Below are 72,089 nucleotides of genomic sequence, written 5' to 3' on the forward strand. Positions count from 1 at the left end.
TATGTTTTCTGTGATTTCTCACTAGTAGGTAGCTTTATTGCTTTGTTTTAGTGTCGGGTCAGTCATGTCTTGGTTTTAGGGTTTGTGTAGGGTCTTAAAGTTAGAATTTTTGAGCTTTTTGTCATGTTAGTGGTATGCAGGTGGTTATGTTTGGATGTTTACATACGAATCGGGTCTGCGGATGGTTTGGGTTGGTTTGCTTGAGGTTGTTTGACACTTGTGGGGTATGTTTGAACAACTAGACATCACGTTTGAGCTTTATGGGTTTGTTTGGGTATAACTATGAATTTTTGCTAAAAAAATAAGTTTTTGAACTGATTTTTGCAAATGAAGTTAGTTTTCTAAACAGATTTTGTTGCCACCAAAGTTGTGTCAAGGTTTAAAATGTCAAACTCTCACGTGTGTTCGCCTCAAGTGTGGGGATATTTTGGCACTTAAGCTTAATTGAGGACAATTAAAGTGCCGGGAGGAGATAATGTACATTGAGTCGTAGGTCGTTCGAGTCGTTGAGTTTAGAAGTGTCTTTAGGATAGTAGTTTGAGTCTAGTGTCGGGTTTACTTATATGCATGTACAAGTTCACAACTTTTTGCCCGTACTCAATCTCCATTCGGGTAGAATGATGTGTAACTTAAGCTTTTGTAAACGGTAACCCATATTTTCGAAATTAGCCGCGAATGAAATGCTATACGGCTATTTCTTAAATGTTTTTTATTTCATAAAAAAAAGAAGATAAAAACACAAAAAAAAATTTAAAAATTAAAAAATACCAAAAATAGCTTGTGATACTAACAATCTGCATTATTTTCTTGTCAAATATTTCTTGTTTTGCAGATCATGTCAGGTGCAGGTTCCTCGTCAAACCCAAGGAAAAGAAAAATTAAGTATCGTGGGAATGATAGGAGAGTGTATGCCCGGATTGAAAGGTTGGTTGATCATCCGATGTTGGATTTTGAAGAAGATACCGAAGAAAGGGTAAAGCTCAAAAAGTATGTGGTAACTCAGACTTTGGAGCATCGTGTCATAGACTGGGAATGGTTGCAAAGTATGGGAGCAAGTGAGCGGGTGGCAGAGTTGTTAGGACCGAGGTTGAGGATGGCTATGGATGCTTGTGACGAGACGCAATATACCGAGCTTACTATCGAGTTTCATTGTACCTTCCATCACAAAGAGGGTGCTTTTTCTGAAGCTAATGCGGTATCGTTTTCTTTGGGTAGAAATCTTTATGAGATGACTATACCTCAGTTTGGAGTGGCGTTGGGTTTGTACTCTCCGGAAGAAGTGGCGACGGAGGAGTTCATTAATGGTTTAAGGGGTGTGTTTAATCACCCTCGGCCCAAGTGTTTGAATTCGGTGGATTTGGAAAGATTTTGGGATACAATTACGTCTCAACCATTCTCGCGTACGAACCTTATCACATCGGTTCGTGATCCTATATACAGGTATATTTTGAAGATGTTGGCGACGACAGTTGTAGCGAGGAAGTCGGGGGAAAACAAGGCGAATTGGTTGGATATTTTCGCATTGATGTGTATGGTGGAGAAGCGGAACTGGAACTTGGCTAGTTTCTTTGCGTGGTCGTTCAATAGGCCTCGTCGGGGAGGTAAAAGGGCTGCTATGGATCTAGGCCCTTACATAGTTAGGTTGGCGAAGAATATCCGGGCCCTTACAAAGTACAAGACTGAGCAGATGAATGTGGGTATGCCAACGGTTCGATGGGATGTTGCGAACCTACAGTTGGCAGGTATTCTTACACACCCGGATCCACCAGAGTGGAACTTCGAGGTTGGTGCTCCTCCGCCACGACAGCCGGCACCTCGACAGAGGCGTGAGATTCCTCCACAGCAGCCAGTTAGACCGCTGAGACCCGACCCGTTCACTCCTGAGGCTGCTTTTGACTACACGCAGCAGAGAATTGATCAGATTGAGAGCAGGATACGGGTTGACCACCAGTGGCCATGCAGAGCCACCACCGACAAGACGACATGCTTAGGTACATGATGTCGGGTATGTCACTAAATGCTCCGATACCTCCACCCTTTGCAGGATTACTACCTCCACCAGTTTATGGAAGTGAGCAGCAGACCCTGTACGTTTATGGTCAGTATCCGGGGTATGACCAGTGGGGAGGTCAGAGTGGTTATGCTTATAGTGGTCAGTTCGGGTGGCAGCAGGCTGGCGGTTCAGGGACGCAGCAGATGGAGGAAGATTCTGAGGAGGAGTGATGTAGCAGACTGCAACAGCATATATATCCTTTCATGTTTTATTTTTCTTTATGTTGTTTCTGTAGTTCGATATGGTTGTATCTGCTAGACATATTTTTATTTTCTGTTTGAACTTGGGATGTTTCTACGATAAACGTTTGTAGAAGTATGCTTGGTATGGTACTTATGTTAGGTTGATGATGTGGAGCCGCTTTCCGTTCGTGTGAGAGAGAGTTTGGTATTGTTTGCTGAGCACGTTCGGTATTGGAGGGCTTATGTGGAAACGACTGGCACTTTGACAGTCTCACATATTAAGTTAAGTCGTTTTCCTTCTTGTTGTTGTATTTTTATTTTTATTTCGTCGTCTAGTCTAGTTAGTTAGTTCGTTATTTATTTCGTAGTTTTAGGTAGTGTCGAGTCGTGTTTTCGTTCTTGCATTAGGGACAATGCAATCTCTAAGTGTGGGGATGGGAATACATGTAAATAATCGAGTCTTAATTATAAAAATCTAAAAAAATTAAAAAAATTGAAAAATCCAAAAAAAATTGAAAAATCAGAAAATGTCTTTCGAAATAAAAAGAAGTTTGCAAAATAAAGCGGAAAATGATAGAAAAGAAAAATTTTTGCTTGGGTTCGAATAATAATAATATGAGATTTAAATAAATCGAGCTTGCGTCTAGTTAGGGATATGTGGGTAGGCCCGGGTTTGGTTTTAAGTCCCTTTGAGCTAATATACCTTAATTGTCGGTCCGCTAGTGGGTTTTCACCTAGGAGATATGGGAAACTAAAACTGCCAATAATAGTATAAGGGGCACCGTTATAAGTTAAAATTGTTAGAGTTTGTGATCATGTGAAAAATATGAAAAAAAAGAGAAAAAAAAAAAGAAAAAAAAAAGTGAGCTAGAAACTAAATGAAAGTAACACAGGTCTATGTAATCCGAGTTGGGGATAGCGACTCTACAGCCGGAATGCCTCTGGGATGTGTGAAATCGAATTGCCGATTAAAAGTACCGAAACCTAAGTAATCTGTGGTTGGGGATAGCGACTCTACAGCCGGATTGCCTCTTGGTTAGGGAAAGCATCGTCTAGACTCACGAGAGAAAAAGAAAAAAAGAGCAAAAAGCAAAGCAAAAATAGAAAAAAAATTGATTGTAAACTCTCTTGGTTTTGATATAAGACGGTTGGGAATTGGTCAAATGATCGTTCTATTAGTCCTATAAGCTTGAGGCGGGAGTAGGTGGACTGTTGATTCTAGTGTGAGACCCTAGGTGGATTGACCGCACTTAAATTAAATTCACATGATAAGGGTTTAGGATTGGATTCGGGTTTAAAGTGGATAAAGTAAGCTAACGCAAGCCTTGGTTTTAATTAATTATACCTATAATTTTCGACCCAAGTGAATATTTATCTCTGATTCCGTTGCATAATTCTTTTTCGGGGACGAAAAAAAGAATAAGTGTGGGGATGTTTGATGTAGTGCAAAGTACATATGTTTATAGTGTATATTTCGGTCAGTTTTCAGTCGTTTAGAGTCTAGTTTAGGTTAGAACTGCAATACTGCTGACGTTAAGCTTTGATTTCAGGTCCCGTAGCTTAAAGTGTTGAAAAACGAGCAAAACCGAGCAGTTTGGAAGAAAATCGGGATTCGTACGCGCGTCGGGAAGAGCTGGAAGCTGATCAGAATAAAAAAATAAAAAAAAATATATATGGGAGGCGCCGCGTGACGTGACACCCCCTAGGCGACACGCGATGGGTGCTGATTTCCGGGAAAATTAGGGTTTTGTTGAATTGAATGAAAAGAAACTGAACACAACTCTGAATACGAATCAAGAAACCCTAGGACGAATTTCGGAGGTGATTTTGAGCATTCTGGAGTATTTTGCCAAACGGGAATCATCCGGTTGAAGCTTGGATCGTGAGAGTGAAGATCTTTCGGGTTTTATCTCCCGGTGTTCCTTATTTTCGCGTTTTCGATACTTTACGATGAATTCTTGTTTTGAACTTGTTTTGTTTGTTTTGAACATCATGTTTCTTGGCTAGACTTTAGATACTACCTAGATTTGATGATGGTTTAATTTACTTATAGTTATGGATCTTTTAACGGTTTTTATTGAATTGATTATGGATTGACTTTGAAAGTAACGTGTTCTAGATTTTCTGATTTGGTGCGTGTGCGTATTTACTTTTGATTGTGGATTGTTTACTGTTTCACATAGATTTTGGTGGATGTCTTTCACATAATAGATCTGTGTTGATTATTTGTATCCTTGCGGGTTCGGGTGATCTTTGGGTAAATCGGCCGATAGCCTTAGAAACAGTAATTAAAATATAATTAGAAGTAAATATTCTGCTTAACTTGTCGCTGAGAGGCTCGAGTTAGTTATTAGGTCGCGGTGCAGTATATAGCTAATTGAGATTTTGAGAGAAGTCGACGTTAGTTCCCTAATTGCATTTGTGTCTAGTAAACCAAGTCAGAACCTAGAATTGCCTTAGATTATCGCGCTGAGAGGTAGATAGTCGTATTAGGGCACTTTTAGAGTCGTTAGAGGACTGAGAGGAAATCTAACAGTCGGTAATCATAACAGCCTTGTAGGGTTTCCTAGGTTTCTTCCTGAGAAGGGTCGGGAAGTCTTAGCATTGAAATACCTTAAGGTTTAGTATTTTACGATCCCGGCTCCATACATCAATAAAACCGTTAGAAGTCCATTAGTAGTTAAACTGGATTCAAGTCTAGGTAGTCCTTAATCGCATCTGAATTAAAACCCTAGTTTCATTCGTAATTTAGTTTAATTTCAATTTAATCACAATTTTAGGATTTTAGTAAACCCCCCCCCCCCCCAAACACAATATTTGTTTAGTCGTGTCAGTGTCTAGTCTAAATATAGTCGTTAACGTAATTCATTAGAGTCCTTGTGGGTTCGACATCCGGACTTACTTTTCTGTGCTAGAGTCGACCGGTACACTTGCCGGTGAGTAGTTTAGTCAGGTTAAAGAGTCTAGATTTTTATTACTTGAGTCGTAATTTAGGGTAATTTTAGTTTAATTAGTTGAACTACTTTTTCCACATCAAAAACCCATCGCTTCTATACTAACCTTACCTCCCGTTATTATTTTACACTGGGAGTTACAACCAATTTCCTTGCTTTACATTATTGACTCGTAGGCTCTCTTTTACTTAGCCTCATAGGCTATTTCCTTAGATTTCCACCTTTTTAAGGTGAGACTCAAACAGTTTGTTTCTTTCTATTTGTGACCCAAGGGTCTTTCTGGTCTCGTAGACCTTAACATTACTTATAATTCCTAAAGGTTGTGATGATCCCGTAGATTCATCTTTTACTCATCTCGTTCTAAAATATACTTTCGGTCTCAATGCACCCTTTTTAAGTTTAGAAATCATTCGTTTTCGTTCTTGAATTCTATGGACCTTGACCGTAGTCTAAGGCTACATTTGTTTTCTTCCGAATTATCCTTCCAACTCTATGAGTTCTAACGTCATTTACACGTCGGTTTGTCCTACGTTTACCATTACTCGGTTCTTACCTATACTTCTTACGACCCGTTACCCGGGTTCTTTATCTTAATGTTTTTAACATTCTAATTTCGCTAATTTGCGTTTTCCTTACTATTTCAAGCGTTATTCCTTTTGCGCATCTCCTCAGTCATGAGGAATACTGTATTGGCGCAAACTATGGTTGACATTACTCCATTGTAACAATAACAGAAATCAATTCATTTCATTTTATTATTCCATGTCGTTGTATGGAATTTGCCCACATCGTTTACAATATAAACGATGTTCCTAAATGTTTTATTTGGTTCGGCCAAGTCTATAACCTTGTCTTTGCCATTTACTACTATTACAAATTCCGGGTTTGGGTGTAATTACACTCCTTCCCAACACAACACAACATTTATTCACTTCATTAAGTTCCCGGGTTCGAGTGTACATCCACTCCTTCCCATTGCAATATTTATCGAGATTACTTTTACCTCGGTTTCACATACTCGTCATTATTTATTTATTTATTTATATATATATATATATATACTTATATATATATATATACATAATTCATTCATCTCACTAATCATATATGCTCATATGCAACTATCGTTCATTAATCTTATCGTAATTTATAACGTATACCTGATTGATATTCGCCCTGATGTACTCCATTGTCTCAAGTCATCGCTTGATTTGAGTTCCTTGCTAGCATGTTCTTTGTCATGCTTCCGAACCTTCCTTCATTTAGATTATTTATCTCCCGTCATCTTCAGATGCGGTTATCATATCATTCGAACATTTCCAAATTATTATAAATCTTGCTATTCAATGTTGACCGTCTTATTATACGAGACATTTAAATATACTTATTTCATAAGTACTTATTTTATAGTCAATCTATGGTTAGGGTTTATACTACCTAATCATCTTTTATCAACACTAGACATCTCGAATCCGTAATGTTTATGTCACTATTAAACATTTCGTTTTATAACATATGCATCATTCGCTTTGGTTTAGCCAAGTTTACCACTTGCTTAAACCATTCATGTTTAGTGCACTTTCCGGGTTTGTATGTGTTAGCACGCTCCTCCCGTGCATATCAAATCAATTTCCTTTTTCTAATATTCAAATAAAATTTACTAAATGACTAATTATGACCGGATGTTTGATCAAGCTTGAACCGAACACACTTTGTTGACAACCTTGAGCTCTGATTACCAACTTGTAACACTCGTCTTATAATTTCATTTTATAACCATAAAATACGGACTTTTTAAATTCGAAATACATGACCAACAAAAACTTAGTTAATAACTAAGATGTACGTTGTTATAGTATTTCGACATAGTCGACTAACTAGATTAAAATGTTCAACATTCAAAAGAGTTTACAAAACAACATGTTTTAAACTAGATTAGATTAGCGCGGAAGCATTCAAAACTTGTGTTCGGTTCTTGATTCCCTTGCTTGATCAACATCCACAACAAACGAGCATCACCTATGGTCAAAACCACAATAATCGTTAGTTTTGTCATCTTAATATTAAGTAAAAACGAGTTTTATTGCTTAAATAATGAAAAACAAACAAATTAACTGCCAAACTGTGAGCCACGGTTCAGGATTGTGGCCCACGGTTCGCCCAACTCAAAATAGAACTGCCAGACTGTGAGCCACGATTCAGGACTGTGGCCCACGGTTCGCCCAGCTCAAAACAGAATTGCCAGACTGTGAGCCACGGTTCAGGACCGTGGCCCACGGTTCGCCCAGCTCAGCCTTCTTATATTTTTTTTTTTTCGCTTAATTCCCCATAACTTTTTACTTACATATCCGTTTTAGTCGATTCTTTTTCCTATATGTCCGTATTAAAATTACGGATCTAACCGTATAAATTTCACTTAACGAAACCCGGATTATGAACGAATGGCCCACAAAATCCTTGTTTCGATTATTCGACCCATTAACTATATGTGCAATTTGTTCTCCAATTTATTCTTTGGCATTCTAATCTTATTTACCCATTCCTCGGGCTAGAAATTCTTTGCGTATCCGTACCATTATATGGCTTTACGCTCGTATTCGAATTTCGTGCTTGTTTTCTATAGATTCAAGCATTGCCACTTTATGCAATTCTTACAACTAGTTTCTACCATTTGACCCGATAACACGGATTCATAACCTTAACTTAGTATAACCATTCATTGCTAAAATTGCTATCTAGCTCTAGCGCAATATGAGACTTTCAAATCTTTACACGCAAGAATCAATAAAGACATAGTTTTGACCCGTTTGGTTGACGAGTGAAAATCCTCACTTTAATGTCAAGCCAAAGTATTTCTAACCAATATTTTGACCCGTTCTCTATGATACACCGAACGATTCTAACCGTTCATTTCAACCCGTGTGGTTTATTCCCACCATACTTTAACCATTTACTTTGACCTATTTGGTTTGCCGAGTGAACTTCGTCACTTCCACGGCTTACCAAACATACTCTAATCATTAAATTTGATCTGTTTAATCTATCGAGTGAACTTCGTCACTTCAATGACACATCAGATGCGCATATCACACCACGATACTATTAACAAGATATAACTAAACATTCTTGCATAACGTAACGAAACTAATAGTTACGTACCTTTAAAGCACTCCCTTCAAGCGCGTATCACCACCGACTTGTCCGCTTGACGTCCCGGTTTCCTTGCCTATAGAGTTCAATCACAATTTATTTAGAACTCATTTCTTCACATATATCGTATAGTTTGCCGAAACTTTACAAATATGCGTTTTAGCTCTAATTTCAGTTTTAAGCCTTCTTTGAGGCATTTTTACAAACACCTTAAAGGCACAAATTTCTCACAATTCATTATCAAGTTCATAACTTGTTATATAGCCAAGATTAACTTCATTCGGACAATTTCATATAAATTTTAACATCAACCAACTAGAAATTACTTCATAAAAATCAGATTACACTAGAACAACAACCAAAATCCTAGTGTTTGTCAAGTTCCCACAAAACCCACTAATCACCTTCATTGGTGTTTATGGAATTCACAAGAATTAAGCATGATTTCAACATATAATTGTCTAGGGTTCACTCCTAGACACAATATTATTCCTATATCATTCATATATCATTCATGCGACAACAAATTTCGAGTTCTCTAATTTCATCCAGAAATTCAAGTAGAGATTTCTTATAAAATTCACATACCTTATGATCCCCTTACAGTGGAGATCACCAATCTAAGCTCGAATTTCGTTTTGGAACTGATTTGCCTTCTTGATTTGATCAATTTTCTAAGCTAGGGTTTGGGTTTTTGAGAGCTCTTTTGGCTCCTGTGATTTACACGACCAGAACACACACTTTAGTGTGTGTTTTGGTGTTTTGTTTTTTAATAAATAAAACCCATTTTAACTTTTGTTCCACATTAGCCCCTTTACTTATTCAAGTTTTGTAAAGGGTATTTTAACCATGTTTATTCTATTATGTCAAGACACTAACTAACTAGGTTATTTATTCCTATTTATTTTATCTTGACGATTACCGATGTTTAGTTTAAAATATAATATTTATATTTTCGGGGTGTTACAAGTCTACCCCCCTTAAAGAGGTTTCGTCCTCGAAACCTTTATCACGTAATTCAATGGGTTAAATTTAATGAACCTGATTTTGGCGATTAACTTTGGGCTTTGCTCGCGTTCACTAATCTTACTAGGGAATTATAGTAACGTCCTTTTGGTTTCTAAGCGTATGCGCCTTTTACGTGTAAGGCCTCATGGGCCGTTACCTTCGGCTCTTATCCTTTATCTTTATTGATTGCTCGTCTTGGTGGTTTGACTTATTAGTCACCGGTTACCTTATACCCATTGCCCGGGTATATCCACTTTGCCTTCTTAAGTCTTACAAACTTCTATTATCCCCAATTCATAGTTCATGCTATAACGTGATTATATTCCATATTACTTTTCTTAACCGTGATCGTTTCACGTCATGTTTAAGTTTATATAAAACTTTTCATTACCGAAAATCTTCATTTTTGTCAACCAGACCCTTCATGATTTCTTCATTTAAACTCATTTAATTAACTTAGCGAAACCCATCGCTTCTATACTAACCTTACCTCCCGTTATTATTTTACACTGGGAGTTACAACCAGTTTCCTTGCTTTACATTATTGACTCGTAGGCTCTCTTTTACTTAGCCTTATAGGCTATTTCCTTAGATTTCCACCTTTTTAAGGTGAGACTCAAACAGTTTGTTTCTTTCTATTTGTGACCCAAGGGTCTTTCTGGTCTCGTAGACCTTAACATTACTTATAATTCCTAAAGGTTGTGATGATCCCGTAGATTCATCTGTTACTCATCTCGTTCTAAAATATACTTTCGGTCTTAATGCACCCTTTTTAAGTTTAGAAATCATTCGTTTTCGTTCTTGAATTCTATGGACCTTGACCATAGTCTAAGGCTACATTTGTTTTCTTCCGAATTATCCTTCCAACTCTATGAGTTCTAACGTCATTTACACGTCAGTTTGTCCTACGTTTACCATTACTCGGTTCTTACCTATACTTCCTTACGACCCGTTACCCGGGTTCTTTATCTTAATGTTTTTAACATTCTTATTTCGCTAATTTGCGTTTTCCTTACTATTTCAAGCGTTATTCCTTTCGCGCATCTCCTCAGTCATGAGGAATACTGTATTGGCGCAAACTATGGTTGACATCACTCCATTGTAACAATAACAGAAATCAATTCATTTCATTTTATTATTCCATGTCGTTGTATGGAATTTGCCCACATCGTTTATCAATATAAACGATGTTCCTAAATGTTACTTCATTAAGTTCCCGGGTTCGAGTGTACATCCACCCCTTCCCATTGCAATATTTATCGAGATTACTTTTACCTCCGTTTAATCTATCGAGTGAACTTCGTCAATTCAATGACACATCAAATGCGCATATCACACCACGATACTATTAACAAGATATAACTAAACATTCTTGCATAACGTAACGAAACTAATAGTTACGTACCTTCAAAGCACTCCCTTCAAGCGCGTATCACCACCGACTTGTCCGCTTGACGTCTCGGTTTCCTTGCCTATAGAGTTCAATCACAATTTATTTAGAACTCATTTCTTCACATATATCGTATAGTTTGCCGAAACTTTACAAATATGCGTTTTAACTCTAATTTCAGTTTTAAGCCTTCTTTGAGGCATTTTTACAAACACCTTAAAGGCACAAATTTCTCACAATTCATTATCAAGTTCATAACTGGTTATATAGCCAAGATTAACGTCATTCGGACAATTTCATATAAATTTTAACATCAACCAACAAGAAATTACTTCATAAAAATCAGATTACACTAGAACAACAACCAAAATCCTAGTGTTTGTCAAGTTCCCACAAAACCCACTAATCACCTTCATTGGTGTTTATGGAATTCACAAGAATTAAGCATGATTTCAACATATAATTGTCTAGGGTTCACTCCTAGACACAATATTATTCCTATATCATTCATATATCATTCATGCAACAACAAATTTCGAGTTCTCTAATTTCATCCAGAAATTCAAGTAGAGATTTCTTATAAAATTCACATACCTTATGATCCCCTTACAGTGGAGATCACCAATCTAAGCTCGAATTTCGTTTTGGAACTGATTTGCCTTCTTGATTTGATCAATTTTGTAAGCTAGGGTTTGGGTTTTTGAGAGCTCTTTTGGCTCCTGTGATTTACACGACCAGAACACACACTTTAGTGTGTGTTTTGATGTTTTGTTTTTTAATAAATAAAACCCATTTTAACTTTTGTTCAACATTAGCCCCTTTACTTATTCAAGTTTTGTAAAGGGTATTTTAACCATGTTTATTCTATTATGTCAAGACACTAACTAACTAGGTTATTTATTCCTAGTTATTTTATCTTGACGATTACTGATGTTTAGTTTAAACTATAATATTTATATTTTCGGGGTGTTACAAAACTCTCGAGAATCACAATGGTGCTCATTCTGACAACCCCAGAGGCCTGAAGTCCTTAAATTGGCGACTACATAATCGACCCTAAACTCTCGAAAATCACAATGGCGCTCATTCCGACGACAACCGGAGGCTTGAATGCAAGGCTAAAGCTCAATACAATAGAGATTGGTCCAAATGTCCCAATAAAAGGGTGCTTAAATTTATTGATTTGAATGGATTTTGATTTTAGTGTTTTACTGGTTTTGAGTCAAAAACACATTGACAGACAATTCCACTTGCAAGAATGTCAAACGGGTTTTATAAAATTCTTCAATTTCATATGTTTCGTGTTGTAATAAAGTATTTATCTAAGACGGATGATTTTTAATATCCTATATTAATAAACATGTGTTTTATTGGTGAACCGATTTTTAACTATTAATAAGCTCTTTTATTAATTATTGAGTTTTGACAATTAAAACTTAATTTAGTTATAAACTTCAAAACTCCTAGTTTTATATTTTAGAGTAAATTACAAAAATCGTCCTTTATGTTGACACCACATTGCAAACTATGTCCTTTATCTTCAAAAAGTATAAAAACCGTACTCGATGTATGCAAATCCTTGCAAGTCATGTCCTTTAGCCCTAACTCGGTTAGTTTTTATAGTTAAATCTGGCCAAGTGGAACCCACATAATGGTATTTTGGTTATCTTTACCCGATATACTTAAATAATAATAACAAAACATCCCCACAACTCTTAACTACCAGACCACCACCCGGCCACCTACACCTACCCCTACCACCACCCACCTACACCACCACCACCACCCACCTTCCTAACAGATTTTAAATCAAATAAAAAAGAAACCCTAGCGGCTGGCAATCTCCACATCAAGACCACCTGCACAAGAATCTAACCACTGATACCACCGATCCAACATCATCACTCAAATCACAATTTCTCCAAATTGAAATTAAGGTTGAGCAAGATGGTGGGAAAATATGATGCAGAAATGAAGAAAGTCGGTAGACGAAAACCGGAGGCTTCAAAGGTCGTTTCAAGATCTTCAAAGGCCGGTCTTCAGTTTCCTATTAGAATGTCTAGGTTTTTAAAGGTCGGATGGTATGCACAATGTGTTGGCGTCGGAGCTCTGTTGTACCTGTTTGTGGTTCTTGAGTGTCTTGTCGCTAGTTCTTGGAGTTGGCTGGAAGTGCAGCGAATAAAATCATGGTTTTCGTAAAAGAGACTTGCAAGACGAATAAAATCATCTACTCATCAAGATCTACAAATCTCCATCACCATTTTTTTTAAGACCACCTCCTTGCGTGTTTTACCGATCTAGGGTTTCTCCATTGGCATCACTCTCTTCATAAAACCCTAGATCTGAAGGTTTCTTAGATAAGTTAGTTAGAGCTTCAATGATAATGGTAGTTAGTGTCTGAAGGTTTCTTAGATAAGTTGGTTAGAGCTTCAATGATGATGGTAGTTAGTGACTTTCAGGTGGTGAGTGGATTTCTCAGACGGTGGTGGGCTATGATGTTGCAGGAAGTGGTGGTGCAAGACGAAGATGATAAACATGGGGAAGGTTATAAAAAAGGGATGGGTTGTTTTATGATTATATACTAGATTTATCACCCGCCGCAATGCGGCGGGGGATTCAATAGTTATATATCATGTTAGATGAAAGGCAAATGTTTCTCACATGACCACGAGCCTGTTTGTAAAACCAAGGAAAAAATAACTAAGTCGATCTCTGACTCGTACGTTGCGACAGACCTATAAAACAGGGAAAAATAGACGCGCTGCGACGGACATGTCAAATAGGAAAAAAATAGATGAAAAACGTTGAACCCCACACGCACGTTGCGGCGTGTTAAGTCGGAAATTTAGAACGACACGTTAAACGGAGAACTTATGAAAGACGAAAAGTATATAAGAAACTAAAGTTGAAAGTAAAAAAAATGTTGAGATTAAATTGCAATAGATGAAAAGCTTTGGATTGAAAGTAAAAAAAAAATTAAAGGGTAAATTGCAAAAAATGAAAACTTTTGAATTAAAAGTGAAAAATCAAATTAATCAAAAGGGTTAAAATACCAAAGATCGAAACTTTAGACTTAAATTACCAAAGATTGAAACTTTAGAGTTAAAAAAGAAATCAATTAAAAAAAGAGATAAATAGATTTAGTTAAATTGATGTTTAATATTATTATTATTGTTTAATAAAAGAGATAAATAAAAAACTAAGGGTGAGAAATTACCAGAGAATGACACGTGTCCAAAAAGGATTTTTGTTTGTTAGTATAGAAAGATTTATGTATTTAGGGTAAAATAACCAAAATACCCTTATGTGGGTTTCACTTGGTCAGATTTAACAATAAAAACTAACCAAGTTAGGGCTAAAGGACATGACTTGCAAGGATTTTCAAACATCGAATACGTTTTTTGGACTTTTTAAAGATAAAAGACATAGTTTGCAATGTGGTCTCAACATAAAGAATGATTTTTGTAATTTACTCTATATTTTAAAACAACCAACTACCAAGTGTGAAACAAGCCACTAAATATATTTGGATTTGCTATAGACAAATAGCTATAAACTAAAGAGGTCAAATGGGACAATAACACAGCTTGGGGTCTTGATTGATTCCACTTACTAAAAGATGCTCCTGGTGGTCATGATATCTCGATCTTCAGCTTTTCGTCTTGTATTATTTTACAAATTAAAAGACAAAATAGAAAAACATATTCAATTACAAGGCTTTCAAAATTGGACAAAAATACAAGATATCGAACAACATATAAGATACAAAAAATAAACACAACAACTGATCTAGGGCTTGATTAACGAGTAACAATACAACCTAAAAGATGCAATATTTCTTCAGACAAAAGTTTTGAAATAATAAAACCAGATTGCAATTACAAAACAATGCTCTATTTGTTCACAAAAGTGGTTCTGATACCATCGTTGGGTCTCCTACACATAATTTAAAATAACTTAATGCAACTGAAACGTGTATGCGAATCGATCCAAACCTGGTTGCCCACTTGGAGTCTTGATGCAATCCAAAATAGAACAAAATACAACCATAGGGTGTTTATCGAAAACATGTCTTTTCTAAAGAACTCGGCTAACCAAGTTATAACACCATGGTTCAACGAATTGGTTGTTGGATCCATTGACACGAAACACCTAGTAACTGAAATACTTCGGTTTCCTCCACTGGTAATGGGACCAATCCTAATAAACCATGAAAGTCCACCAAGAGTAATCTAGGAATTTGTACAACTTCAGATTTTACTTTCAAACCGAACCGAGCAAGAACCGGACAAACCCCGATTGAGCGATGGTTGTGCACCGCGGCAAGATGGGTCACGGTAAGTTATGGTGTGACACGGTGGGTCACCATATGTTGTGGTGCAACGCGGTGGTCACGAGACGGAGCCGACCGGCAGTGTGCGGCCCGGCGGTGAGTGCGACGCATGTCTGAGAGAGAGAAGGTTATGAGATGGACAAGTTTCTCAATAACCATGGACGCTCTATTTATAATCTCTCTGGTTTTAGAAACAAGTTTTTAAATTCAAATTGGCAATTATCCCTAAAATTAATATTTTATTTGAATTCTATAACCATCTCTATAATTATTATATTATATTACTAGGTTATTGCCCCGTGTAATACACGGGGTGAATCATAATTATAATGTGAAAAAAATATGTTCATAATATGATTTAAGTATATATAATATAGAGTAATATGCAGATCAAATACAAAATAAATTTTGAAGTTTGTATAGCCATTCATAATAATATGATATGTTATTTGTTTTATGATTTGTCATAGAAACTTAAAATTTTTTACCACTACTAATATTTATTTTGACATTTTCTTCAAAGGTAACGTGTCTGATTTTATCTGATAATAGATTATTCTGACGGTTAATGTTGGCATAATATTATATTTTCTACAATCCAAATATTGTTTCCTCACTTTCGCTGTCATTAACATTAATATAAGATATGCTCGTATTCAAAGCTATAAACCAATATGAATTGTACGAAATAATTACTTTTATCACAATTAGTAAGGAAACCAATAAAAACTATTGATAATGTAATATGTCCCATACCATTTGAAAGGTCTGAAAAGGGACTTCTAGACAGATAAAAGTAATGTAAATGAATAGACAAAAAATTGAATCAATAAAACCAATTAACTATAGTTGAGAAAATACTATGTATAGTGTAATACTTTACATGTACAATTGAACCAATGAAACACACACACACACACACACACACACACATATATATATATATATATATATATATATATATAAGTGAAAAAATAGAAAGAAAGACATGAGACACCATACGACAACTAAGTAAATCTAAATTAAAAAAAAAGGTATAACATTCCGAATGTGAAGATACCTTTCACAGACATCTACATCTTAGTTACAATAGGAAAAAATATGTATGTTAAGAGTTTACCTTATTTTAAAACACATATATCTAACTTATCTAAAATACATGATGTTTTCTATGTGACATAGATAATATGCATAGCATATGAAGAGTAAAAAAACATACCTAGTATTTAGAATGAAGTGGAGTTTAATTCTAAATATTTGATGTAATATATTGAATATTAAATAATGATTTTTTATATTCTTGACAAAACTTTAATTATCACAAAACTCTAATTTGATTCTAGAAGGGAAAGTAAAACTTACGAAATTGATTAAATGGTTACTAATTATATGGGTTTTTGTTTAACAATTTCAAATCAAAATTAAATCCATAAATTATAGATTAGATTTAAAACACATTTTAGACTTTAGATTTACAATCAAAATAAAATTCTAATTTAATATTTAAATCTTTTTAATTTAAAATTTATCAATAAATTATTGATGCCCTGACATGTGTCCTAAATCAGGTTTCCTTTAATAATATAGTAAGTATAGATAGATTTACTTTACCCGATTTAAATAAAATTAGATTGGATAAACATATAAAAATACAAGAAATAAACGATGAGAAATAACATATGTTTACAGATTAAGTGATATAATTTTTTTACTCAAGCTTTAAAACATGTTTTATGAAAATTATGAGAAGATAAACTAAATAATGTAACTAAAATTAGTAGAAATCCACACCTCTTTTTTTTTTTTTTTTTGAATGGCGGTCATTAACCTCTTTAAATAAGAAGAAGCATATCACATGTATATAACAAATTTTAAAATATTGATATGATAAACTATTTTAACTCATTACATATAAATTTAATCTAATCTAATTTTATTAACAAAATGTTTTTGTTTAACAATTTCAATTCAAAATTAAATCCATAAATTATAGATTAGATTTAAAACATATTTTAGATTTTAGATTTACAATCAAAATAAAATTCTTATATAATATTTAAATCTTTTTAATTTAAAATTTAAAATTTATCAATAAATTTTTGATACCCTCATTGAATGACACGTGTCCCAAATCAAGTTTCTTTTATTATATAGTATAGATAGATTATTATATAATATATAACAATACAAAAAGTAACTTAAGACACAATGATTTGAATCACACCTCTTCATAACAATACAAAAAGTAACTTAAGAGACAATGATTTGGATCACACCTCTTCAAAAAGTCACAACCCTTCAAACTACTTTTAAATGTATCACACCCCATACAAAAAGTCATATACTTTTAAATATATCACACCCTTAAAAAAAGTCACAATGGTTTGGATCATACCCTTTAAAAAGTCACAATGGTTTGGATCACACCTATTCAAAAAGTCACAACCCTTCAAACTACTTTTAAATGTATTACACCCCCTACGAAAAGTCATATACTTTTAAATATATCACACCTTTAAAAAAATCACAATGGTTTGTGTGACACTCTAGGATTTCCCGAGTAACCCTTTTGTATTAACATTGTGTGTATATACGTTATTAAATGAAAGTGCGTGTTACCTTGACGTTCTATGTGATCCTTTTGCTATGTATGTATATGTAGTATATATATAAATGTATAAATACTAGTGAACCGAGACTACGAACCCGACTCGAGACCATGCTCGGTCTCGAGTAAACAGTAACGGTTGGGCCAGATCGGGCCATACACCCCTTTGAGCCCACTCGAAACCCTTGTAGGGTGCACCACCCAAACCGAATATAAAACCCCTCATCCACCTTCTCCCTTACACTCTCACACACTCTCTCCCTCACTAAAACCCTAGAACTACAAGACCTCCTCTCCCTTCTCTCGGATTCAACCGGCAACAACAAGGAACCTCGGTCAAGCTCGTCATCATCACTCGGACACCTCATTTTCTCACCTTCTCCCTTGACTCGGTACCTTTTCATCAACCGGTTAGCATCTTTGACTTTCACTAGGTGTTTATGTGTGTAATAGTGTTATTTGCTTTGAATTATTGAAATGATGGATGATATGTGTGAGCTCTTGATATTTGAATATTGAATGATTGATAGTGTAGGATGTTTATGATCATCCGATTTATGTTGTTAGTATAGGTCATAGTGTTTAGAGCAAATGTTACATGATTGATGCTTGTGAAATGCATGTTTGGGTGTGTTGAAAGTTTATTGAATGGCTTCTATGTCCGCGTGAGTAAATCGGTGGATCATAAGGAATGTGTTGGTTGAATAATCAAGTTATGAAAACCCCAAAAATGATGAACATATGATGAATATGTGTTGAATGTGTTTGAATGTTGTTACAAATATTTGAAAAACTTACTGTTTGATCCATTTTGGTTAAGTGCTAGACAAGGGAACATGTTTGTGAAACCTTATTGGATAGTACATAAGGGCATGAAATCAGAATTCTGTTGCATAGTACAATTCGGGCAGATGTATCAGAATCAGCAGGTAAACGACTCGAGACCAACGGTTGTGACTCGAGACCATGGAGCCACAACTCGAGACCGCAACGGTTGCGACTCGAGACCTGGGCCAAGCAGCTTCAAAACGGACTTCAGGGACTCGAGACCCTCAAGGTCTCGACTCGAGACCACATCGTGACAACTCGAGACGGGACTCGAGATCTCCGGGTTGCGAGTCATGCCTGCACCACTCGAGACCAACCATTACAAGCCGAGACCTCCTGCTTGCGACTCGAGACCGCATGTTCTCGAGTCGAGCCCACCTTGTCTCGACTGGGCTGTTCACTTTAGTTATTGGGCCATAACGTGATTTGTTTGGGCTGCCTGTTTAACTGAACTATGTGTTAGTTGATACTGTTGACTGATCCAATAGTAGAACAGACCCAATAACTCTACATGTAACTGTATGCATGCTATGTGTTAGATTATGTGTAAAATATACGTGACATTCTCTGTACCCAAACCTGACCTATACTGGTAACCATGTTAGGACGTGGTGACCAGCATGTTTGACAAGTAACCTAATCTGCCGAGCAACCCAAGGTGAGTTCACACACTAAAAGCATGCGTCCCAAGGAGGGACACGGACAAACTGCCAACTTTGGGAAAAATACTTTTGAAATATCATTTCCGGGGGAAATCCGAATGGGTATTTACCATCTCCGGGGGAGATACGTTTGGATAATATTTATAAATCACAACTAGCCAAGCTAAACGAAACTCTATCACCTTAAGTCCCTGCTTACAGTACCGATTAATTGCCGGGGGCGAACGGGTTATTAGTTGATAGCGCTATTAGGTTTGACAACCTCACACCGTGACCGGGGGAGATCGGGCGTGAACTAGTAGACCTTGCATCTTGGTCAATGACGATAGACATTGACTCGGGGCACAACAACTTTCCGTCAACAGTTTCGGTATCTACAGTTTAGTGAGCTTACAGATGGGGTAGCTCCCCACAACGTGATTATAAATGCTTTATCTAAACAACTTACGTTTTCAAAAATTAAAACTTGACACCTCGTGGACTCGCCAACATTATGTTGATACCCTACTGCATGCTTTGCAGGTACCCAGTGATTCAGGAGCTTGCAGCTTGCGGATGTGTAGTGGTCGTCTAACCCGTGTGTTGGGTTTTTAACCAACTTGAACTAAGAATCTTGTTTTAAACTATTTTGTCTATGCTTCCGCTACTTACCTGAACTATTACTTCAACTTGAATACTTTTGAACTTCGATTATGATATTTGCCAACCTTGTGGTTGGTGAGTATTACTTATGTTACTAATTAAATTGCTCAGTATAATTGGTGGCTGGATCCTGGTCAGTCACGCCTCCAAGCGGTGGTGTTCCGCATGTGGATTTTGGGGGTGTGACAGATTGGTATCAGAGCCATTGGTTATAGTGAACTTGGTTTTAAAAAGGGGAAATCTTTTTGGGAAAAACCAGACTATAACCCGTGACTCGCGACGACACTACACTCCAAGTGCAAGACTCAACACATTAGACCTCATAGCTCGGACTAGTGTTTACTTGTTTGCTTGCTTTATGTTTTCTGTTCTGCTATGCGTACTAGTGTATATAGATACGCCTCCCTCTTCTATCTCATTCTCGCTACATTACGACATCACACTCATACTATGTTTTCTGATTATGAAGACAATGAGTGGACGTGGAAGAGGAAACATTAACATGACTCAGGCTCAATTTACTAACCTGCTTAACACGGTGGCTGCAGCTTTTGCAGCTCACCCTGGAGGTAAACTCGTTATCTTAGGATGTTTAGATCCTATCGCCGCATCGTCTTTTACCCCTAAACCTATACGCTTCGCTTCTCACAACAGGTCAGCATGCACCTGCTCAACCACACGTGTGTACTTTCAAAACTTTCATGGATTGCAAGCCTCTCCCTTTCAATGGCACTGAGGGTGCCATAGGTCTCCTACACTGGATTGAGAAAGTTGAAGCCGTCTTTGCTGTCTGTGAGTGTCCCCCTGCAAATTGGGTGAAGTTTGCTACTGGTACGCTTGAAGGAAACGCGCTTTCCTGGTGGAAGGCGCAAATTCAGATGTTTGGTTTGGAAACTGCTAATGCTACTGCGTGGGAGGATTTCAAGGACATGATTAAGGAGGAGTATTGTCACAGGGATGACATCCACAAACTCGAAAACGAGTACTATGAGCTGAAGATGGTTGGATCAGAGATCGAGGCATACACCAAACAGTCCAACGACTATGCTGCTCTTTGCCCAAACATGTCTCGACCTATGTATCGAAGAATCGAATTGTACATCAAGGGTTTGGCTCCAGAAATTCGAAGCCATGTGACTGCAGCCAACCTCAATACCATTCAGCCAGTCGTTCGTCTTGCTCACAAACTCACTGATCAGGCCGTGGAACAGGGCAAGCTGCCCAAAAGGATCAGTGCTACTGCTGGAACTTCTAGTGACAACAAGCGTAAGTGGGAAGGAAGTCAAAGCAAGGATGCTAACCCCACTCAAGCCCCAACCCAGCAAAGGAAAACTGACAACAACAAGGGCCCTCAACAACAGGGTGGATATCGCGGGAACCACCCCAAGTGCAACAAGTGCAATCGACACCACAGTGGGCCTTGTGGGAAAAGTCAGTGTCAGCGATGTAACAAGATGGGGCATGAGGCCAAGGACTGTAGGAGTCCACGTCCCGCCGGGCAGAACCAGCAGCAGCAGCAACATCATGGGAACGTCAAGGGTTGTTTCCAGTGTGGAGCTGAGGGGCACTTTAAGAAGAATTGCCCTGAACTGAACCAGAACCGCAACAACAATCAGGGAGCTGGAAACAACGATCAAAACAACAATGCTGGGAATGGTGCAAGGGGAAGGGCTTTTGTGATTGGAGCTGGAGAAGCGAGGAATGACCCCAACGTCGTGGCGGGTAAGTTCCTACTCGATGATCGTTATGTTTCTGTATTATTTGATTCTGGAGCCGATGCTAGTTATGTGTCCCTACGTATTAGTAAGAAGCTTAAGCGCCCGCCTTCGTTACTAAGTTCTAAACATATTGTCGAGTTAGCTAATGGTAGAAACATCGAGGCCTCACATGTTATCAACGACTGCAAACTAGTACTGTCTGGTCAGACCTATAGTATCGATCTTTTCCCTATTGCTCTTGGAAGTTTCGACGTCGTTATCGGTATGGATTGGTTATCCAAACATCGCGCGGAAATCCTCTGTCAAGAGAAAATGGTTCGCAGTCCCCGCCATTCTGGCAAACCACTCATCGTGCAAGGTGACAAGGGCGGAGAGGTCACAGGCATCATCTCGTTCTTGAAGGCCCAGAAGTGTTTACGGAAGATGCACACCGCTATCTTAGCACTTGTCACCAACACACAGGAAAAGGAAAAGAGGATTGAAGACTTTCCAGTGGTACGCGACTACCCCGAGGTATTTCCTGAAGAACTACCTGGACTCCCTCCCCACCGTCAGGTCGAATTCCAAATCGAGCTAGCTCCCGGAGCAGCGCCTATAGCTCGTGCGCCTTATCGACTAGCCCCCGCAGAACTGAAGGAACTCTCTACGCAACTACAGGAACTATTGGATAAAGGATTTATCCGCCCTAGTTCATCACCCTGGGGAGCACCAGTGCTCTTTGTTAAGAAGAAGGATGGCACATTCCGAATGTGCATCGACTATCGTGAGCTGAACAAAGTTACCATCAAGAATCGCTACCCTCTCCCGCGAATCGACGATCTATTCGATCAGTTGCAGGGATCGAGCTACTACTCTAAGATCGACCTACGATCGGGCTATCATTAGCTAAGAGTCCGTAATGAAGACATCTCCAAAACTGCATTCAGAACTCGTTATGGTCGTCATGCCCTTTGTAATGACTAACGCGCCTGCGGTTTTCATGGACCTCATGAACCGGGTGTGCAAGCCTTACCTCGACAAATTCGTGATTGTGTTTATCGACGACATCCTAATCTACTCGAAAAGTCAAGAAGAGCATGAACAACACCTACGCCTTATCCTCGAACTCCTTCGCAATGAGTAACTGTACGCCAAGTTCTCGAAATGTGACTTCTGGCTTCGAGAAGTCCATTTCCTTGGGCACGTGGTCAATAAGGACGGGATTCACGTCGACCCAGCTAAGATCGACTCTATAAAGAATTGGCCTACGCCCAAAACCCCTACCGAAGTTCGCCAATTCTTGGGATTGGCAGGATACTATCGTAGATTTATCAAGGGGTTCTCAAAGATCGCTCAGCCTCTCACGGCTCTCACTCAGAAGGGTATTGCTTATAAATGGAATGAAGCTCAGGAATCCGCATTTCAGAAGCTAAAGGATAACCTCTGTAGTGCTCCTATTCTCTCGTTACCTGAAGGTACCGACGACTTTGTGGTTTACTGCGATGCGTCCATTCATGGGCTTGGTTGCGTGCTGATGAAACGCGAGAAGGTTATTGCCTACGCCACTCGACAACTTAAGACTCACGAAAGGAACTACACTACGCATGACTTGGAGCTGGGAGCAGTGGTTTTTGCGCTTAAGATATGGAGATATTACCTGTACGGTACCAAGTGCACCATTTACACCGATCACAGGAGTCTCGAGCATATCTTCAAGCAAAAGGAATTAAACATGCGACAACGCCGATGGGTCGAACTCTTGAATGATTATGAATGCGCAATCAAGTACCATCCGGGCAAGGCCAATGTCGTGGCAGACGCCCTCAGCCGAAAGGACACTACACCCAAGCGCGTGCGAGCGCTACAACTCACCATCCAGTCTAACCTCCCTACTCAGATTCGAAATGCTCAGGTTGAAGCTCTGAAACCGGAAAACATTAGGGCTGAGTCCCTGCGAGGATCGAGACAGCGATTAGAACAAAAAGAAGATGGCGCTTACTACGTGACAGGGCGCATTTGGGTTCCACTCTATGGAGATCTACATGAACTTGTGATGGACGAAGCCCATAAGTCCCGTTACTCTGTACATCCTGGTTCGGATAAGATGTACCACGACTTAAGGACTACGTATTGGTGGCCTGGCATGAAAGCCCACATAGCAACATATGTCAGCAAATGTTTGACCTGCGCACTGAGTATCAGAAACCAGCGGGCCTACTCCAACAACCAGAAATCCCGAAATGGAAATGGGAGCAAATTTCCATGGATTTCGTTACTGGCCTACCTAGATCCCAACGCGGGAATGACACTATTTGGGTGATAGTAGATCGATTGACCAAGTCCGCACACTTTATGGCCATTAAGGAAACAGACAAGTTTTCTACCTTGGCAGAGGTTTACTTAAAGGAAGTAGTTTCAAGGCACGGGGTGCCAACCTCCATTGTTTCCGACCGAGACGCTCGTTTTACTTCGGAGTTGTGGCAAGCTATGCACAAATCCTTTGGCTCACGTTTGGACATGAGCACCGCTTATCACCCACAAACGGATGGGCAGTCTGAACGCACCATCCAAACCCTGGAAGACATGCTTAGAGCATGTGTGATCGATTTTGGCAAGAATTGGGAGAAGCATCTACCGCTAGTGGAATTCTCCTATAATAATAGCTACCACACCAGCATTCAGGCAGCACCCTTCGAGGCATTGTACGGTTGTAAATGCCGATCACCTCTTTGCTGGGCGGAAGTTGGTGACAGCCAGGTCACAGTCCCAGAACTGGTGGTAGACACAACGGAGAAGATTGCCCAGATCAGACAACGCATGGCGGCAGCTCGTGACCGCCAGAAAAGCTACGCTGATAAGCGTAGGAAACCGCTAGAATTCCAGGTCGGGGACCGGGTTCTACTTAAAGTCTCACCCTGGAAGGGTGTGGTTCGTTTTGGTAAACGGGGCAAGCTTAATCTGCGATATGTTGGACCATTCGAAATTACCGAGAGGATCGGTAAGGTTGCTTATAGATTGAATCTGCCTGAAGAACTGAGTGCGGTGCACAATGTCTTTCACGTGTCTAATCTGAAGAAGTGTCTGTCAGATGAAACACTCATAATCCCCTTCAAGGAACTCACTATTGATGAACAACTACACTTTACTGAGGAACCGATTGAGATCACGGATCGAGAAATCAAAACCCTCAAACGTAGCCAGATACCTCTCGTGCGAGTTCGTTGGAACTCGCGACGTGGCCCAGAGTTTACCTGGGAGCGGGAAGACCAGATGAAGTGCAAGTATCCCCAGTTGTCCCCAAACGAAACCCCCAGCACTGAAGCTACAACCGAATTTCGGGACGAAATTCCAAACTAACGGGGGATGATGTGACACCCCGTTGAAACGCTCTCACTCATACTAGCTTGACAGTGGCTGTCTTAACTTTCGGGACGAAAGTTCTTAAAACTTGGGGATAATGTGACACTCTAGGATTTCCCGAGTAACCCTTTTGTATTAACATTGTGTGTATATACGTTATTAAATGAAAGTGCGTGTTACCTTGACGTTCTATGTGATCCTTTTGCTATGTATGTATATGTAGTATATACATAAATGTATAAATACTAGTGAACCGAGACTACGAACCCGACTCGAGACCATGCTCGGTCTCGAGTAAACAGTAACGGTTGGGCCGGATCGGGCCATACACCCCTTTGAGCCCACTCGAAACCCTTGTAGGGTGCACCACCCAAACCGAATATAAAACCCCTCATCCACCTTCTCCCTTATACTCTCACACACTCTCTCCCTCACTAAAACCCTAGAACTACAAGACCTCATCTCCCTTCTCTCGGATTCAACCGGCAACAACAAGGAACCTCGGTCAAGCTCGTCATCATCACTCGGACACCTCATTTTCTCACCTTCTCCCTTGACTCGGTACCTTTTCATCAACCGGTTAGCATCTTTGACTTTCACTAGGTGTTTATGTGTGTAATAGTGTTATTTGCTTTGAATTATTGAAATGATGGATGATATGTGTGAGCTCTTGATATTTGAATATTGAATGATTGATAGTGTAGGATGTTTATGATCATCCGATTTATGTTGTTAGTATAGGTCATAGTGTTTAGAGCAAATGTTACATGATTGATGCTTGTGAAATGCATGTTTGGGTGTGTTGAAGGTTTATTGAATGGCTTCTATGTCCGCGTGAGTAAATCGGTGGATCATAAGGAATGTGTTGGTTGAATAATCAAGTTATGAAAACCCCAAAAATGATGAACATATGATGAATATGTGTTGAATGTGTTTGAATGTTGTTACAAATATTTGAAAAACTTACTGTTTGATCCATTTTGGTTAAGTGCTAGACAAGGGAACATGTTTGTGTAACCTTATTGGATAGTACATAAGGGCATGAAATCAGAATTCTGTTGCATAGTACAATTCGGGCAGATGTATCAGAATCAGCAGGTAAACGACTCGAGAGCAACGGTTGCGACTCGAGACCATGGAGCCACAACTCGAGACCGCAACGGTTGCGACTCGAGACCTGGGCCAAGCAACTTCAAAACGGACTTCAGGGACTCGAGACCCTCAAGGTCTTGACTCGAGACCACATCGTGACAACTCGAGACTGGACTCGAGATCTCCGGGGTTGCGAGTCATGCCTGCACCACTCGAGACCAACCTATTTTTGCAATAATAGCTTGGTCTACGGCGGGATTCACCGCATTTTATATGTGTCGGATCTATTTACTTACTTTTGAAGGACATTTAAACGTTCATTTTCAAAATTACAGTGGAAAAAGGTGTCACACCCCCAAAATCCACCTGCGGAGTATCACCGCTTGGGAGCGTGACTGACCAGGATCAAGCCATCAATCATATTGAACATAGCATAATATAAATAAAGTAATTCGTAAAACCCCATTCAATACAATTGACGTTTCAAAACAATCATAGTATCAGTAGCGGAAGCATAAGTAAATAACCCAAGTAAACCATAAGTTCAATTATTCGAAATGTTTAAACATAGCGTTCTTAACCCACTGCCCACAACGTCCCGCTCCTCCAGTGCAAGCTCCATAAGTACCTAAGGTCCTGCAAGGCATGCAGCAGATAATCAACAAACTAGTTGAGCGAGTTCACAGTTTATAGTTTAGTTTGAGTAATAGTGCGTTTGTTCAATTAAGTTTCGTATCGTATCAGTTCCATCGCGGCCTCCCAGGCATGTGTGCGAAGATTATGTTCGTTAGTTCGCGACCATAGTCTTTACCGACCAGGGTGTGTGCGAAGGCAATTTATCAGTTCGTTCGCGACCATAGTCTTTACCGACCAGGGTGGGTGCGAAGGCAGTTGAGTAGTTCGTAAGCATCAACAGTTTAATCGTTCGTTACAGTATCAAAGTATGCACAAGTAATCATCCAACCCATTCCCACCCTGGGAACCCATGCCTTGGCTGTGTGAACTCACCTTGGTTTGCTCGGTATGCTAAGTTATGCACTCACAAGTAATTAATCACGTCCTATTGTATGCACGTATAACAAATCAGTTCATGTTCGCAATGATACGCGTGCAATTTAATGTTCACATAACAGTCAGTTTGCATATCGGCACAACACGTATTGTTTCACATCAAACCATCAGCTAGTGTACACGAATACCAATGTTAACATTCATCACTAATCATGGCATGCCAAATAAATCAAACATACATTCCAACATTAAAATATGTTCATAATTATATATCTTTCGATCCACCCTTATCTTTCGGTACATTAGTGATCTTTCGATACACAGTTATCACAGTTATCCTTCGGACCGAAAGTTATGTTTCGAACCAATGCCATCTTTCGACCAACTGTCATCTTTCGGTCAACTTAATTATGTTTCGGTCAATGCTATCCTTCGGTCAATGCTCCTATGGTTCGGTCAAAGCTATCCTTCGGTCAACACTACTATGGTTCGACTAACAAGCATCTTTCGACCACAACTATGTTTCGAGTAGCAATATCTTTCGACAATTAACAGTTACGTTTGATCACAATCAGTTACGGATATCATGCAGTCAATTACAGAAACAGAAACCCTAATCATCTACAGCCGTCATCATCATTAACAAGCACATTTCATATATTCAATCTCAAGAACCCTAACCGAAATCATGAACAATAACCATATTCATTCGGATTACTATCAAGACATAACAACCTCATGTAAACTGATTTCATAATAACCCGATTTCACTAATATATCAACAAGTTATCAATCCGGAGCATACATCGTCACAGTAACATAACAAGCACCATTGAATCGATTTAAACTTATTATCATGCCATACAACTACAAGATCATCTTTATACGATTCCTATCATTCAACATACAATCAATTCGAGTCGTTCTTAATCAAAGCATGTAATAATAATAACATCATGTCATCAACGATGATAGTGAAACACTAACCGGATTAGGGGATTGAAACTAGTGGGGTTTCGGGTGCACAAGAACTTTCAGCCGACTCCAAGACTTCGAGAGAGAGGGAAAGGTATTAGGGTTTTTAGAAACTAACTGCCGGTTACATGCATCACGTATTTAAACGTATTACAGAAATGGGCCAAGCCCATTAGAAAAGCTGGGCCGAAAGATGTCGAAGGATGGAGTCTTTGGTCGAAGGATATGTTTCGAGATCCTTCGAACCGGAAGCTGATCCTTCGAGTCGAAGGATATGTTTCGAGATCCTTCGAACTGTGTGCCATGCTTCGTGATCTAGACTAAGTGTTTTTAATAATAAATCTAATATTATATTCTACCACAGCAAGTAATCATATATGACAAAACGACAATACGTTTCATTAAAATACATCGCGTACAATTTCAAGTCCACAATCCAAACAACTAAACAGTCAAAGTCAACGCGCATTTAATGCGAAAGTGAAAGTCAGAAACTCGAGTTGTCACATTATCCCCAACTTAAAAGAAATTTCGTCCCGAAATTTGGTACGCACTCACTGAGGAAGCTAGGCAAGTTACATCGTTCACTGGTTTTCCTGGGGTGTCACATCATCCCCCCGTTGATTTGGAATTTCGTCCCGAAATTCAGTAGTAGTAGCTTCAGCCTCAGCAGTGGATGCATTGGTTTCGAATAACTGGGGATACTTTTCTTTCATCTGATCTTCGCGTTCCCAGGTATACTCTGGACCACGCTGGGAGTTCCAACGAACTCGAACAAGAGGGATTCTCTTGTGTTTGAGGACCTTAACATCCCGGTCCGTGATTTCAACTGGTTCCTCGACGAACTGCAACCGCTCGTCGATAGTGAGTTCCTTAAAAGGAACTATAAGGGTCTCATCTGATAGGCATTTCTTCAGATTGGACACGTGAAATACATTGTGAACTGCACCGAGTTCAGGAGGTAGGTTTAATCTGTAGGCTACTTTGCCAATCTTTCCTAAGATTTCGAACGGTCCGACGTACCGCGGATTGAGTTTGCCCCGTTTACCAAAACGTACCACACCCTTCCAGGGTGAAACTTTCAATAAAACCCGGTCCCCGACCTCAAATTCCAATGGCTTTCTACGCTTGTCCGCGTAGGCTTTCTGACGGTCGCGTGCTGCCGCCATGCGTTGTCGTATCTGTGCTATCTTTTCTGTGGCGTCCACAACAATATCTGGACCCGTAATCTGACTATCCCCCACCTCTGCCCAACAGAGAGGTGACCGGCATTTACGTCCGTACAATGCCTCGAATGGAGCGGCTTGAATGCTGGTATGGTAACTGTTATTATACGAGAACTCCACCAAAGGGAGGTGCTTTTCCCAGCCGTTGCCGAAATCGATGACACACGCTCGAAGCATGTCTTCTAGAGTTTGAATAGTTCGCTCAGACTGCCCATCCGTCTGAGGATGATATGCTGTGCTCATGTCTAATCGTGAGCCGAAGGATTTGTGCATTGCTTGCCAAAGCTCTGACGTGAATCGTGCATCGCGATCCGAAATAATAGAGGTGGGCACTCCGTGCCTCGAAACAACTTCCTTCAAGTAAATGTCTGCTAAAGTAGAAAACTTATCCGTTTCTTTGATAGCCAAGAAGTGAGCAGACTTTGTGAGTCGATCAACGATCACCCAAATAGTGTCATTCCCACGCTGGGATCTTGGTAAGCCCGTAACGAAATCCATGGAAATTTCTTCCCATTTCCACTGCGGTATCTTGGGCTGCTGAAGTAGACCAGCTGGTTTCTGATATTCAACCTTGACTCTCGCACAGGTTAAGCATTTGCCAACATAGGTGGCGATGTGGGCCTTCATACTAGGCCACCAATAAGTAGTGCTGATGTCGTGGTACATTTTATCCGACCCTGGATGTACCGAATAGCGAGACTTGTGAGCTTCGTCCATTACGAGTTCGCGTAGACCGCCATAGAGAGGGACCCAAATCCGGCCCGTGACATAGTAGGCGCCGTCCGCCTTTTGTTCCATTTGTTGTTGTGAGCCGCATAAGGCTTCAGCCTTGACGTTTTCGGGCTTCAGGGCTTCTGTCTGAGCAGCTCGTATCTGAGCAGGAAGGCTAGGCTGAATCGTAAGCTGTAGCGCTCGCACGCGCCGTGGTAAAGTGTCCTTTCGTCTAAGGGCATCCGCCACAACATTGGCTTTGCCTGGATGATACTTGATAGCGCATTCGTAATCGTTAAGTAACTCAACCCATCGTCGTTGACGCATATTCAGACCCTTCTGCTTAAGGATATGCTCGAGACTCCTGTGATCGGTGTAAATCGTGCACCTGGTACCGTACAGGTAGTGTCGCCATATCTTAAGCGCGAAAACAACAGCTCCCAGCTCTAAATCGTGCGTCGTGTAGTTGCGCTCGTGAACCTTGAGTTGACGAGAGGCGTAAGCGATAACCTTGTCGCGCTGCATTAACACACATCCCAGTCCCCGAATGGATGCATCACAATAAACCACGAAGTCGTCTGTGCCCTCTGGCAATGAGAGGATAGGTGCACTGCAAAGTCATTCCTTTAGGTGCTGAAAAGCAGTCTCCTGGGGCTCTCCCCAGCGATAGGTAACACCATTCTGTGTCAGTAGCGTAAGTGGTTGCGTGATCTTTGAAAAGCCTCTAATAAACCGTCTGTAGTAACCTGCCAAACCCAAGAATTGGCGTATTTCTGTCGGTGTACGCGGTGCAGGCTAATTTCTGATCGAATCTACCTTGGGTGGGTCGACGTGAATCCCATCCTTGTTTACCACGTGGCCTAGGAAGTGGACTTCACGAAGCCAGAAGTCGCATTTTGAAAACTTTGCGTACGATTGCTCTTTTCGAAGAAGTTCCAAGATAAGATGTAGGTGTCGCTCGTGCTCTTCCTGACTCTTGGAGTAAATCAGGATGTCGTCGATGAAAACAATGACGAACTTGTCGAGATAGGGTTTGCACACCCTGTTCATAAGATCCATAAATACTGCAGGTGCGTTCGTAAGCCCGAACGGCATAACCAAGAACTCGTAGGGACCATAGCGAGTTCTGAATGCTGTCTTAGAGACGTCCTCATCCCGGACTCTCAGCTGATGATAACCTGACCGTAGGTCGATCTTGGAATAGTAACACGACCCTTGCAATTGGTCAAATAAGTCGTCTATGCGCGGAAGAGGATAACGGTTCTTCACCGTCACCTTGTTGTGTTCACGGTAGTCGATGCACATTCTAACTTACCGTCTTTCTTCTTCACTAACAACACTGGAGCTCCCCAAGGCGAAGAGCTAGGTCGGATAAATCCCTTATCCAAGATTCCTGGTAGTTGCGTCGATAGTTCTTCCGATTCTGGTGGAGTTAAGCGGTACGGTGCTCGAGCTATGGGTGCTGCTCCTGGAGCGAGCTCGATTTGAAATTCGTCCTGATGATGCGGCGGTAGACCAGGTAAATCCTTGCGAGACACCTGAGGAAAGTCGTGTACAACTGAATGGTCTTCCAACTTCTTTTCTTTCGCTGATGAGTCAGTAACGAGAGCCAAAGTTGCGGTGTGGCCCTTCCGCAAACATTTCTGAGCCTTCAAGAAAGAGGTGATGCCAACCACGGCACCACTCTTGTTGCCTTGAGCTTCGAGAGGTTCTTGACCAGAATGAGGAATGCGAACAATCTTTTCTTTGTATAGGATCCCTGCTTGCTGTTGCTGCTGGCGATTCCGGTGTGCAAGCCGTGGGCTCCTGAATTCCTTAGCTTCTGCTGTGCTCAGGCGATCACTATTCTTGTGCTGCTGTTGTGCTTGAGACCGAGCGGTAGCTGAACCCTTGCTGGAATACCCATCCCATTTCCGCTTGTTGTCACTAGGAGTAGTGGGAGTAGCAGAAGTGGTAGCGATAGTAATAGCGCTGATACAACTAGGTAGCCTGTTCTGTTCCACTGCCTGATCCGTGAGGCGATGAGCAAGACACTGAATGTCTTGGATTTTGTCGAGGTTAGCCGATGTAGCTTGGCTCTGAATCTCTGAGGCTAGACCCTTGAGGTACAATTCGATACGCTTGTTTGGAGGGTCCACCATGGTTGGACACAAGATGGCCAGTCCGTTCTATCGTTTCGTATGAGCTTCAATTTCTGACCCCATCATTTTCAAATGGTAAGGCTCCACTTCCAACTTGTGGATGTCATCACGCGTGTAGTATTCCCTTTTTAATGTGTTCTTTGAATTCGTTCCAGGGGGTGGCGTTAGCAGCTGCCAACCCTAGTATCTGTACTTGCGCGTTCCACCTGGTTAGCGCGATTCCTACCAAAGTACCAGTGGCGTACTTGACCCCTGCGAGCCTCAGGGCGTTCACGCATGAAGTTCTTGAATGTGCCACTGAATGTGCTTGGGCGACAGTCCATGATGTTCTGGAATGTGTGCGTTCTGACCCGTTGCGCGAGAAAGATAGATCAAGGTTAAGCGCGAAAGTTGGGTCACGAGAGTAGGATCTAACATCCTAGAATAGGTCTGGGATAGCAGGTTATACCTCCTGCTTGTGCGGCTGCAAGTGCCGCAGCAACTTGTTCGTTAATGAGAGCCGTCAACTGGGCTTGAGTCATGTCAACACGTCCAGACATGATCGAATAGTAAAGGTAGCATAAGTAAGAATGGTTCACGAATAGTGCGATGACAGAAGAGTGTAAGCACGTATGTGTTCTCAAGCAATAACAAGTTGTGAGCAAAGTAATGTAAGCATACTACGAGCAAAGTTCTATGCAGTTCTAGCAAGCAGGTAATAAACATAAACCTTATTACCTAGGATGTCGAGTCTTGCACGTGGAGCGAAGCGTCGTTGTGGATCGTTGAGAGCACTGTTCTGGTTATAGTCTGGTTTTAATAAAAACGTTTTCCCATATTAAAACCAAGTTCTCTATAACCAATGGCTCTGATACCAATCTGTCACACCCCCAAAATCCACCTGCGGAGTATCACCGCTTGGGAGCGTGACTGACCAGGATCAAGCCATCAATCATATTGAACATAGCATAATATAAATAAAGTAATTCGTAAAACCCCATTCAATACAATTGACGTTTCAAAACAATCATAGTATCAGTAGCGGAAGCATAAGTAAATAACCCAAGTAAACCATAAGTTCAATTATTCGAAATGTTTAAACATAGCGTTCTTAACCCACTGCCCACAACGTCCCGCTCCTCCAGTGCAAGCTCCATAAGTACCTAAGGTCCTGCAAGGCATGCAGCAGATAATCAACAAACTAGTTGAGCGAGTTCACAGTTTATAGTTTAGTTTGAGTAATAGTGCGTTTGTTCAATTAAGTTTCGTATCGTATCAGTTCCATCGCGGCCTCCCAGGCATGTGTGCGAAGATTATGTTCGTTAGTTCGCGACCATAGTCTTTACCGACCAGGGTGTGTGCGAAGGCAATTTATCAGTTCGTTCGCGACCATAGTCTTTACCGACCAGGGTGGGTGCGAAGGCAGTTGAGTAGTTCGTAAGCATCAACAGTTTAATCGTTCGTTACAGTATCAAAGTATGCACAAGTAATCATCCAACCCATTCCCACCCTGGGAACCCATGCCTTGGCTGTGTGAACTCACCTTGGTTTGCTCGGTATGCTAAGTTATGCACTCACAAGTAATTAATCACGTCCTATTGTATGCACGTATAACAAATCAGTTCATGTTCGCAATGATACGCGTGCAATTTAATGTTCACATAACAGTCAGTTTGCATATCGGCACAACACGTATTGTTTCACATCAAACCATCAGCTAGTGTACACGAATACCAATGTTAACATTCATCACTAATCATGGCATGCCAAATAAATCAAACATACATTCCAACATTAAAATATGTTCATAATTATATATCTTTCGATCCACCCTTATCTTTCGGTACATTAGTGATCTTTCGATACACAGTTATCACAGTTATCCTTCGGACCGAAAGTTATGTTTCGAACCAATGCCATCTTTCGACCAACTGTCATCTTTCGGTCAACTTAATTATGTTTCGGTCAATGCTATCCTTCGGTCAATGCTCCTATGGTTCGGTCAAAGCTATCCTTCGGTCAACACTACTATGGTTCGACTAACAAGCATCTTTCGACCACAACTATGTTTCGAGTAGCAATATCTTTCGACAATTAACAGTTACGTTTGATCACAATCAGTTATGGATATCATGCAGTCAATTACAGAAACAGAAACCCTAATCATCTACAGCCGTCATCATCATTAACAAGCACATTTCATATATTCAATCTCAAGAACCCTAACCGAAATCATGAACAATAACCATATTCATTCGGATTACTATCAAGACATAACAACCTCATGTAAACTGATTTCATAATAACCCGATTTCACTAATATATCAACAAGTTATCAATCCGGAGCATACATCGTCACAGTAACATAACAAGCACCATTGAATCGATTTAAACTTATTATCATGCCATACAACTACAAGATCATCTTTATACGATTCCTATCATTCAACATACAATCAATTCGAGTCGTTCTTAATCAAAGCATGTAATAATAATAACATCATGTCATCAACGATGATAGTGAAACACTAACCGGATTAGGGGATTGAAACTAGTGGGGTTTCGGGTGCACAAGAACTTTCAGCCGACTCCAAGACTTCGAGAGAGAGGGAAAGGTATTAGGGTTTTTAGAAACTAACTGCCGGTTACATGCATCACGTATTTAAACGTATTACAGAAATGGGCCAAGCCCATTAGAAAAGCTGGGCCGAAAGATGTCGAAGGATGGAGTCTTTGGTCGAAGGATATGTTTCGAGATCCTTCGAACCGGAAGCTGATCCTTCGAGTCGAAGGATATGTTTCGAGATCCTTCGAACTGTGTGCCATGCTTCGTGATCTAGACTAAGTGTTTTTAATAATAAATCTAATATTATATTCTACCACAGCAAGTAATCATATATGACAAAACGACAATACGTTTCATTAAAATACATCGCGTACAATTTCAAGTCCACAATCCAAACAACTAAACAGTCAAAGTCAACGCGCATTTAATGCGAAAGTGAAAGTCAGAAACTCGAGTTGTCACACATTACAAGCCGAGACCTCCTGGTTGCGACTCGAGACCGCATGTTCTCGAGTCGAGCCCACCTTGTCTCGACTGGGCTGTTCACTTTAGTTATTGGGCCATAACGTGATTTGTTTGGGCTGCCTGTTTAACTGAACTATGTGTTAGTTGATACTGTTGACTGATCCAATAGTAGAACAGACCCAATAACTCTACATGTAACTGTATGCATGCTATGTGTTAGATTATGTGTAAAATATACGTGACATTCTCTGTACCCAAACCTGACCTATACTGGTAACCATGTTAGGACGTGGTGACCAGCGTGTTTGACAAGTAACCTAATCTGCCGAGCAACCCAAGGTGAGTTCACACACTAAAAGCATGCGTCCCAAGGAGGGACACGGACAAACTGCCAACTTTGGGAAAAATACTTTTGAAATATCATTTCCGGGGGAAATCCGAATGGGTATTTACCATCTCCGGGGGAGATACGTTTGGATAATATTTATAAATCACAACTAGCCAAGCTAAACGAAACTCTATCACCTTAAGTCCCTGCTTACAGTACCGATTAATTGCCGGGGGCGAACGGGTTATTAGTTGATAGCGCTATTAGGTTTGACAACCTCACACCGTGACCGGGGGAGATCGGGCGTAAACTAGTAGACCTTGCATCTTGGTCAATGACGATAGACATTGACTCGGGGCACAACAACTTTCCGTCAACAGTTTCGGTATCTACAGTTTAGTGAGCTTACAGATGGGGTAGCTCCCCACAACGTGATTATAAATGCTTTATCTAAACAACTTACGTTTTCAAAAATTAAAACTTGACACCTCGTGGACTCGCCAACATTATGTTGATACCCTACTGCATGCTTTGCAGGTACCCAGTGATTCAGGAGCTTGCAGCTTGCGGATGTGTAGTGGTCGTCTAACCCGTGTGTTGGGTTTTTAACCAACTTGAACTAAGAATCTTGTTTTAAACTATTTTGTCTATGCTTCCGCTACTTACCTGAACTATTACTTCAACTTGAATACTTTTGAACTTTGATTATGATATTTGCCAACCTTGTGGTTGGTGAGTATTACTTATGTTACTAATTAAATTGCTCAGTATAATTGGTGGCTGGATCCTGGTCAGTCACGCCTCCAAGCGGTGGTGTTCCGCATGTGGATTTTAGGGGTGTGACAGTTTGGATACCCATTCAAAAAGTCATAACCTTTCAAACCACTTTTAAACAGATCACACCCTTCACAAAAAAAGTCACAACTTTGAGATATATAACACCCTTTAAAAAAAGATGCTCCTTAGTTTAAACATTTAGAAAAGTCATTAGAAAAGTTATCTAAGGGGTAATATAAATACCATATAATAGTTGCTTTCTAAAATGAAAAGTGTGATAAAAGCGGTGTGATTTTAGTTTGATACATAAAATTTCTTACCGACACCACGAGGGGACACACCCCTAATCACAACAACCCTAGATATAAATAACACTTAGTAAGTTAGGTTGCATCAACAGCACATCGCATTGCTTCATTCGAAAGGCACCAAATCACCCATAATAGACACCGATTCATTCATTTATGTAGAATTATACAAAAAGGTAACTTGCTCTTCAAAGTTCTAACTGAACCGACATTCCGTTCGAAAAAAAAGTTAATCAAACCATCTTATGAATTGGTGTTTTGATTCATCGCATTGTTTCATGACATATAACCATATATTCACAAATAAATAGTCACAACATATTTGTTTTAATTGAACCGCTTCCACTTCTCTATTTTAAACCATATCCCTTTCTTCGATCTTCATTATTAAATCAAAACCAAACGACCATTCATTTACATTCGCATCATCAAAGCTAAACATTTTTTTTCATGATTTAACTTTATCCTTTAGAAATTCTTCTTGAATAGCTTTTTTTATTGACTCCGTACACCAAACAATCTTTTTTTCCATGTTTGTGATTAGAGCATCCACAATAGAGGTATTTTTTGGTGTTTTTAAGGAGAGATTGTGTGATGTGGAGGAGAGAGGGTGTGAGGTGGAGGAGAGATAGTGTAGTGGTGTATGTGAAAAAAATGAGAAAAAATTGAGGGAAGAAAAGTATGTGAGTGTGATGTAGGAAAGAGGAGAGATGAGAGAGAAAATAAATATTTGATGGATATTTTGTTTCTGAGAGGGCAAGAGAAAGAAATTTATGAGCAGGTGCCATGTGGCACATGGCACCTTAAAAACATCTTCTAAAAATTACTTATTGTGGATGCTCTTATTCTTTTTATCTGCAAATACATAGTTTAACTTTTTTACTTTGTTATACGCGTTTTGTATGTTTGTCGTTATTTTTTCTTCTTGAATCGTGACATCAAGATTTGTTTGTCATATGCAATTTAAAGTGATTGATTACAGATACAATTTCAAATTTGCATGTAATTGCAATCAAACGAAAATGATGAATTTCAATTGACGTATATGATGTACAAAGATATGTAGTCGTTGGATACAAAGAACATGTATTATGTATATTGTATGCGATTGTATAGCAGAGTGTAAAGAGAGGAAAGCATTTGTGGTTTTTTTTTTTTTTTTTTTGAGAGATGAAGGTTATTCTTGGGTTGGTGTTTCTATTATTGTTATTAAAATGTTTGTAATTATAGGAAATATTAAATTTAGGTTTCATTATATCATCTATTTTTTTTCAAATCCTAAACAGAGTTTTGTGGTTGTCTTCGAAGGTTTCTATGGTGGTTTGACAAAGGAAGAGCTGCGACAGTTCCGATAGTAATTGATAACGGTGGCACAGTCTGTCGATGACCGGTGGTGAGGACGATGGTGGTTTCCCCTCGATTGGGCACCACACCGCTCTAAATGGAACGGGCAACTGCCGTTGGTATTCTCAATAGATAACAGGCGTAGATCGGCTAGGGAGAGGGGTGGCCGATATTGGCGTGAACTCACGCCGGCTATTCTTTTCCGGTGGCAATGGGGGTAGGGTGACTGTGTCCCTCTGGTGCGTCGCCTCTATACATTGTGCCCGACTCCCGATATTCTAACCGCATATTTTGATGCATATATGTTTAATCACATATTTTTAATCGCCATCATCCAAAAGTTATGTATACCACATTTACGACACATATATTCTAACCTAATGTATACAAAAAAACGCCCACCAACGCTATAACACACCCGTGGTAACTGTATAAAATGTAACAATTTTGGCATACACGCATCAAAACTTCCCACTGCAACGTGCGGGTTGGCGTCAACTCGTTGTTTATATTTATCAACTAAATTGATAATTAAGTAGTATTATTAGTTAACAATTAATTAATAATGCTTGGAATTTATTTGATTACAAATAAGTTATTATAAATTATTCACAAGAATAGAAGTGATGGTGAAGAGGACCAAAGAATATAATTGGATGGCGGGTTGGCCACGAACAACAATCGCCATTGCCAAAAGTAAGTTTTTCGTAACCAATGTACATGTTGGCATTTTTAACCAGCCCAACATTTGAAGTCATGTGGGTCGTAGCTCTAGATTCAAAAATCCATGTGTCAATCGTCATATATATCCAACAAAGATGAGATGATTCATTATCAATCCAAAATATAAACAAGTGAATTGTTGAAAATCCAGTTTGTAAAATTTTGTATTTATACTCTTGAGGTCCAAATAATTATGATGCTCAAAAAGTGTATTAAGTGTGAACTTTCCTATTGGGCTTTTGAATGGGCTCCTTAAAGCCTAAAAGAGCTGTTGAATTCCACGCGGGTCTTTGTGGGAGAAATTTTGAACAATTTCTAGGTGTAGGATTTTTAGAGAAAGCCTACTTTTCCGTGTTTTCATCATATCAAAGCAAAGAGTTAAATTTCAAAATCGTTCATTAGGTTTGTGATTTCTCTAAGGTTTTATTTTTGTTGTCTTTTTCATTCAAACAAGGCCGGCTCTAGCATAAGCTAAATCAAGCAAGGGCTTTAGGCCCCAGAATTTCAAGGGCCACCAATTTTAAGAGGCTATCATTGTCCGTTTTCGTAACTAATATTTTTTGATTTTGTAGTATATGTTCCTAGAAAGAGAAAAGAAAAAAATAATAATAGAGATAGGTTAATTTTGGGAGCTCCCTCTGTTTTTTCAAAGCTTTTCATGAAGAAGATGAACCAGACTAGGTGGATAGGGTAGTGATGTGATTATATGCCACATTTACCTTTTTATCCCTAAAAGTAATCACATAATTAGTTAATTGCTGAATTTACCCCTGTTTTTTTAGAAGTATTTATTAGTGAGTTAGTGATATTTTTTTCTTTTGTTTTTATAGTTTATTTAGCAGTTTATATAGATTTCAATATTCTGCTCCAATTTATTTAGTTATATATATATATATATATATATATATATATATATATTAAACAATTTGTATTTAATGTGATATATATTTTGGTCTTGAACTATATATTTATGTGTATGTATATTAATTTAAGTAGAGTGGAAGAAATAGTATGCCTTAATTATTGAACTTAGAAATAAACGATTAATACTGAGATAGGAATGATATGTTAAATGAAAAAAAATAGAAAATAATATATAATTTTTGTATTGATATGTTATTTTAAGAAGTGCTATTGTCAAAACAAAACAAAAAATTGATACACTCAAAAAAAAAAAACTTATAGTAAAAAAGGCCTCTATTTCATTGTTCGCTTAAGGCCACAAGAATCGTTGAGCCGGCCCTGCATTCAAATAGCAAACTGGATTAGAAATGCAGGAAAAAGATCAAATAGAAAGTTAATTTTCGCTAGGAAGGATAGGAAGCCATAGGATTATGACATGTGACAACATTTAAAATAAAGAAAAATGGTATTTTAGTCAATCCAACTCCTTCTTCTTCCTTTTTCAAAACCCAGTAACTTCAAAACCCACCATTTTCAAAACCCACCATCTTCAACCATTTCTTCACTTTCTATCTCAATAATCACTACATTATAGTGCGATTTTCATCACCAATCAATGATTCAAAACCCGATCAACGTGTTCTTCAGCTTTTTTTTTTTGAAGAAAACCCAGTTTAATTTCATAAAAAAATCTCGTTTTTTCCGGTGATTTTGGAGATAATCACTCGATTCGTTCGATTCGAGCGTTGATAAGTGTTTCTATCATTCAAATTTCGTCAATTGATGAGGAAATCGGCTTCGATCCATGTAAGAAATTCTTTAATTTCATTTTCACGATCTGGGTTTTTTATTTAGTCATTGCGTTTCACGATCTTGGCAGGGGTCCGGGGGCGGCAGCCCCTGGCGGGGTCCAAGGGGCAGAGCCCCTGGCTGGGGTTGAGCTGCCAGGTTTATGTGTCCATTGCGTTTTAGAAATAAGAGAGTTTTATGTGGTTTCTGGCTATTGCGTTTTAGAAAAGACACACATTTTTAAGTGTTTTTAGTCATTGCGTTTTAGGTAAAACACATTTTTTAGGTGTTTTCAGTCCATTGCGTTTTAGAATGAGTCATTTTTAAGTGTTTTCTGGCCATTGCGTTTTACAAATAAGACATTTCTTTGTGTTTTTGGTGCATTGCGTTTTAGGTAAAACACTTTTTTATGTGTTTTCAGTCCATTGCGTTTTAGAAAACAGACATTTTAAGTGTTTTCTGGCCATTGCGTTTTACAAATAAGACATTTCTTTGTGTTTTTGATGCATTGCGTTTTAGGTAAAACACCTTTTTATGTGTTTTTTGTGCATTGCGTTTTACAAATAAGACATTTCTTTGTGTTTTCTGGCCATTGCGTTTTACAAATAAGTCATTTCTTTGTGTTTTTGGTGCATTGCGTTTTAGAAAAATGTCATTTTTTAGGTTTTTTTTTCATTGCGTTTTACGTAACTGGTGGTTTTTTCTATTGCGTTTTACGCAACTGGGTTAAATTTTTTTTTTTAAAATATAGCAATAGTATACTCGTTTTAAAGATAAAAAAACGTTCGTTTTTTTGGTGCAATTTTTATAAAAAAAATAATGTCGTAAGAAAGAGTTATTAACGTTTAAAAAATGGGGGGGGGGGATTGGAGGAGATAGAAACTATTGGTTTGGATTGACTAGAATGCCCTTGAACAAACTCACGCGCCTCTTTTCTTCATTTCAATTTCCCTGATTTAATCTTAGCCCTTGATTAACTTAATGGATGGTCAAGATCACTTCCTAGCCTTCCTAGCCAAATAAACTTCATATTGTATCTCCACCCTAGAAATGCATGTTAACCTCTCCTTATTTAAATGAAGGGTATAATGGTTATTTTATATCTAACTATGTTATATACCCATGAGCTTCACGGGTTATGGGTTGTTTTAAAAAAAATTATTTGCAAAAGAATTTTTTTATATGATTTCTTATAAGTGGATAATCATTCATGTTTGGCAAACATTACAAAAAAAAAATTAACAGTTGTAGTTGAGATAAATTTTAAAGTAACTGACAAAATCTGTAAAAAAAAAAAACACGTATTAAACAATGTTTATTGACATAATAAACGGAACCCTACAACACACATTTACACGCACTCAAAAGAGATTCAAAAGTTCTACTTACCATGTTTTTTTTATTTTAACTTTATTTACAATGTAAAATGCATCTCATAACTCCAAGAAACTGGCGCTCGCTTTCTGAAGCAGAGTTAGAGAATAGTGGAATGTCTTCTTCTAATCCAATTATAGACATCTTCTGCATCTGACAGACAGTAATCAATAATTAGTTACCTCCAGATTTATATATGGAAGTTACCAAAACACCACCAGTTCCTCCTAAATCAGGTATCAAGTATATATAAATCCAAATGAAACATGAATAAAGAAAGGGAATATGCCACAGAATAGTAATGAAGTTTTAGGAGTGTTCCAATTAGGTCACTAATAAAATTTATTGTTCCAATTAGATCATTCTACTTTATTTTGGTGTTCTAATGCTAGATATTTTACCTGAATAGCAGGTCATAGTCCTATATGACATTTATTTAACTTTTTTTTTAAAACATGATGAGATGGAATCAAATAAAAGAAACATAATAAATAAAAAAAATAAAAACCCAAAATGATCAAATATTACAAATCGTAGAATCAAATCAAATCAAACAAATAACAATTGTAAACCCTACCCTCATTCGTACGTGATTCTACGTTATTCGCTGCCGGTTTGTATTTCGAACGAGATTCAGATCTCGTTTCGGCGATTTGCGTGGAGAGGGAAAGCTTCAACGATGGCGAATCAAGAACAATCGTCAGCAACCAACGTCGATCAAGCGTTCGACTGTTTAGTACCAATCAAACAATAGGTAATCTAGAATTGAAACTAATCATAACTTCATTTACACTTAACATGCATACTGAGGACGGGTTCTTCACATGTTTTATAGTTACAAGTGCATCATTATTATACAAATGTAATCATTTATGATGATACAGCATGTGTGAATGCTTTTCTCCAATAAATTGTTTCTTGGAAAATACATATTGATACAACTTAAATAGGAAAATACATAACAAAGTACGTGGTGAATGTGTGAATGCTTTGCTCCAATAAATTGTTTCTTGAGCAATGGCAGTGAGTTATGCAAGAAGTTAATTAATATCAAACGTGCAGTCTCAACGGCTCACCACGGTGACCGCCACTCGTGTATCTCCGTGGTGCCGATGATCGTCGGCTTAGCAACAATTTTCTTTTTTATCGGGGCATGAGTTGCTTGAGTTCTTTTTTATCGGGGCATGACCGCCACTCGTGTATCTCTGTGGTGCCGATGATCGTCGGCTTAGCAACAATTTATAACTTTTTAGAGATTTTGAAAAAAAATTCACATTTTTTTAATTTTTTTTCGCACTTTTCTACAATTTTTTAAAAAATTTTAAACCTATTTCGCATTTTTTTCTAATCCATTTGGCATTTATATGCCATGTCAACAAATTTTTAAATAAAAAACCTAAAAAAATGCCATGTAGGATGGATGACCTTCTATTTAGGTAAAATATCTAGAATTGAAACATCAAATGAAACTTGAATGACCTAATTGAAACAAAAAAAATTATGAGTGACCTAATTAGAACACTCTTGAAACTTGGTTACTATTGTACAAAGTTAACCCATAAAGAAACACCTAAATGTAGGTAACTAGAGTTATGCGTCGCCCGTGTTGCAGGGTGCTAAACCGAATACTTCTCACTTTAATAACATGTACGCATTTATTTCGGTTAGTTATACATGCTACTTATAACACAATATCAAAAAAGATACATTGAGTTAACCAAGTAAAGAAAAAACTATCATAGTTATGATAAAAAAATAACTAAAACGATGGCAAGCGTGTAATTTAGAGTTGGGGGCAAAACGATAATTTGTCAGGACCAATTAGCGAGTGCTAGGCAGCTGTTTGGCATAAATAAAAACTAAATTAAGTCAACCAAGTCAAATAAAAGACTATAATCGTTTTGCCCCAAAAAAAACGATGAGAAGATTGCAATTTTTAGCTGGGGTAAAATCGTAATTTTAAACTGGAGGTAAAATAATATTTTGAACTGAGGGCAAAACCATGTTTTTATTTTGAATTGTGGGCAAAATCGTAATTTTTTTTAACTGTGGGCAAAGGGGCAAACAAAATTTTTATTTTGAACTGGGGGCGAAATTGTAGTTTTAAAATGGGAACCAAATTATAGGCAAAAGTATATATATTTTTTTAACCAGGGCAAAATCGTATTTTTTAACAGAGGGCAAAATCGTAGATCTAAGCTGGGGGCAAAGCATAAATTCAATTTCGAACCGGAGGCAATATCGTAATTTTTAACAGAGGATAAAATCGTAATTTAACAGGACTTATAAATAATTATTTTATGAAAAAAAAGAAAAAAAATTATTAAAATCAGCCGCCACTTTTGGCCAATAGTTTTCTTTCACTATTCCCGCCGTCATTTCTAACTTAAGTTTGTATGTATTGAAAATTGTTCAGTAGCTTTTATATTATTATAATTCATCAATCAAAACCTAAACTTGCCGTTCGGAAAAAGACTAAACTCATATTAACAATGGTGAACCTAATATGTTGGTTCATTTGTGAAGCACAAACAATATCAACCTTAACAGCTTTAAGTATTTCTTATGCACCTTAAATGAGATGTTGTCAGATGTGTACTCACCTTATCTTAATATAGATATTGACCCTTGGTCGCCGATAACTCCTGGATGTCTGGGTCCGCTAACTGATCTCTTTAACTGTAAATGTAAAAAATAAATAATTGTATCATTCAATGTAAGAGCGTTATATGCAACTTGTGGCCTAAATATTTAAAAAAACACTCAATGTAAGAGTCGAAGCACAACCTAAATAAAGGTTGATTATGTTAATGGCTAACTTGGTCATTTTCGGATCCAAAGTGTGCATTTTAAACTTTGGAAAAGAATCGAAAATAATTGAATAAGCACATAGAGGATAACAGTTACTTACTACTCTACATAAATGATAACTACCAAAAATTCTCTACATAGTTTTCTATTACCTTAATAACCTTCTATTATGTTGACATCCCTGTAGCTTCCTCTGGTATCAAAAACAATAAACCTACTGGAAAAAATGTGCAGATGACTTGAATAGCTATCCCGAAACTAAGGTTATCAAAAGAACCTGAAGAGATGTTCAAACTAAAGCCAAACCCGCTGATTGTGGTCCCCAAGGCTGTTTATTGACATGTAAAGAGCGAATAAAGTCCCTTGTATTCTAGGTGGACATAGATGGCCTGATAAGATAAGGGAAGCTATTAACCTGCAAGTCAATGAGAAAGTCAGTAAAAGAAGCTATATTTTGACTTTAAAAAGTCAGCCAAGATATACTCTTGTTTTACATGTAGTGATAGTTATATATGAGTTTTGATACTTTATACTAAAATGACTATCACAACTGGAGTGCATTTTAATAAAAACATTTTTCAATCTGAACCAAATTTACACTTTTTTAAGAATGACCTGTTTTGACCCAAACCCAGATTGACACAAACCAAATTCATGCTTCTTTGAAATGACTCCTTTTGAGTTGAACCAAGTTTCACCCGAACTAAATTGACACTTATTTTTAAAAAACCTTTTTCGATCCGAACTGTGAGACAAACCAAATTCATACTTTTTAAAATGGATCATTCTGACTTGGACCAAGTCGAGACCTTTAAAACAACCGGTTTTAAGCCAAACCCAGTTTGACCTGTTCCAAATTAGCACTGTTTTAAAACGGATGGTTTTGACCTTAACCAAATTCCTACTTTTTAAAGGCGGACCGTTTTACCCAACCAAGTTTGACACTTTGATCCAAAGCCAGTTACACACAAACCAAATTCATACTTTCTTTATACAAATTGCAAAGCTGAAAAGAACACAAAAAATGAGGATTGATAATAAAGTTGATTTATTTTGATATTTTCTTAAAAATCTTAAGTATTACCTTGGGCCTCAAATGTTCATGCACCTGGAGTTGCCATTAGGCATAATTTATCTTTATATCCCACGCACTAACAGATGCATACAGTTTTGTTAGAAGACAACTTTAGAAACTCACATCACCTATGGTACCAAGGCCACACAAGGTAATTCCCATCTAATCAACAACATTTATGACTTCTTAGTTCTTAAAGGTAGAAATGACATCAGATGGACAAAATAGAAAGGCTCGACTCGTTGATGTATTATTTGCTCACCAATTGTCATTTAGGGATTTCAGCAAGTTGGGTAAGGGACACATAGGTTCAGGTCAAAATTATTTACTTGTATCATATAAATAATATTCATCCTTTATAAATTATAAGTCTCAAATATAGTTGCAAAAATAAAATGCATCCAGTTCTGTGACAACTGGCATTTTTCATGTAATTCCGTACGATGTGAACAGTAATTTGTAATATATGGTTGTGCATGTTGAACTTATGATATGAATGATTTCATGTTTACTTTCAAAAGACTCACAAATACATTACATGAAGCATGCTACTTATTATTGTTAATTGTAACTTGAAACAGTTCAATTAGTGCACAGACGAAACTAGCACACTTATCAGATAAACTAGTAGTACTGACAGGAGTTCAGTACACAGACAGACATGATGTTAGGACACAGATTGAGTCCCAGAACCAAAATTTATACTGGAACTTTATGTAGGAAAGTAAGGGTTATGAAACTGCCCTCCGAGTGACGAATAAACACTAAAAAGTACCTGAAACACACTCTAAATGCAGAATTCTGCAAAATTCAGCAAAAATCAGCAAATGAACATCAAAATATTGTGCAGAAATAAGGTTTAGATGTCTAGAATAACTTGTAAAGTGTCGGGAATGCAAACTGTCATAAAAAGTACCTCATAACTCACAAAACTGCGCAATTTAGCACCTTAACGAACCGATAACCGAACGAATAACCGGACACTACTCGAAACATCAAAATTTAACTAGAAGCATTGTTTTTATGATATTAAGCTAGTATTGGTGATAGAACACCTTAAAAATCATAAAAACACCTAAACACACTTAAACTAACTTAAACCTTCTAATTTGCAATATAAACCTCCAACTTTCAAACTTTGACATAATACCCCCCCCCCCCCTCATCCATGGCCGGCCCCATGGGCCCCATTTCCCCTTTTGAATATAAAATTTGGTTATGATGTCTAGATATGGGACACTTAATCTAAAGGATATTAGATTGTTGGAGAAGTTTTATAAGTAACCACAAGTAGGTTAGACCTTATCTTTTCTGACAATTCAAAACATCATCTCCTTCCTCTCCTTTTCTCAAACTCACGCCCAACAACACACACACATAGCTTCATGTTCAATCCATTTCAAGGAAATCTAAGCTTGTTCTAAGGTGAATGGAGGCCATCTAAGAAGACTACAAGTGCTAGAACTTGAAGGACCTCTTGGAGGAGCTTTTAACCACTTGATTTCATCATTCTTCATCTTCATCCTTCTTGTGCCACTTCCCTAGCCAATAAAGCTAGTTGTAGCCTCATAATCACTATTTTAGTTCATGTTTATGTTATGTGCAAGTCACACCATCTAAGTAACTAAACTTTGAAAGATGAATATGTAAAGATCTAACATAATCATGAAGAAAACAAGTAAGTGATTTTTAGTGTATGTGATGAAGTTGATGTTGTTGAATCTTGTGTGTATGCTTAGATCTAGTATGTTAAGCTTGTTAGAAGCTTAGATCTAACAAGTCTAAGCATGGATCTTGAAAGATCCATGGTTAAACTTGAAGATGAACTTGTGAAACACTTATGTGAACTTGAAAGATGAATTTTGAAGCATGAACTTGTAATCTTGAAGTAACAAAGTGCATGTAAAACTAACTTTTGAAACTAAAATTGTAACATACGAAAATTCACAAACCCTAAAATATTTAATTGGTTGAGCTATTATGGCGGATTTTGAACGAATTTAATACATTAAATAAAAATGGACTAAATGTTTTCTACAAATGTAGAACATTTTGGATAATTACTATTATTTAATTATAGATAGATGTATTATAATAATGGTATTACTGGTTGGTGTAAAAATTTATAAATATAACTTATGTAATAGGTAATGGACATCATCGAAGTTAGTAATTTTGTGAGAAAATATTCAACTAAGGATCAATTAGCATGATTTTAATTATATTATTATAATAAGCATTTAGTAAGTTGGTATTCTAACTTGGTATATAGTAAAAAAGAAAAAAAAGAAATTAATTAAATGTATCAAATTAAATTGGAAACTGTATAATTGAGAAATCAATTCCTTGTGACTTTCCTATCTCTACGTCTATATCGGTTTCTTCTTCCTCAATTGATTCAATCTTTCCATGTTGAAGCTACCTGATGACACCCTCCAGTCTATCGATATCCCTTGTTTCTACTCATTGCCACCGAGAACCACCACTATTAAGTCAGCGTTGTACTCTTGTGATCTGATGTGTGTTGGTGTATATATAATTTAGATGTATAATTAAGCCCTTTTTACACCTTTAGCCAAGTTTTAAATTTATAAAAACACGATATTCACTAACACTAAACACACATATGGGCAAGTGCACCCATCGTGGACGTAGTATAGTGTTGGTAAGATACCGAGGTCGTCCAAGGACACAAGAGCTTTTAATACCGGTTTATCCTCAACGTCTAATCAAATCAAAAAGTGAGAAAAATGTTTTTAAACTAAGAAAATAAAAACTAACTAAATGCTGAAAAATAAAATAAAAATAAAAACAGATAGACAAGATGAATCACTTGGATCCGACTCGTGTATTAGTATAACCTTTGATTATTTTCGCACTTTTGCACTTGTTTAAGAGATTATCTTAGTTATTGTAGTAGGCCCCTCTTTTGAAGGCGACGTTACCCTCAACCCAGTAGTTTGAGTCAGCAAGGATACAATCCTAAAGGGTCGGATTATTGGAAGATAATGAATTAAGTTATTAATGCAAATTATGGTAGGCCCCGCTTTTGGCGGTGACGTTACCCTCGACTAAGTAGTCTGAGTCAGCAGGGATACAGTCCTAAATAGCCGGGTTATAGTATTAATAGTAGTTAACTTATGAGGGGGTCAAAGAGTTTGGATCCCCGCCATCCAATACCTATGGGCATTGAAGGAGATCCTACTAAATTTGACCCAGGTCCCTTGCAGGACCTCTAAACGCTGAACAAGGGCAAGACCCTAACCAAACCGTTCCCTTAACCCCCGACCAGGTAGCCAACATACCTCCATATAGACCGTGGAGATATGAATGGTGAAAATCTTTTATTTTATATAGACAGTAAAATAATGCCAAGACACCACGGACAAACGATAAGGAAAGATCACCTTCAACATAAGCAACTAGTTATTAAAGTCATTAATACAAAACCAAATAAAAAGTGTAAAAGATTAAAAATAAAAAGTATTATACTAAACACTTGTCTTCACCAAGTGATGTAAGAGACTTAGGCAAACATGGCCTTGATTGTCAAGAACTCTTACAATCAATCTTGGATCCCGAGACGACTCACACACTCTACGATGGACAATGGATGATGGTGGTGGATGATGGTGTTATGGTGGTGGTAGGTGGTGGATGAAGTGTGAGAGAGGTGGTGTGCCAAGGGATGAGATGGAATGAAACCAAGCACCTCTATTTATAGGCTGAACAGAAGGCTGGGCACGGCCCCGTGTCCGCTGGACACGCCCCCGTGCCCGTCTGACAGTCTCTCTCCTCATTAATTGTAATTCGCAATTACAATTAATGCGCCTGCTGTACTTTCACCACGCCCCCGTGCTCACTGGACACGGCCCCGTGGTGGGCAATGGAAGCTTCTACCAGTTTGTCTTTTATGCTGCTTCTTGGGCACGGCCCCGTGCTGGCTGAGCACGGGGCGTGTTCAGGCTTCTGTTTTCTCTTCTTTGCTTTGGAGGATGTCGTTGAGGGTCCGGGCAGTCTTCTTTTATTCCGTTCCTTGTATTTATGCTAGAATTAGTTGTCTTTTTGCTTTTTTTGTGAATTTGAGCTCATTTCATCCTGAAAATACAAAAGGAAGACAAAAACACTCTTTTTCCAACATTAGTACTTAAAAAGGGTTAGTTTTATGCCTTAATTGATGTTATTTATATGTTGCATTTTACACACATCAAATACCCCCACACTTGAATTTTTGCTTGTCCTCAAGCAAAACTCTTTAAAATGTGGCTTATACTCCCAAATGGAATAGGTAGAAGAGAAAGTTTTTGGCTTGTCGTAGAGTGTCGGGAATCCAAGATCTTTTTAGGTTTTATTTTTATTTATTCACAATTTTATTCGTTATGATTTATTGAGAACGTCTGATAGGATAAATTACTTATTTGGGCATAACATGCCTTTTTTTTTAAATTCTATTTATATACAAGTTCACATACCTCACGGGATAAATCACTCCACACTCGGCCGTATGTGTATTTTTAGTGAATCACTCGAGAGCAGCATGGAACTCACACCTTCCATAGGCTTGCCAAGCAATCAATCCTCCTCCTTTTTAACTTTTTACCTTTGTAAATATCAAGAGGACTTTTTGGGTGAAGGGTTAGGCTTGGGCTAAAGGTGGGTGGTTGGGTTAGTGGTTAGTAAAAGGGCGAAAAGCGTAAAAAGCGTCGGTTTTCGAATTTTTTTTTAGTGACTTTTTATTTTGAAGTATTCCTCCAAACAAGCTTTTGTTTGTATAGCTTTGTTTGTTTTTAACTTCATCATCACATTTTTTTTAAGTCACATAAAAGAACGAGCTTGCGAAAAACCGAGCTTGATACTAAAATAAAGGGTGAAAAATAGAAAAGGGTTTTTGGTGGGTGAAAAGGGTTTTAGGGTAATGAAATGAAAGGTTTATGCTCAAAGGGGTTAACTAGGGGGATTTTTGGGTAGGTGGTAAAAAAAAAATTGAAAAAATAATGGTGTAGAAAGAAAAATGGTTAGTCCTAATGCCTCCATCATTTACTTACTTGGGTTTAAGTTGGTAAGGACCGGGAATGAATCGTCGTGGCAAGTTCTAGAGTTGTAAGAACCAAGCGGCTATTCACACAAGAAACGAAAAATGAGCATTTAGTCTAAAGATGTAAATTTGTATGCTCAATAAAGGCTCAAAACTCACTTTTGTGGGAATGGGTTTTTAATGTGATCAAGTATATATAATTAAATTTTAACTAGACTTGTTATGCCGTTTCGTAATTTTCTTATGTTGGTTCTTGTATCATGACGCTTTCGGTTGTAAATTTTATAAAAATATAACCTTATTGATCTTGTGATTCCTAACTTAAACTTTAGACAAGTAAAAATGAAAGTATTTTTGAAAAAAATTTGGGTGTTTAGCGGTTCCAATAGAGTTTTGTGTAAGGCTTGTTGTTAGGACTTGCAAAATTTCAAAGTGTTAGCTTCCCCCCCACACTTAAATTACACATTGTCCTCAATGTGTCCCAAAAATAAATTTTTAGGTTGATTGGATGTGTGGTGTGGTGTTAAAATGCAAAGATTTATGTTACTGGCAGTCTGGACACGGCCCCGTGGTCAGGTGCCAGTAACAGAAATTAAAGAAATGAGACAGAAGCCTGGACACGGGGGCGTGTCTGGTGAACACGGCCCGTGTCCAGTTACCTGAACTGGGCATTTTTCTGCAGGTGGCTCAGCACGGGGCCGTGTTGGTTGGGCACGGCCCGTGTTGAGCCTTCTGTGATGGAGATTTGTGTCGGGTTGCTCTGTTCTTTGTGCATGGGGCCATTTTTCTCATTCCCTTTTTCATCCATTACCACCATAAGTGTATTTTATTCATCAATAACCATCAATCTTAGAAACCATCATATCATTGCAAACATAGAGAATTACATATAGTTAACTAAATAACTAGGGGGATACATGAGGTTATCATAAAGGTTCTACTTATTTAGGAAAATTTCGGGAATAGCTTCCCGATGTAGTAAGACCCTTTAGCCGATGGCTCCTCGGTTATTGTTCAAAGCCACTCTTCTATCTCCCTTGGGAGGAAGAAAGCAGCTTCATTCTCTTCAGTGGCTTGAGGAGGAACATTCACCGGGACTCCCTGCACCACCCTTTGCTGAGGCCCTTGGTGCATGGCATGCCATTCGGCCGGAATGATGACCTCGGGCACTACATTCCACGCTCTTTGGGTTATTACGGGAACCAAAGGCGGGGAGGCGAGAAGGTTTAACCTCTGGTGCAGGAGGTTTACTTCTCGAAGACAGCCTTCCAACCCTACCGTCAGATGATTAATACGGTCCACTAACGCTTCTTCTACTCCCGTCATCTCGTCTATGGCTTCCCTTAAGGCGTAAACGTAGTTTACTAGGGAGTCTTCTGCTGTGGACAACCTTCTCCCAATTCGGTTATTTCGTGAAGATGATCCGCTAGTCCTGCTGGCCATTTTCTGTGAAAGAAACCGAAGATAACTAAATTTTTGCAAAACAGCACCTCGAGCACGGCCCCGTGCTCACTGAGCACGGCCCCGTGTTAAGTTGTCTGCAGGATTTTTGGCTAAGGATTCTTGGGTTTTAAATTATTTTCACATCTTTTAACTGTGGTTTAAGCTTAGATAATTTAAAACAAAGTTATTGAATCAACTTTAAACAAGAATCCGCAGCAAATAATCTTACAAACGTTACATAGAAGGTTGGAACCATGGGGTTTCCAAGCTTCCATGGAGGAGATGTTTGAAAAATTTTGAAAGAAAGAGAAATGAACAAAAGTGGAAAGGACAAGATGGTCCTTGGGAACCTTCTTTTAGCACTTACCTAGGATGGTATATGTGAAGATCCCAGGAATCTCTGTCTAGTGAAGTGGTAAAAAATGAGCAGGAATCAGGCTGCATTTAAAGAAAACGACAGGACGCTGGACACGGCCCTGTGTGCAGAGAAAATCCTGACACATTTTGTCCGTATTCTGACAAAATCAGCAGAGAATCTTCTGGGTGGGCACGGGGTCGTGTTCACCGGACACGGCCCCGTGTTGGGAGGCTGTTTTATGGAGTTTTGTTGCTCCTAAGGATTTTATTTATATCGGGTGGTTCTTGATTTGTTGGAACAACCCCAAAGTGCCTAAGATACCTTAATTGTCCTATACTAAGGCGAGAACGCAAGAGGTTATCGGTGAGGGTAATTCCTATTTTCATTCTAGGTGGACAAGTCCAACCCTTTTCCGGGCTCTCGTTAAAGAAGGTGTATGCCGAATCGCTCAGGTCTATGTATGCATCGAACGAAGTCGATGGAGAGTCCTTCACGGCACAATCGGCACAGGGACGACTATCGTTCAAGTCTTTTCTAGGTATGAAGGTATTTTCGGGAGCAACGAGGTTGTCGGAATGCGGTTCCAACATTTCCTCATGGTCATCGTCTTGGGGCGGATCAATAAAATCCTTCCTAAGTTCCTTTGACCAATTTAGAATTAGTTCTTCTAGTTGAAATAACTCGTCAAGGAGCATTTCCCCTAGAATATCTGGCTGGGCGCATTCGAGGGAGAGATAGTGCTTATTTTTACTTTCGCCCCTCTTAAGGTTATAAGGAATTGGTGGGTCTATATAGTGGGGCCTATAATTTAGAAAATAACATTTTAATTCTTCATGTTCGCCTCCACATAATCGACACCACGTACCATAAGAGTTCCGAAAGTAAAAAGAATTACTATCACTCATGTTTGTGTCAGAAATTACCAACCGCCGGGATTTAACGGTTCTGTTTTCAGTAAGAGAATCTTGGGCACGGGGGCGTGTTGAGTGGACACGGCCCCGTGTTCAGCTTACTGTCTGACTTAAAACAGGATTGCTAGTTCCAATGATTGAGCACGGGGGCGTGTTCAGCGGGCACGGCCCGTGCTGAGCTCTGCAGAAGCTGAAAAACTAAGAAAAATCCTAAAAATTAAAAAGAAAAATAAAAATATGATTAGGCCGTTGATTCCTAACTTTCTTAAAATACTTGTGTCCCCGGCAGCGGCGCCAAAAACTTGATGTGTGTTGGTGTATATATAATTTAGATGTATAATTAAGCCCTTTTTACACCTTTAGCCAAGTTTTAAATTTATAAAAACACGATATTCACTAACACTAAACACACATATGGGCAAGTGCACCCATCGTGGACGTAGTATAGTGTTGGTAAGATACCGAGGTCGTCCAAGGACACAAGAGCTTTTAATACCGGTTTATCCTCAACGTCTAATCAAATCAAAAAGTGAGAAAAATGTTTTTAAACTAAGAAAATAAAAACTAACTAAATGCTGAAAAATAAAATAAAAATAAAAACAGATAGACAAGATGAATCACTTGGATCCGACTCGTGTATTAGTATAACCTTTGATTATTTTCGCACTTTTGCACTTGTTTAAGAGATTATCTTAGTTATTGTAGTAGGCCCTCTTTTGAAGGCGACGTTACCCTCAACCCAGTAGTTTGAGTCAGCAAGGATACAATCCTAAAGGGTCGGATTATTGGAAGATAATGAATTAAGTTATTAATGCAAATTATGGTAGGCCCCGCTTTTGGCGGTGACGTTACCCTCGACTAAGTAGTCTGAGTCAGCAGGGATACAGTCCTAAATAGCCGGGTTATAGTATTAATAGTAGTTAACTTATGAGGGGGTCAAAGAGTTTTGATCCCCGCCATCCAATACCTATGGGCATTGAAGGAGATCCTACTAAATTTGACCCAGGTCCCTTGCAGGACCTCTAAACGCTGAACAAGGGCAAGACCCTAACCAAACCGTTCCCTTAACCCCCGACCAGGTAGCCAACATACCTCCATATAGACCGTGGAGATATGAATGGTGAAAATCTTTTATTTTATATAGACAATGAAATAATGCCAAGACACCACGGACAAACGATAAGGAAAGATCACCTTCAACATAAGCAACTAGTTACTAAAGTCATTAATACAAAACCAAATAAAAAGTGCAAAAGATTAAAAATAAAAAGTATTATACTAAACACTTGTCTTCACCAAGTGATGTAAGAGACTTAGGCAAACATGGCCTTGATTGTCAAGAACTCTTACGATCAATCTTGGATCCCGAGACGACTCACACACTCTACGATGGACAATGGATGATGGTGGTGGATGATGGTGTTATGGTGGTGGATGAAGTGTGAGAGAGGTGGTGTGCCAAGGGATGAGATGGAATGAAACCAAGCACCCCTATTTATAGGCTGAACAGAAGGCTGGGCACGACCCCGTGTCTGTTGGACACGCCCCCGTGCCCGTCTGACAGTCTCTCTCCTCATTAATTGTAATTCGCAATTACAATTAATGCGCCTGCTGTACTTTCACCACGCCCCCGTGCTCACTTGACACGGCCCCGTGGTGGGCAATGGAAGCTTCTACCAGTTTGTCTTTTATGCTGCTTCTTGGGCACGGCCCCGTGCTGGCTGAGCACGGGGCGTGTTCAGGCTTCTGTTTTCTCTTCTTTGCTTTGGAGGATGCCGTTGAGGGTCCGGGCAGTCTTCTTTTATTCCTTTCCTTGTATTTATGCTAGAATTAGTTGTCTTTTTGCTTCTTTTGTGAATTTGAGCTCATTTCATCCTGAAAATACAAAAGGAAGACAAAAACACTCTTTTTCCAACATTAGTACTTAAAAAGGGTTAGTTTTATGCCTTAATTGATGTGATTTATATGTTGCATTTTACACACATCATGATCGCACGCTACAATACACTCAAAACTAGTTCCGCCATCACCGCTGTCGCATAAGCACAACTATAGGCGCCACCATTGCTCTAGCTCCACCACTGTTGCGTGCTACATCGCCGCAATCGCCGCCACCGTGAAAGGTTGCTTTGGGTCCTTCCTTTTCGCCTCTATATGTCCCTGCTCTGTCCTTGACAAACTGCCGTCGCGTTAACGACTAATTGGTTCGACCTAAGGTACCATTAAACTATGTCATTTTCATTAGATTTCCTACCGTTCATAATCATTAATCCAAGGAATAACATTTTTACTTCGCCACTACCAGGCCTCCGACTACGAAAAAAAATTGATTTACTTTACTCGTACACAAACGTCGGTCGCCATGGAACAGATTGTTTGTCGTCGTCTGCTACCGTTAACCGTTGCGGCCGTTTCCTTTCTTTCCGGTCCGTGTGTGTGGTTAGCCAACGTCACACATCAAATTACTTCCGCGGTTGTCTCATCCTCTAATTCGTTCGGCTTCGACTAATAAGGTAAATCAAAACCTTTTTACCTCATTCATATATTACCCTGTTCTTCCCGATTGTTGATTGATTTCCGGCAGAAAAAAAAGAAGGTACCACAATTTCAAGTCCTCATTCAAATTACCACCTCATTGTTTTCATTACATATAGATAACTAGTTCATATATGAAAACAATTTCATTACATATAGATAACTAGTTCATATCTGAAAATAATCATTGTCAAATGAGTCGTCATATATCCTTCACTATTAGTTTATCGATCATGAATAAAACTAGTTTATCGATCAAATGATAAGGGAGGTTTAGTTATATAATGATTTCAGAAGCCTCTGTCGCCGAAAATTGATAAGTCAACAAGTCACATAACCAACTTAGTGGCCCATAAAGATAATCCAATGATAAAAAAATGTAGGCGTTCGTACTCGTTGAAGACAACTTGTTTTGGCTTTGTTATGCTTGCTAAGGTACGGATTCTTGGGTCTTGACATCTTAGTATAATTTTTTTTTTCGCTAGCCTTTGGTACGGATTTTGTTTCATTTCATCATAGTATAAATATAAATTTGTATCCGTTACTTTGTAGTACGGATTTTGTCATCGTGGTCAGTCTTCAATAATTCTTTATTATGTTATTTTGATACCTTTTAGTGTTTAGGAAATTGTCCATTATCTCTGGTATCATATGGTTTGATTACTATTATGTTGTAGCATGCCATACCTCAGACTTGTATTCATGGTCGCATGTTCCCATTAGTTTTATTTTAGTTGCCTGTAGATTATTTACAAGGCCTTAGTATTTGTACTCTGTCACCCGACCATGTCTGGCTTGCCGTTTCGGCGTCAACGGCATGGCACTTATCGTGACAGTGCGTAATAAAAGTTCACGGTGTCTCTAGCTCGTGCTTGTGTAGCACCTTGGCCCCTAGAGCCGTATAGATCAATCTTAGCTATGAGTTTGAGTCTGTTGTCTGGAGATGGAATAATGGGTATACCGCCATACTCACCGTCTCATAGGTACATAGAGTAGCTACCTGTGTACCAGTCTGTTTGTTTGTAGCTCTGGGTGCTTCTGTGTTACACGACTTGTTCTGTTGATATACATCTGTCGTGTAAGTTAGTATATGTTTCTTTATGTGAATATGTTCAGTATTTGTTCTAATATTTCTGATATGTTTTGTACGCTTCTGATTATACTTCCAATTATGTATCGGGTTATGTTTTCGATTATATTCAGATATGTGGATATGTTTTGTATGCATCTGGTCATGTTTCCGATAGCGAGTTAATCATGCTTCTAATTATGTTCAGAATCCGATTATGTTCCGTATTAGTTATGTCCGTTTTGACTCAGTGTCTGTTTTAGTTTCGTCCCAGTATGAGTCTCAGTTTGGATTTCGATTCCATGTTATACGTATAGTTTTATCTGTCGGTACCTGTATTTAGTATTTGATTCAATTTGTTCTATACTTTTCATTTAATCTGTCTTTGTTTCGTGTCAATTCTCTCGATCGGTTTAATGAGTTTTGTAAGAATTGAATTATTCTACCTTTGAACTTAGGTTATCCGATTATTTGGTTATTGAATAAACCTCCTGATGCGTGCGAAGTGTTATATATATTAGGTGTATATTTTAAGCCCTTTTTACACTTTTTAGCCAAGTTTTAAATTTATAAACACGATATTTACTAACACTAAACACATATATGGGCAAGTGCACCCATCGTGGACGTAGTATAGTGTTGGTAAGATACCGAGGTCGTCCAAGGACACAAGAGCTTTTAGTACCGGTTTATCCTCAACGTCTAATCAAATCAAAATGTTAGAAAAAAGGTTTTTTAAACTAGGAAAATAAAACTAACTAAAATGCTGAAAAGTAAAATAAAAGTAAAAACAGATAGACAAGATGAATCACTTGGATCTGACTCGTGTGTAGTGTAACCTTTGATTATTTTCGCACTTTTGCACTTGTTTAAGAGATTATCTTAGTTATTGTAGTAGGCCCATCTTTTGAAGGCGACGTTACCCTCAACCCAGTAGTTTGAGTCAGCAAGGATACAATCCTAAAGGGTCGGATTATTGAAAGATAATTAATTAAGTTATTAATACATAATGTGGTAGGCCCCTCTTTTGAAGGCGATGTTACCCTCGGCTAAGTAGTCTGAGTCAGCAGGGATACAGTCCTAAGTAGCCGGGTTAAAGTTTTAATAGTAGTTTAACTTATGAGGGGATCAAAGAGTTTGGACCCCCGCCATCCAATACCGTTGGGTATTGAACGGGGTCCTACTAAATTTGACCCAGGTCCTTTGCAGGATCTATACACTGAACAATGGCAAGACTCTTACCAAACCGTTCCCTTAACCCCTGACCAGGTAGCCAACATACCTCCATATAGACCATGGAGATATGAATGGTGAAAATCTTTTATTTTATATAGACAGTAAAATAATGCCAAGACACCACGGACAAAAGATAAGGAAAAATCACCTTCAACATAAGAAACTAGTAATTAAAGTCATTAATACAAAACCAATTAAAAAGTGCAAAAGATTAAAAATAAAAAGTATTACACTAAACACTTGTCTTCACCAAGTGATGTAAGAGACTTAAGCAAACATGGCCTTTGATTGTCAAGAACTCTTACGATCAATCTTGGATCCCGAGACGACTCACACACTCTATGATGGACAATGGATGATGGTGGTGGATGATGTGGCTTTTTTCACTCCCAAATGGAATGGGTAGAAGAGAAGGTTTTTGGACTTGTCATAGAATGTCGGGATTTCCAAGATTCTTTATCAAGTTTTATTTTTATTTATTTACAATCCTATTCGTCATGATTTATTAAAAACGTTTCATAAGATAAATTACTTATTAGGGCATAACATGCCTTTTTAAAATTTCATTTATATACAAGTTCACATACCTCACGGGGGATCACTCAACACTCGGCCGAAGGTGTATTTTTAGTGAATCACTCGAGAGCGGCATGGAACTTACTCCTACCATAAGCTTGCCAAGCAATCAATCCTCCTCCTTTTTAACTATATACCTTTGTAAATATCAAGAGGACTTTTTGGGTGAAGGGTTAGGCTTGGGCTAAATGTGAGTGGTTGGGTTAGTGGTTAGTAAAACGGCGAAAAGCGTAAAAAGCATCGGTTTTTGAAAGACTTTTTATTTTTCATAATTTTATTTTATTTTGATGAACCATTTATTTCAAACAAAGTTATTTTTTTTATGAACCTGTTTGTTTATTTGGTTTCATCATATATATATATATATATATATATATATATATATATATATATATATATATATATATATATATATATAGGAGATGGATCATGAGAAAATTAGTTTAAATTAGAAAACAAAAAACTAACTAAAAAAGCCTAAAAAAACCTAAAAAACATACCAAATTTTTTTTACAATTTTTTTTAGAAAAATCGCTACTTTTTATGTATGGAAAAAAATTTTCAAAAAAAAAAAATTTTTTTTTTGGTTGTACGGCACATGTGCACTAATACGGAAAGCCTAAACCACTTAACCCACCCCCCACCGACACCCCCCAAAAACCTAAACCCCCCACCCCCACCCCCCAAAGACCTAAATTCACCTTCCCACCAAAAGCCTAACCCCCCACCCCCCAAAAACCTAAACCCCCCACCCCCACCCTCCCGAAAACCTAAAACTAAACCCTAAACATAAACCCGAAAAAAACCTAACCCCCCCCCCCCCAAAACCTAACCCTCCCCCACACCAAAAAACCTAATCCTAATCCTAAATCTCCAAAAAAAACTAACCCGAAAAGCTAAACTAGACTCAAAAAGCTAATTTTAAGCATGTAATGCACATTGTAGTACATGTTATATTGCACATGTGCACTACTATAATAATAGTATTGAAAACAAGACGACACCATAAATTTTTTTTTATGTCATAAAAAATATGCTCGAATATACTTGAATGAAAGATAAGAAAATTTGTGATCTTATGGTGCCATTTTTGTTTTAAAATGATAACGTATGGAGAAATGGGAAATTTTTGAAAAGTTATATATTTTTTGTTCCAATTTTACCCCTCCTTCATTAAAAGTCCCCCCTCCTTCATTAAAAGTCTCCCCCCCTTCTTTTTTAGTGGTTTTCTAGTTTTCTCATATATATGTAGTTTTCTCATGATCATCTCCATATATATATATATATATATATATATAGGGAGGGGCTCATGCGAGAAGCACCCTTATTGTGAGAACCGCGAGAACCAATGTGAACACAACCTAAAATAGCTAAAAAAACCTAACCCCCACCCCCCTCCCCCACCCCCAAAAACCTAAACCCCCCCCCCCAAGCTAAAATGCTAAAAACTAAACCCCCAAAAACCTAAAAAAATCAAAAAAAAAATCTATTTTTTTTTAATATTTTTATGCTCAAATCGCTACTTTTAGTGGCCAAAATAAATTTTTTTTAATTGGCTTCGAAAAGTAGCGATTTTTATATAAAAAATATCAAAAAAAAATTTTTTTTGTGTGATTTTTAGCTATTTTTAGGCATTTTTTGTTGTGTTCACATTGGTTCTCGCGGTTCTCGCAATAAGAGCTGGTTCTCGCATGATCTTCTCCCTATATATATATATATATATATATATATATATTTAAGTTATAAGAAAAACCGAGCTTTGTTACTAAAAGAAAGGATTAAAATAAAAAGGTTTAGGTGGATAAAAAGGGTGATTGTTTTGGGTTAAGAAATGAAAAGGTTTAGGCTAAAAGGGGTTAACTAGGGGGATTTTGGGTAGGTGGTAAAAAAAATTGAAAATAATGGTGTAGAAAGAAAAAGGGTTATTTCTAATGCCTCCATCATTTACTTACTCGGGTTTAAATTGGTAAGGACCGGGAATGCATTGTCGTGGCAAGTTCTAGAGTCGTAAGAAACAAGCGGCTATTCACACAAGAAACGAAAAATGAGCATTTAGTGTAAAGATATGTATTTGTATGCTCAATAAAGGCTCAAAATTCACTTTTGTGGGAATGGGTTTTTATGTGATCAAGTATATATAATCAAATTTTAACTAAGCTTGTCATGTCGTTTCGTAATTTTCTTATGTTGGTTCTTTTTATCACGACGCTATCGGTTGTAAATTTGTAAAAATATAACCTTGTTAGAACTTGAAATTCCCAACTTAAGCTTAGACATGCAAAAAGAAAATGAAAAGTTTTGAAAAAAAATTTGGGGTGATTAGCAGTTCCAATAGAGTTTTGTGTAAGGCTTGTTAATTAGGACTTGCAAGATTCAAAATTTTAGCATCCCCCCACACTTAAATTACACATTGTCCTCAATGTGTCCCGAAAATAAGTTTTTAGGTTGATTGAATGTGTAAAAAGGTGTTAAAAAGAAAAATTTTATGTTACTGGCACTCTGGACATGTCCCCGTGGTGACCGGGCACGGCCCCGTGTTCAGGTGCCAGTAATCAAAATTTAGTAAAGAGAAACAAAAGCCTGGACACGGGGGCGTGTTCAGTGAACACGGCCCGTGTCCAGTTACCTGAACTGGGCGTTTTTTGCAGATTGTGCAGCACGGGGCCGTGTCGGGCGGACACGGCCCGTGCTGAACTTGCTGTAATGAAGAATTTTTGTCGGGAAGCTCTGTTTTCATGCATGGGGTGATGTTTCTCGTTTCCCTTGTTATCCTTCACCATCCCGAGTGTGTTTTATTCATTACAACATCATCCAAACACTAAAACCATCATTTCATTAAAGTCATAGAGAGAATAACGTTCCTAGAAAATTAAAAACAAAGAAGAGAAATAAAAGTTAAAAGTCCTAAACTAGATAGGTCAAGTGATACATAAAATTATCATAAGGAGTCCTACTTTTTCATTAGGAACCAAAATCCCGGAAATAGTTTTTCGGTATTGAGAAGTGTAGTAGGACTCTTGGCCGAGGGTTATCTTCCTAAATGTTGTCAAAGCCATTCTTCTATCTCTCTTGGGAGGAAGAATGCGGCTTCGTTTTCCTCAACATCTTGCGGAGGAGGGGAAACACCAACCGGGACCCCTTGCAATATGTCTCGAGGAGGTCCCGGGTGTATGGTGTACCACTCAGCTGGTATGATGACTTCAGGCACCACGTTCCATGCCCTTTGGGTTAATATAGGCACCAAAGGAGGAGAGGCGAGAATGTTCAACCTCTGGTGCAAGAGATTGACCTCCCGGAGACACCCTTCCAGTCCCACCGTTAGGTGATTGATACGGTCGACCAATGCTTCTTCCACCCCCGTCATTTCATCAATAGCCTCTCTTAAGGCGTAAACATAGTTTACAAGAGAGTCTTCCGCCATTGATGACCTCCTCCCCTGTCGGTTGTTCCTTGAGTGCGATGAAGACGTTCCGCTTGTTCTGCTCGCCATTCTGGGAAAACAGACCGAAAAGAGCTCAATTTTCATGAAACAGTTCCTCGGACACGGCCCCGTGTTCAATGAACACGGCCCCGTGTCCAGTTGTCTGCAGGTTTTTTAAAGCAAGGAATCTTGGAGTTTTAACTTATTTTCTTGGTTTATAGGTTAATTTTAAGCATAAATAATTCAAAACAAAGTTGTATAACTTATTTTAAGCAAGATTCCTTGCATAATGACCTTACAAATACCACAATAAAGGTTGGAATCATGAAGCTCCCAAGCTTTAATGGAGGTAGTGATTGAAAATTGAAGAAGAAGGCAATGAACAAAAGTGGAAAAGACAAGCTGGCTCTTGAGAACCTTCTTTTAGAACATACCTAGGATGGTATGAGTGAAGATCCCAGAAATCTCTGTCTATTGGAGTGGTCCAAATGAGCAGGAATCTTGCTGCATTTATAAAAAACGACAGCACGCTGGACACGGCCCCGTGTGCAGACAGAATCCTGACACATTTTGTCCGTATTCTGATGAAATCAGAAGAGAATCTTTCGGCGGACACGGGGGCGTGTTGACCTGGGCACGGCCCCGTGTCTGGAAGCTGTCTTATGGAGTTTGCATATTTTCAAGGAACTTATCCGGATCGGACGGTTCCTTACTGGATGGAACAACCCCAAAGTGCCTAAGGTACCTTAATTGCTCTAGATTAAGACGAGAACGCAAGAGGTTGTCGGTGAGGGTGATTCCTATGCTAAATGTAGGTGGACAAGTCCAACCCTTTCCCGGGCTCTCGTTAAAGAAGGTGTATGCTGAATCGCTCAGGTCTATGTATGCATCGAACGAAGTCGATGGGGAGTCCTTCACGGCACAATCGGCACAGGGACGACTATCGTCCAAGTCCTCGCTAGAGTGGAAGGTATTATCGGGAGCAACGAGGTTGTTTTTATTTGAATGCAACCCCAACAATTCTTCTTGGTCATCGTCTTGAGATGAATTAAGGAAATCCATCTTAAGTTCTTTTAACCAATTAAGAACTAGATCTTCTAGTTGAAATAGTTCGTCGAGGAGCATTTCTCCTAGAATATCTGGTTGAGCGCATTCGAGGGAGAGATAAGGATTATTTTTACTTTCGCCCCTCTTAAGGCTACATGAAAACGATGGGTCTATATAGTGGGGCTTATAGTTTATAAAATAACATTCTAATTCTTTATGACCGCCACCACATAATTGACACCACGTAGCATAAGAGTGCCGAAAGTAAAAAATATCATTATCAGTTATGTTTGTGTCAGAATTTACCAACCGTCGGGATCTTACGGTTCTGTTTTCAGTAACTGAATCTTGGGCACGGGGGCGTGTTGAGTGGGCACGGCCCCGTGTTCAGCTTACTGTCTGACTTAAAACAGGATTGTCAGTTCCAATGATTGGGCACGGGGCGTGTTCAGCGGGCACGACCCGTGCTGAGTTCTGCAGAAGCTGAAAAATTAAGAAAATCCTAAAAAAATAGAAAAAATGATTAGGCCGCTGATTCTTAACTTTCTTAAAATCCTTGTGTCCCCGGCAGCGGCGCCAAAAGCTTGATGCGTGTGAAGTGTTATATATATTATGTGTATATTTTAAGCCCTTTTTACACTTTTTAGCCAAGTTTTAAATTTATAAACACGATATTTACTAACACTAAACACACATATGGGCAAGTGCACCCATCGTGGACGTAGTATAGTGTTGGTAAGATACCGAGGTCGTCCAAGGACACAAGAGCTTTTAGTACCGGTTTATCCTCAACGTCTAATCAAATCAAAATGTTAGAAAAAGGTTTTTTAAACTAGGAAAATAAAACTAACTAAAATGCTGAAAAGTAAAATAAAAGTAAAAACAGATAGACAAGATGAATCACTTAGATCCGACTCGTGTGTAGTCTAACCTTTGATTATTTTCACACTTTTGCACTTGTTTAAGAGATTATCTTAGTTATTGTAGTAGGCCCATCTTTTGAAGGCGACGTTACCCTCAACCCAGTAGTTTGAGTCAGCAAGGATACAATCATAAAGGGTCAGATTATTGAAAGATAATTAATTAAGTTATTAATGCATAACGTGGTAGGCCCCTCTTTTGAAGGCGACGTTACCCTCGGCTAAGTAGTTTGAGTCAGCAGGGATACAGTCCTAAGTAGTCGGGTTAAAGTTTTAATAGTAGTTTAACTTATAAAGGGATCAAAGAGTTTGGACCCCTGCCATCCAATACCGTTGGGTATTGAACGGGGTCCTACTAAATTTGACCCAGGTCCTTTGCAGGATCTATACACTGAACAATGGCAAGACTCTTACCAAACAGTTCCCTTAACCCCCGACCAGGTAGCCAACATACCTCCATATAGACCGTGGAGATATGAATGGTGAAAATCTTTTATTTTATATAGACAGTAAAATAATGCCAAGACACCACGGACAAAAGATAAGGAAGAATCACCTTCAACATAAGAAACTAGTAATTAAAGTCATTAATACAAAACCAATTAAAAAGTGCAAAAGATTAAAAATAAAAAGTATTACACTAAACACTTGTCTTCACCAAGTGATGTAAGAGACTTAGGCAAACATGGCCTTTGATTGTCAAGAACTCTTATGATCAATCTTGGATCCCGAGACGACTCACACACTCTATGATGGACAATGGATGATGGTGGTGGATGATGGTGTTGTGATGGTGGTGGGTGAAGTGTGAGAGAGGTGGTGTGCCAAGAGATGAGTTGCAAGAGCTCCAAGCACTCCTACTTATAGGCTGAACAGAAGCTCGGGCACGGCCCCGTGTCCATCCTCCTCTCTTTCTTCATTAAATGCAGTTTGTCTGCATTAGTTGACCATGCCCCCGTGTCCGCTGAGCACGACCGCGTGTGCAGAAGCATATCTGTACTATCAAGATTTGCCTGGATTCCGCGAATCTTATAGTTGACCACGGCCCCGTGTCCGCTGAGCACGGCCCTGTGGTGGGCGATGGAAGCTTCTACCACTTTGTCTTTTCTGCTGACACTTGGGCACGCCTCCGTGCTCACTGAGCACGGGGTGTGTTCAGTCTTCTGTCTTCTTGTTTTGCTTGGGAAGATGCTGTCGGGAGGTCGGGCATGCCACGTTTGTTCCTTTTCTTGTATTTATGTTAGATTTAACTGTCTTTTTGCTTCTTTTGTCTATTTGAGCTCATTTAATCCTGAAAATACAAAAGGAAGACAAAAGCACACTTTTTCCAACATTAGTACTAAAAAAAGGGTTGGTTTTATGCCACAATTGATGTAATTTATATGTTGCATTTTGTGCACATCACCTCCAAAGCTATAAAAATAATTATTTTTATTATATAATCACTTATGAAGTATGATTAATTAATAGATAATAATCTTAATCCAAAAATTTATTTAAAGATGATAATTTCGACAGTTCTCTTCTTTTAAAAGTTAGGGGATTTTTAAATGGTGTTCAAAATATTCCGGTTTACGTATTTGTTTCCGTTTATGTATTGCTTTCTCATGCCGGTTTACAACATTATCATAAGCATTACGTTTTGAGATCCAAGTTATTTGAACTATTCTATTTCTTAAACGTAAGTTTTCAGAGTTAGAAAATTAGTTATTTTGTCTAACAATGATCCGCTATGAACTTTGATAAATTATTTTATTGATTAAATTCATACGTTTATAAAAAGAAAATAGTTTTTCCAAGTATCTTGTTTTGACAATAATAGTATTTAATTTGTTCAAACGTTTCATTTGGTAGGTCAGAAAATCTTCTTATATGAATACTAGATTAGTTAAACGACGGTTTAAAAAAAAGTTCGTTTATACAAGATAAATTGTTTTAGTTATCATGGCCAACGATGGATTCAGTCTAAATATCAGTTTTGTTTTGGGTTCGGTATCAGTGATGTATATTACTTACTTTTGTTTTCGTATCAGTTTCCGTTCCAGTTTCAAATCGGTTCGTGTGTCAGTTTTTTGCATCAGTCATGTGCCTGCATTTGTTTTCAGTAATTGTGTCAATGACCGTTTCAGTTCAGTCTAGTTATGTTCTGTTGTGTTTTGCTTCCGCTAATATGACTTTACTTGTACTGTTGATTTCTCCGTTACTGAGCAATTTTTGGCTCAGCCGTATTTTTCTTTTTGTGTTTTTTTCCTATTTGTTTTACAAGTAATATGGGATGATCTGGAATTTCAGTGAGGAGCGTCAGGAAGTTGCTGGTCAAGATTCTTTATTTCAGTAATGTAATAAATGTAAATAGGATATTTTATTTAATGTTATGGATTAGTTTTCATTTTGATATCTGTAAGAGTGACACGTCAGCCCTAGCGGAGTTAGGGTGTTACAAAAATCGATGAAAAGTTTGTTAGAGATTCATCAAGAAGCTTGTTTTTGAAGGATTTAAAGATGTTAAGTATTGATCTTTGAAGATCCCTGATGAAACATGGTTTTAAACATAAATACCTTTCTAATGAACATAAAAATGGTTTTTGAACATGATTTTCAAGACTTTGAAACCATAAAACTCATGGATGGATTGATTAGTACATTAAAGTTTCCTAAAAGTTTGTTTAAAATTTACAAGAACACTTGTTTTTGGAAAGATCATGGTATGTTAAGTGTAGGTCTCAAAGACTACACATTATATATCTATACAAAAAGTAACACACACCCTTTTGTTTAAAACACATGCCCCTTTGTTTACACCTACCCTTTTGTTTAAAACACATACCTTTTTATTTACACCCATTTATTTAACACACATGCCCCTTTGTTTACACCCTTTGTTTAAGATACGAACAACACATAACCTTTTGAAATGGATGAAAGAGCAGATACCAATATATATAACCGTTTCGTCAAATTTTCTCGCCTACGTAATCTTAATTCTTTTTTCCGATATCTTCATTTAATTTAACCAACAAAAAGTAACTTGGGGGTGTGTCCCTATGTTTTAAGGTTTGTACCCCTTGATTAAAAAGTCGCATCCATCGTATATACGCACAAACACTAACTTCACACACAACCATAAAGTTAACCAACACACCTTTTAAAATTAACCACAACTGGGAATTGTCACATGCACCTTTTAAAATTAACCAACATCTAAACAACCAGAAAGTCAGATTCAAACAGTGGTGGCCGGTGGGTTCAAAGTTGATAACTAACCGAAATTCCACTCGAAAAGAAATGACGTTCCATTCGAAAAGAAATTACGCAACCATCTTATGAAGAGGTATGTTGATTCGGATTCCTCACACCGGTTCATGACTTATATGTATGTATGTATGTATGTATGTATGTGTGTGCGTCTGCCATTCAACCCTTCAAAATACCGACGTCCATTCGAAAAAAAATTACGTAACCATTTTATGAAGAGATTATTGATTCATCACTTCACACCGATTCTTGACATATATATCTCTGCAACTTACAAGGTGTGTGGGTTTTAATATTATATATATTATTATCAGAATGCATATCTGATTTTATGATGTGTTGAAACCTATCCATATTGATCCATTTAGAAATTGAAGTTTTTGTCCCTTATCTTCAGTTGGTTCTTAACATCATCTTCGCTGCACATTTATTCGGTCTCATACCAGAACCAACACGCTTCTTCTTCAACTAACAATTTAATGCCATAGTACGCGTCCATCGTATATAAGCACAAATACTAACTTCACACACAACCATAAAGTTAACCAACACACCTTTTAAAATTAACCACAACTAGGAATTGTCACATGCACCTTTTAAAATTAACCAACATCTAAACAACCAGAAAGTCAGATTCAAACAGTGGTAGCCGGTGGGTTCAAAGTTGATAACTTAACCGAAATTCCACTCAAAAAGAAATGACGTTCCATTCGAAAAGAAATTACGCAACCATCTTATGAAGAGGTATGTTGATTCAGATTCCTCACACTGGTTCATGACTTATATGTATGTATGTGTGTGTGTCTGCTATTCAACCCCTCAAAATACCGACATCCATTCGAAAAAAATTACGTAACCATTTTATGAAGAGATTATTGATTCATCACTTCACACCGATTCTTGACATATATATATGTCTGCAACTTACAAGGTGTGTGGGTTTTAATATTATACAAATTATTATCAGAATGCATATCTGATTTTATGGTGTGTTGAAACCTATCCATATTGATGCATTTAGAAATTCAAGTTTTTGTCCCTTATCTTCAGTTGGTTCTTAACATCATCTTCGCTGCACATTTATTTGATCTCATACCGGAACCAACGCGCTTCTTCTTCAAGTAACAATTTAATGCCATAGTACCAAGGATATGGTTGTTGTTTAATCACGTACGGTGACAAAAATAAGGGACAACGGCAAAAGTGCCAAGGGCGCTGCTGATTAAACGCCCACCGTCTCTTGCCATCTTCAACCGTCAAGGCGTCAAATGACCCAACGTTTATTGGCTTCTTCTTCATTGCCGACTCCAACCATCTTTCTGTTCTAAGTTCATGCCTGTGGTGTCAACACAACCTAAAAGCGCCGCCACCACAACCCCTCTATTTCATCCGCCCGTTCACACTTTTCCGGTGAAAACTCGAACTGGTGACTATAACTTTGTCGGCTGATGGCCTGAAACCAATTGTCATAAGTTAAATGGTTTTACACACATGATAATTGTTAGACAAAGTCTAATAATTTTAAATTTTGAATAAAAAGAAATGGTTGAATTAATAAAATGAAAAAAAAGGTTTAACTATGACGGTTTTAATTTTCAAGTCCTATCCTTTTTACATTAAGCGGGCTATTGTTATTGTAGGTATTTTTTTAATAATTAAACAAGAAATTCTTTTTGATAATGTATCAGACAGGGAATTCTTTTTGATAATGTGAGGAGAAAATACTACTGAATGTCAAAGGCATTTATGATCTCTATCGCATGTTAATTAAAAGAACTATTATAAGAATTTAAAATAACTGGTGTTTAATATTTGGTTTGTGTATAGTGTCCCGCCGCAACGCGCGGTTAACGTCAACTTGTTTTTGACAAAAATCAAGTTCACCATAATGTTACACATGAAGAAATTAGTGTATGTTATTGGTGAAAATTGTTGGAATTTGTTTTTGGTGTTGAAAAGAAAACAAACACATGTTTTGAAAACATGGGAAACCTCCATTTTTAGGGGAATTTCAAGGTTTCCCCAAAAAATCACGTAAAAATATTTACCAAAGTTTCCTAATTTTTGTGTGAAATTTCAAGTTGAGAAATGATGATTTCTTCAAGTTAAAATTAGTATTAGGTATGTATAATTTTAGGGAAAATATATATATTTAGTGATCACCAAATTTTGTGTTAAGTGTATATTATGTGAATTATATGTAGTAGTGTATTAGGAATTTGAAAATACACTAAATACTCCCAAAGAGTATAAATACCAAAATACACATACAAATATAAGCGGATGCCTAAGTATACAAATATACAAAAATCCTCACAAGAGGAGTATATGGACAAATACAAGAAAATATATTTATACAAATGTATTCCTCAAATATATGGCCTTTCGACAATTTTTGGACATAACTATATATATTTGGAAAAATATATAACCATTACCAAGCAATAGAAATTATACAAAAATCGGGTGAATAACAAATATATATATATATATATATATATATATATATTTATAAAGCATGACAAAATATATATATATATATATATATTCCACACAAGACTTAAAAATACATTATTTTTAAGAAATATAATTCCGGAAAGTAATAAAAATCAAAGTATTGATTTTTGGCAAATAATGTAAAATACACAAGTATTTACAAAAAAATACAAGTATACTTTCCTAAGTATACTTGCACAAAAATAATATTGATAATATTATTTCACAAGATACTTATATTTATTTTTAGAAAAATAATATATGTAACATATATGGATAAGTTAAAAATAACGTTTATTTTTAACGCTTATTACTTTGACAAATTCTGCATAAATAAATACATATTTTTGAAAAGTAAAATATATATTTACAAATAAACAATACAAATTCAAGTGCAAAGACACGACGAACGGGTAAGACCTGACAAACGAGGGCACGACCCTCACAAGAGTTGAACATACAAAGAACCAATACACAAACTAAAGATGGTGACTTGTACTTGTGTGATACAAGTCTAGTGACTAACGTACAAAGAATAATTATAGGTCACGACGCTTACAAAAACAGCCGGTGAAATTTACGACGTGAGTTACGCAAAACTGTGGGTTCATGTCCCCCTTTTCTCTTAACACTTTAAGTTTACAATTTTCGGGGGGAAATACATGTCAACTTGGGTATGATTTAGCTAAGGAATGAACTATTAGATCATGTGAGCATAGGCTAAAACTGAAGTGCCATTAATCCTTTTAAGGACCACGGAACAAAGGTTAGATCTAATGGGTACGGGCGAGCTCCACTCACGGTCCATGGGTGACCACTTAGAGTGCTGTTGTGTCCCAATCGAGGTGATTCGACACTAAAAATCGTCTACTCGGGTTGAGTACTTCCTATATCGTCACATATATTAATGTCCTTGCAAAATATTACTGATCAACATGTTCATAGACGCTTTACATACCTACTTACAACTAAACTTTCAAATGTTTTTGAGACTCATTTGATGCGCATACACATAAAACGCATGAACTCGCTCAACTTTTGTTAATTTTTCAACTTACATGTATTTCAGGAAGATAAACGGATCTTGGTACAACATTGTCTACCAGTTTTTGAGTTTTAAGTCTAGATGTCATCCATGTTTTGGAGGGTTTGGTTTGTATATCCCATCCTTGATGAGATATAGGACGCAAAGCCTCGTGAAGCTTATCTTTTGTTTAAACAAGTCCTTTGATGGAACTTTAAAACTTATGTTCGGTTGTAATATTAACTTTATACTTGTGTTTGTAATGTTCTAAACTATGTATGGATGAACATCGTTTAAATTAATGCATGTAGTTGTTTGTTATGATCGAATCCAATGAAAATTGATATAGTCACACACATACGCTTCCGCAAAAGACAGGGTGTGATAGGTTGGTATCAGAGCTTCGATTGTAGCGAACTAGGATTCCATCTCGAGTCTAGACTACAATCACTAGGATTCTCTCACAAAAACATTTTTACAACCAACAAAATATTTTTCATTGCATTTATGAAAACGCCAAGATCCATTAAACAAACATTTTTCAAAGGAAAGAAAAACAAGCAAGGACATTAGTTGATGGTATAGTCTATATGGGGTAGACTTGCCAAACTAGAAATGACCCACGTAGGAACAACGTGAATACATCTGATATGTTGCCTTTATTTGCCTGTATATACTAAGTAATATTATTATTCATTGATATATATATATAGGTAAAGGGTACTGTACAAATTCCCTTATCGTACATTACGTACGCTACAATCTCAGCCGTCAGATCATCTCCCCGCAATGAAAATCGCATGTTGTTTTTTTTAATAATTTCGCATGTGATAAATTTGATGAAATAGCAGGTGTTTTTTTGTAACAATTTCGCATGTGTTAATTCAATTTCGCATGTGATAATTTTGATGAAATAGAAAGTTTTTTTTTGTAACAATTTCGCATGTGGTAATTCAATTTTGCATGTGATAATTTTGATGAAATAGCAGGTTGTTTTTTTGTAACAATTTCGCATGTGGTAATTCAATTTCGCATGTGATAATTTTGATGAAATAGCATGTTGGTTTTTGTAACAATTTCGCATGTGGTAATTTTGAAGAAATCACATGTTAAAAAACCAACATGTGAAATTGTTACAAAAAAACAACATGCGATTTTCAATGCGGGAAGATGATCTGACGGCTGAGATTGTAGCGTACGTAATGTACGATAGGCGCATTTGTACGTTAACCAGCCCCTATATATATATATATATATATGCATATATGTGCCCGAATTGTTTTTGACAGGACACCATG

At 38.0% G+C, this 72,089-nt stretch overlaps 1 long non-coding RNA gene across 1 annotated transcript; it reads right to left on the reverse strand.

Annotated features, from left to right (window-relative positions):
* Window positions 1–41,549: 41,549 nt before the first annotated feature.
* Window positions 41,550–44,255, reverse strand: LOC118483683. Its single transcript, XR_004871038.1, has 3 exons — window positions 44,183–44,255; window positions 42,157–42,308; window positions 41,550–41,732 (listed from the first exon to the last, which is right to left on the reverse strand). It is a non-coding gene; the product is annotated as an uncharacterized LOC118483683 (long non-coding RNA).
* Window positions 44,256–72,089: the final 27,834 nt, after the last annotated feature.

The sequence above is a fragment of the Helianthus annuus genome, chromosome 11, assembly GCF_002127325.2.
Source record: "Helianthus annuus cultivar XRQ/B chromosome 11, HanXRQr2.0-SUNRISE, whole genome shotgun sequence".
Lineage (NCBI taxonomy): Eukaryota > Viridiplantae > Streptophyta > Magnoliopsida > Asterales > Asteraceae > Helianthus > Helianthus annuus.